Source organism: Xenopus laevis, chromosome 6L (genome assembly GCF_017654675.1).
Source record: "Xenopus laevis strain J_2021 chromosome 6L, Xenopus_laevis_v10.1, whole genome shotgun sequence".
In the NCBI taxonomy this organism is placed as follows: domain Eukaryota; kingdom Metazoa; phylum Chordata; class Amphibia; order Anura; family Pipidae; genus Xenopus; species Xenopus laevis.
In genome coordinates this window covers 131,039,251-131,100,198 of record NC_054381.1, presented here as the reverse complement: position 1 = coordinate 131,100,198, position 60,948 = coordinate 131,039,251, and the positions used below count along the sequence as shown (strand labels likewise).

General features: G+C 38.4%; 1 protein-coding gene across 1 annotated transcript; it reads right to left on the bottom strand.

The window, feature by feature from the left end:
• Positions 1-12,816: 12,816 nt before the first annotated feature.
• pi15.L (peptidase inhibitor 15 L homeolog) lies at positions 12,817-33,872 on the bottom strand. Its single transcript, XM_018268082.2, has 6 exons — positions 33,636-33,872; positions 32,093-32,410; positions 18,145-18,263; positions 16,249-16,381; positions 16,042-16,157; positions 12,817-13,755 (listed from the first exon to the last, which is right to left on the bottom strand). The coding sequence occupies exons 2-6, from the start codon at positions 32,363-32,365 to the stop codon at positions 13,620-13,622; spliced, it is 777 nt and encodes a 258-aa protein (XP_018123571.1). The 5' UTR covers positions 32,366-32,410; positions 33,636-33,872; the 3' UTR covers positions 12,817-13,619.
• Positions 33,873-60,948: the final 27,076 nt, after the last annotated feature.

Below are 60,948 nucleotides of genomic sequence, written 5' to 3'. Positions count from 1 at the left end.
TGTAACTTTGTTAAACATCTTTGCAAGACCAAGACTGTGCACATGCTCAGTGTAGTCTGGGCTGCTTAGGGATCGTCATAAATTATCAAAACAGCACAGGTCAAATAATATCTGTGGAAGTCGATACATCAAGACTGATTAACTGCACTGGGCCCTGTGTTGTCATGTAATCTAATGTGGATTTTATAGTTTTTGTATTGTTCAATAAAAACTTTCTCCAACTCTGCAGAACCAGTTGTTGCAGCAAAATAATCCTCCAAATAGAATCCCAGTTTATCTGTTTAAATCTGGCTCCATGATCTTTTTCCCTGCAGCTGGAGTTTGAAACAGTAAAGGGGATGTACAGGCAAAAATAAAATCCAATACAAATCTCTACACAGTCGCCGACTGCTCTACAGGGAAACAAACAAAGCTGCTTGAGTTCTGCATGGCTGGGAAGTAAGGCTGGGGCTCCCCCTGCTGTTCTAAGTATGATTGTTTCCCTGCAGAGCAGTTAGGGACTGACAATTCCTATCCACAGCAGTAAATGAAGGGAGGATTTCACTGCATACAGTCAGGTTTCTTATAAAAAACTGTACACATTTTTTAATTAAAGTATATTGAAGATAGGTTTCTTTTTCATTAAAGAAAGTAAAAATGGGATTTTATTTTTTTAACATTTACATGCTCTTTAATTGTTCTCAGAGACAATTTGGGTTTTATCTTGACTGCTTTTTTCCTGGAAAAAACCGCCAAGAGCAGAAAGAAGCTCATGGGCCAAAAGCCTTCAGCTTTTTACTAAGGAGTCAGAACGAAGGCAAAGTTACATAATGAACTAATTTAGTGTGCAAAGCCAAATAAGACTACAGGTGCTGCCAAATTTCCATCTGATTCTCTCGTCTCCCTTGATTTCATTTAATCGAATTACCAATGATGTGCAACATGCAAATCTGTCCATCTGCCTCTAATGCATACATCCCAATCTATCCACGCTAATGTACACCAGCGTTTTATTTCTTTTAGAAGTCGCCATGCTAAAAGCCCGTGTCGCCTCGCAGACACCACATATGTTATAAATTAGCAATGGCTTCGTAACCTGGAAAGCTGAACGTCTTCCTGTTTAGGTCAAATGAGTTACACAGCTGTGAATAAGGCCAAAATGCTGGAATGCTCCAGAGTCAAGAGAACTCTAAGTGATGCCGAACTATAAACCTAGCACCGGGTGCTGACTAACAGGCTTTCTGCAGTGCTGGAATGAAATGTATTAGTAACAATGCTTCTATATAAAACCTTATCAGGCACAACATTAGGTTTTACTAGTTGCATTTAATGATACTGCGATTTTCTGTGCTCTAAATAACATTATACTTCTTTTAATGGTCAACAAGACCTGCCAATTTCAACAACTGTAATATAGATTTAAATCTATTGCAATGTAAAGCCACAAAGAGCTTTATACTATATTAGCATGAGGCTTTGAGCCGACGAATTACAAATCCAGCGCAGCCAGTAATAACATGCCTCTGCTTTGAGGACATTGGTTATTATATTTATGGGGCACAATCAAGCTATATGGTGATTTCTGGTATGCAAACTATTCTAATATCTGCACTCATTATATATTCTCCAGTGTGCTGTATTGGAGAAGAGAATTCCATTCAATATGATTTCACAGAGAAATAGAAAGAATTTACATCGGCTGTGAAATTTGTAGCTTTATGGTTCCAAATAAACATTTGAAAAGTATTTTAAACTAACAGACAGGGGACCTCGTCTATTATAGGCTGCACGCAAAAGCTGGAGCACTTAGGTGTCACATTGTAAGGCAGATGTAGGTACAACTCTCCATAAGGTAATATCTAAATGGTTGTTTTTATTTCTGAATTACAATGTTAACACCGCAATTAATATACTCTCCCAAATATAATTTAATTCCTAATCCAACAAATGTATTTTTTTTTAGTTGGAATTGTGGTGTGTGTAGGCAGCCATCTCAGGTCATTTTGTCTGGTCATGTGCTTTCAGAAAGAGCCAGCACTTTAGGATGGAACTGCTTTCTGTCAGGCTGCTGTTTCTCCTACTCAATGTAACTGAATGTGTCACAGTGGGACCTGGATTTTACTATTGAATGCTGTTCTTAGATCTACCAGGCAGTTGTTATCTTGTGTTATGGGGCTGCTATCTGGTTACCTTCCCATTGTTCTGTTGTTAGGCTGCTAGGGGGGAAGGGAGTGGGTGATATCACTCTAACTTGCAGTACAGCAGTAAAGAGTGACTGAAGTTTATCAGAGCACAAGTCACATAACTGGGGGCTCCTGGGAAACTGAGAATATGTCCAGCCCCATGTCAGATTTCAAAATTAAATATAAAAAAATCAGTTTGCTCTTTTGAAAAACAGATTTCAGTGTAGAATTCTGCTGGAGCAGCACTATTAACTGATGTGTTTTGAAAAAACATGTTTTCTCATGACAGTAACCCTTTAAATAAGGCCAGTAGGCTGGTTTTGTTTCCAGTGAATATGAATTATATCTCAGTTTGGATCAAGTACAAGGTTCTATTTTATTACTACAGAGAAAATAATATATATATGGATAATGGATTTCAAGATAACAGATCCTATACCTGTACAGCACTGCCAGACGCAAGCAGTAAATGGATCCTTGGAGTTTGTAAAAATTTGCTTGCAAGTACAGGTATAGGACCTGTTATCCAGAATGCTCGGGAACTGTAGTTTTTCGGATAATGGATCTTTCTGTAATTTGGATCCTCATACCTTGTCTACTAACATTAAATAAACCCAATAGGCTGGTTTTGCTTCCAATAAGGGTTAATTATATCTTACAAGGGAAAGTTTTGCTCACCACTAGTTTTTAAAATCATTAGGCGGGGGTGAAATGAGGGTGTGACCACAAAATACATATAGACAAATACAAGAGTCCTCTGCACTCAACCCATTATCAATATATTTAAGACAGAGACATTTTGTGCATACTGCTACTGAAAAATGCCTTACCCTTTAAACAAAACAGGGATTGTTTGTCCATATATTGCAATATATTTAAGCTGGCCAACTACGTCAAAGTCATCCCATATCTGGCCAGTCCTATGCTCAATTTTCATTTGATTCATTAAGAATTCTATGGTTTCATTATACATTTTATAAAAGGGACGAATACGTTTTACCTGCAACTTACTAGCTGCAACTATAGTCAGGTGATCCCACTGGTGTCTAATAAAAGGGCAGCCAAGTTTGGGAGTTTTACTTTGAAAGCAGCTAGTAAGTTGCAGGTAAAACATATTCGTCCCTTTTATAAAATGTATAATGAAACCATAGAATTCTTAATGAATCAAATGAAAATTGAGCATAGGACTGGCCAGATATGGGATGACTTTGACGTAGTTGGCCAGCTTAAATATATTGCAATATATGGACAAACAATCCCTGTTTTGTTTAAAGGGTAAGGCATTTTTCAGTAGCAGTATGCACAAAATGTCTCTGTCTTAAATATATTGATAATGGGTTGAGTGCAGAGGAATCTTGTATTTGTTTAATTATATCTTAGTTGGGACCAAGTACAATGTACAACAGTATTTTATTATTACAGAGAAATAGGAAATCATTTTTAAAAATTTGGATTATTTGGATAAAATGGAGTCTATGGGAGACGGCTTTTCCATAATTTGAAGCTTTCGGGATAATGGGTTACCAGATAACGGATCCCATACCTGTACATATTTTGAAATGCAAGCTGAACGCAGAAAAAAGAGGTTATTTGCTAAAAACATGCCATTGTGCATCCTACCCCACCAATACATAATGCTGCCTCCTGTTCCCAGTCACATGAAAGTGCACATTGATAAAATGGTTAAAGCCTAAGAGCTGAATTCCATGGAACGATGGGAAAAGATTTGTTGCGCGGTGATGAAACGCATGAAAGTGTCGGATGTGCCGAATATAATGGGACTGATCGAGAAATTGCAGGTACAAACTACACACGATACAACAGTCAGATGAAGACGCAGCATGCGGCATTCACATCCGACAGTCGTGTTGGATACATGTAGTTTGTACTTGCAATTTCTCGATCACTCCCATTATATTTGGCACATCCGACATGTCACATGCGTTTCGTCTACGTGCAACGATTCTTTCCCCATCGTTCTATGGTGTTCAGCCCTAATGCCCATCATTTTGCCTTTGAAAAAGCCTGTGTTACACAAACGAAACACGTGTCAGGTGCTTCTTTTAGTTTCTATAGGCATTGGAACTCATGCTAAATTGGAATGGGTGAGGTTGACCGGTTGGAAGGTTGGAAATGTGGGAATTCAGCCGCTGGTCAAAGTTGCTTTTTAGCCTTAGTACAGACATCTGAAGCTTTTCCCTTTGTGATGTTGGGTTTTTTGGAAGGTTTTGCTTTCCTCCTTCTGTATAAACATTTATGGGTTATTGAAAATATTAAATGGGATGAGTTTTTTCCTATCAGTCTCACTTACTACTGTAAGTAAGTGTATGCTGGGCCCCATGTCTCAGCTCTAAATCTTGGTCTTGGAAGAAATAAACAGTATATTAATAACAATATAGGGTCGGGTTGGCAGGGCCCAGAAAGACCGGGGCCCCAGGGTTTTTCCTAGTGTCCCACAGGCTCAGTCCAACCCTGTAGAGCAGTGGCTCCCAAACGCTGAGACTGAACCCCCAGGGGAATTGGAGCAGTGACAGGGTGGCTTAACCTGAAGGCCTTTTAGGGTGAGAATTTAAAAAAAAAAAAGGCGATTCAAATACACATGGAAATTCAAGCTTAAAGTTAGTTAGGGTGAGATCTGGGGGTGTATATGTATCTGTAGTCCTAGATGTTCTTGGAAATATGGTAGCAAGATAGATATAATCTTTTATATCTATATCCACTGCATGAGCTAAGGAGCTGGTTAAGGTTGGACCTTCAAGGATGGCTTGACCCGAAACGGAACTAAATGGCATTTAGAGGCTCATTTAATAAGGCTCATGTTCTGTCCTCCATTATTTTTTTTGTGATAGCTTGAACCTGAGTTCATTGTCAGATAAGTGGAAATGGATGATGCTATGCACTAAGTGATGCCTCTGGAATTAGATACAAGTGTGTCCTGAGCTTAAACACTGGCATAGACTGTTTGGAACAAGCTTAGCTAAAAAAATATCCCTTTCTAAGAAACTAAGATAGTACATGTTTCAGTGGTGTAAGTATAGGACAATGGGGCCCAGGACGAACATTTGTTCCAGGACCCCACCCTTACAATGTCTCACCTCAAATAGCCATACCCACAATCATCATCAGTTCTTAAACACTGTCCCCTATAACGTCCCATATCTCATTGACACGGCACATGGCATAATATGATGACCCATCCCACTACACTTGTATTCATTCTATTTGTTACTCTGGGGTCCTAATGTAGTTGCAACCCCTACAACCCTGTTTAAATGTAATTTTCATTTTGTCACTTTGACCTTTGATAAAACTGCTGATAGTTAAAGGAAAACTATACTCCCAAAATGAACACTTAAGCAACAGATAGTTTATATCATATTAAGTGGCATATTAAAGAATCTTACCAAACTGGAATATATATTTAAGTAAATATTGCCCTTTTACATCTCTTGCCTTGAGCCACCATTTCGTTAAGGTCTCTGTGCTGCCTCAGAGATCACCTGACCAGAAATACTTCAACACTAACTGTAACAGGAAGAAGTGAGGAAGCAAAAGGCAGAACTCTGTCTGTTAATTGGCTCATGTGACCTAACGTGTATGGTTTGTTGGTATGTCTGTGAGTACAGTGAATCCTACGATCCCAGGGGGCGGCCCTTATTTTTTAAAATGGCAATTTTCTATTTATGATTACCCAATAGCACATACTACTAGAAAAGAATATTATTATGAAAATGGTTTATTTACATGAAGCAGGATTTTACGTATGAGCTGTTTTATGCAATATCTTTTTATAGAGACCTACATTGTTTGGGGGGTATAGTTTTCCTTTAAGACACTTATGGAAAACTATACCCCCAAAATGAATACTTAAGCAACAGATAGTTTATATCATATTAAGTGGCGTATTAAAGAATCTTACCAAACTGGTATGTATATTTAATTAAATATTGTCCTTTAACATCTCTTGCCTTCAACCACCATTTTGTGATGGTCCCTGTGCTGCCTCAGAGATCACCTGACCAAAAATACTACAACACTAACTGTAACAGGAAGAAGTGAGGAAGCAAAAGACAGAACTCTGTCTGTTAATTGGCTCATGTGACCTAAGGAGTAAAGTTTGTTTGCTTTGTTTGTGTGCACAGTGAATCGTACGATCCCAGGGGGGCGGCCCATATTTTTTAAAATGACAATTTTCTATTTATGATTACCCAATGCAAATACTATTAGAAAACAACATTATTATGAAAATGGTTTATTTACATGAAGCAGGGTTTTACATATGAGCTGTTTTATGCAATATCTTTTTATAGAGACCTACATTGTTTGGGGGTATAGTTTTCCTTTAAGACACAAGCAACGGCAATTAAACCCCTCTATATTTGCCCACACCCTCTTTCTTTCCGACAGAAGATACATCACCATTATGAAATAAACTGAATTGTCCATATTCCAGATTTTCAATAATAAGATTAATATGTTTTATTTTTATTTATACAGCTATAAAAACATTGATAAAAAGGTCAAATTGCTCCATCATGCATGTGAATACATTTAAACATGTCTAATATTTACATTATAAATAGAAGATTTGTATGTCGTATACATCAGTATAATCTGATTGCAAATACAACAAGCAATCACAAAAAAAGCAGTCCTTTCTATTCTGTAGAATTGTTCAGTTAAATGTAGCAAGGAACTGTAAATCAATATCATTTCCCGAGAGCATCATACGGAGATGGATCCTTTGCCCACTATACATAATTCTTGACTTAGATTTTGAGGGTGATTGTAGATTGCAATTTATTTACAAAAAAAATCTGTTTTATTGTATTCACTTATACCTAGGGGCCGATTCACTAAGCTCGAGTGAAGGACTCGAATGAAAAAAATTCGAATTTCGAAGTATTTTTTTGGTACTTCGACCATCGAATTGGTTAAATTCGTTCGAATACGAACGAAATCGAACGAATCGAACGAAAAATCGTTCGACTATTCGACCATTCGATAGTCGAAGTACTTTCCCTTTAAAAAAAACTTCGACCCCCTACTTCGGCAGGTAAAACCTACCAAAGTCAATGTTAGCCTATGGGGAAGGTCCCCATAGGTTTGCTAACCTTTTTTTGATCGAAGGATTTTCCTTCGATCGTTGGATTAAAATCCTTCGATCGATCGAACGAACGTTTAGCGCTAAATCCTTCGACTTCGATATTCGAAGTCGAAGGATTTCAATTCGAGGGTCGAATTTCGAAGTATTTTTTACTTCGAAATTCGACCCTTAGTGAATCTGCCCCCAACTGTCAACAACAACTTTATTTTAAAGAGACAGGTTTCCCTTACATTAATATGTTAAAATAACACCAGAACATGAAATAGATAATTGTCCATTTGGATATATTGTACTGTTAACTTGCATGTGTAAATATGTTTGTATTTATTAAATGCAACTGCATTTGCACGTTTAGCACGCATTTAGTAATATATCAGATGTGATTGTACCAGGTTGGTGGATGCAGGGTTATGGGAAAGGGGAAAAATGCTGCATTGTAAGTAAAAAACATAGTACAGGTATGGGATCTGTTATCCAGAATGCTAGGGACCTGGGGTTTTCCAGATAAGGGATCTTTCCAGAAGGTGGATCTTCATACCTTAAGTCTACTAGAAAATCATGTAAGCATTAAATAAACCCAATAGGATTGTTTTGCCTCCAATAAGGATTAAGTATATCTTAGATTGGATCAAGTACAAGGTAGGAAATCATTTTTAAAATTAGAATTACTTAAAACGGAGTTGATGGGAAATGGCCTTCCCAAAATTCAGAGCTTTCTGGATAATGGGTTTCCAGATAATAGATCCCATACCTGTACCTTGTTCCTAAAATTGCACTTTGCAAACCATTTAAATGAGCCCTTATAAGTCATGTGGGCTGTCGTTTATGTACCAACAGGGACTACATTTACATAGTAGATATGTTATTTATTATATGTAAGATAAACAAGGGTAAAGTACCAATCATTGCTCTAGCAGTGTCGGACTGGGACACCAGGGGCTCACCCAAAAACCTTAGACCAGGGGCCCACTCTCAGTAATATCATTCTTCCTCTCCTCTTTTTTCAAGTTTCTTTTCTTTACATAATATAATCTATTATTCCATTTTTGTTCTCATACAAATAGGGAATGGCCATGAAATAGGCTAAATGTTTAGCAGCATGAGGGACCACTGACACCTGGGCCAACCGGGAGTTTTCCTGGTATCCTGGTGGGCCAGTCCGATACTGCTCTCTAGGCGACTATATAAAAAGGTCTACTGCTGGCAAAAAATTAGGGATGCACCGAATCCAGGATTCGGTTCGGGATTCAGCCAGGATTCGGCCTTTTTCAGCAGGATTCGGCCGAATCCTTCTGCCAGGCCGAACCGAATCCGAACCCCAATTTGCATATGCAAATTAGGGGCGGGGAGGGAAATCACGTGATTGTCAGAAAACAAGGAAGTACAAAATTTTCCCCCCGGTTCGGATTCGGTTCGGTATTCGGCCGAATCTTTCACGAAGGATTCGGGGGTTCGGCCGAATCCAAAATAGTGGTTTCGGTGCATCCCTACAAAAAATTGATTATTAGATATAAATTTAAATGTAAAAACATTTTTAATTTATGGTGTAACTTGCCCTTTAAATAACATCTTGAGAAGATTGCACCTCTTGTACTGTTTACAGTAAACAGAGATCCATGCTAAACTGGTCTAGAAACTGGTCTGAAAAACCATGGAGCCATTACTTTACAACAGGGCATTTGTAGAGAGGGAGGCCAAATAAAAAGTAAGTATAAAAAAAGTTCAATTAAAGGTGCTAAAACAATGTAGTTCATTCAATGCTACATTATATATTTCATATATAAGATGCACATTAGTATCATTTAAAAATGAGTGTGTAGTGATGGGCGAATTTGCTCCGAATTCCCAAATTTCGCGCCAGCGAAACTGCGGCGAAAATTCACCAGCGAAAAATCTGCATAAAAATTGTCGCTCGTAAATGGCCCCTTAGGGATGGAGGTAAAATATTATTATTGCAAGGGCAATTTTGTACTGGCAAAACATTGTAACTAATCGGGTTACAAGTATTTTGAGTGTGCATTGCTATATTGCAATATTCTAAAATCCATAAAATAATTGTTTGCCTAATAAAAGAAAACAGAATTCTAAGCAACTTTGCAATACACATTCATTACAATGTTTCTATCATCATCATCATTTATTTATATATGGTTTTTAAGTTATTTGTATATGTATTGCTAATGAAAGCAGTGTCTGTCTGTCTATTCTCTGTCCTGATGTCCAAGACTATTGATACAATGTAAGACAAGGCGGCTGATTAACAGACCTGTGGAAACTAAGACTTTTGCAACATTGTTTTAAAAGTAACAACCAGGAGTTATGCAAATGCTTTCAATAGCAACTGTTTTTACACATAACACTAAGGGGCCAATTCATTAACTTCGAGTGAAGGATTCGAAGTAAAAAAACTTCGAATTTCGAAGTGTTTTTTGGGCTACTTCGACCATCGAATGGGCTAGTTCGACCTTCGACTACGACTACGAATCGAAGGATTCGAACTAAAAATCGTTCGACTATTCGACCATTCGATAGTCGAAGTACTGTCTCTTTAAAAAAAACTTCGACCCCCTAGTTTGCCAGATAAAAGCTACCGAAGTCAATGTTAGCCTATGGGGAAGGTCCCCATAGGCTTGCCTAAGTTTTTTTGATCGAAGGATATTCCTTCGATCGTTGGATTCAAATCCTTCGAATCGTTCGATTCGAAGGATTTAATCGTTCGATCGAAGGAATAATCCTTCTATCGTACGATCGCAGAATTTGCGCTAAATCCTTCGACTTCGATATTCGAAGGATTTCAATTCCTAGTCGAATATCGAGGGTTAATTAACCCTCGATATTCGACCCTTGATGAATCGGCCCCTGAAAGCACTGACAATTTTTAATCCATGTAAATTGGAATGCTGCTCAGAATTCTTTTATTAGGCAAATTTTCATTTTGGGGTTGACTTGCCCTTTAATAAACATCTATAATTGAATTTTAAATATGATTTAGGCAAGTGCAATACATTGTTAAAACAATCATTGAATCCATATTGTCAGATGCATTAGTAGGAGTAACCGAGAGTCCGGCAAACGTCCGTTTAGTTTTGTTCAGTTCAGCAACACATTGAAATAAAAAGCAGTGTCCGCATTGCTGATTTTGCCGGAATTCTGTACATATGAGGCCAGAGTGGTTATGTTTTAAGACTTCCTATAAATATGCGCCTCCGGCGTTGGATGATTTGTTTGCACAGAATACCCAAAGAGGCTACAAATTAGCAGCCCTGTAGGATGTGTTGCTTTTACTAGTGTTTTGTTTGCATCGCCCTAGCGGCTTTTTGGGCTTCTTCACTCTAATTAACATTCTGATAAAATTTAATAAGGGCACTAAAACCATATTAAATAGATGCTGCTCTCTCTTCAGGTCTGGTCTTTCACAGCAATCTGAGCTTTCTCTTACTGGAAGACATTGCTGTGAGTCTACTGGGGTAAGTAAATGCTTGGAATAAAGATATTGCTTGGTAACCATTCTAGCAAGGAGAAAACATCCCAGCAATGTTTACACATTTTCCTCAAGTCATTAAATTTTATGGATAGATCCACACAATGTGCTTAAAAAGTACAAGTGCCTATTCTTTTTGGTCCCTAAGCAAACTGTATATAGAGGCAAAGGACCATCAGTCTCTTTAAAGGGGTGGTTCACTTTTTAGTTAACTTTTAGGGGGTTATTTACTAAACTCCAAATGCAAAAATCACGAAAAAATTTGTGATTTTTTTCTTATAAAATCAGACTTTTAAAAAAATCATGAATTTTTGGGAATTTATTAAACCCAGAGGATGAAAAAGTCCTAATCAGAAAATCCGGCATCTCAGACCTGTGGGAGAAGTCCCAATGATTTTTTCGATCGTGCAATACCCCAAAGTTTTCTGAGTTTTAGAGTGAAAAGTCTGAGAAAAACCCATAAAAATCAGATGAAAAAAATCATGAAAATCGGATTTTACCCGCAAAGCAAATTTTCGGGAAAATTTCATAATAAATAAGCATAAAAAACCTGAGCGGATTTAATCGGATTGAGATAAATTCGGACTTTGATAAATAACCCCCTTAATATGTTATAGAATTGTTAATTCTAAGCAACTTTTCAATTTTCCTTCATTTATTCTTTTGTATATATTTTTTTAATTATTTGCCTTTTTCTTCTGACTCTTTCCAGCTTCCAAATGGGGGGAGGGTCACTGACCCCATATAAAAAAGAAATGCTCTGTAAGGCTACACATTTAGGGGGTTATTTATCAAGGTCCAAATTTATCTCAGTATTTCTAATATCCGACTCTGAGCAACTCAGAATTCCCGAATGGACCTTATTTATGATGAAAAAAGCCCGCAAAAAAATAGGGTCGGGCAAAACTTTGGAGTTTTCCTCAAAACGTTTTTTCTGAGTTTTCTGAGTTTTTTACACTGAAACCCCGAAATCATCGAATATATGGACATCAGCACAGACACTAGGAACTTCCCCATTGACTTATACGGGACCTTGAGAGCTTTTAGATGCTGGGATTTCGAGTTTTTCGACCATCAGACTTTAATAAATCTCGAAAAAAAATCATAGTTTTTCTGCCCCGAAAACTACAAATTTTTCGAGGTTCGGATATTCGGATCTTGATAAGTAACCCCCTTATTGTTATTGCTACTTTTTATTATTCATCTTTCTATTCAGGCCTCTCTCCGATTCATATTCCAGTCTGCCATTCATATCAATACATGGTTGCTAGGATAATTTGGACCACAGCAACCAGATTGCAAACAGGAGAGCTGCTAAATAAAAAGCCAAATAACTTAAAAACCACAAATGATAAAAAATGAAACAAATTGTCTCAGAATATCACTCTCTACATCATACTAAAATGTAATTTAAAGGTGAAAAACCCTTTTAACCTAATGAAATTGTTTCTATCACTTCCCATTGTATTTCAAAAGCTGCAGTGTAACACTTTGGGGGTTATTTATCAAGCTCCGATTATCTGAACCTTGAATAATTCGTTTTTGGAGGAAAAAAAACAAAACTACTACGAATTTTTCGAGATTTATTCAAGTCCGATGGTCTAACAAACTCAGAATCCGAAACCCCGGCATCTAAATGGGGAAGGTTACAGTGGGGTATATTTATCAAAGAGTGAAGTTAATAGTGAAGTTCCGCCACTAGAGTGAAATTCCGCCACTTCCCATTCATTTCTATGGGGTTTTTAAAGGCGTTTTTATCAAAGGGTGAACTTTCACTTTCACCCATTGATAAATACACCTTTCAAAATCCCATAGAAATGAATGGAGAGCTGGGGAATTTCACTCTAGTGGCGGAACTTCCCTCTTTGATAAATTTACCCCAGTGTCTGCACTGATGTCCGTACTGATAGCCGATGATTTTGGGGTTTCGGCATATAAAACTCAGAAAACTAAGAAAAAAAGGTCGTTTTTGTGGAAAACTCTGAACAATGTGGAGTTTTCGGGGGAAAGCTCCGAAGTTTGCCTATTTTTTCTGGCTTTTTTCTTCATAAAAAAGGTCCATTCAGGAATTCGGAGTTGCTCGAAGTTTGATATTAGAAATACTGACCTTGATAACCCCCTTTATATACATTTACAGCATAACAATGGCAGACATTTCTATGCTGATTTTAAGAGGTTTTTTATATAAAGCACCAAAAATAAATTAGAATCAAAATAAGCACCATTAATAAAGATATCTGTGTTGCTCTATAATAATATCTGGTGTTTGCTTCCTCTTCTAAAGAAGAATTCTGCAATAGATTTTGCTCCTTCTTCAGGATTTAGTAAGTAGATCTGGCAGAGATTGAGCCAACTGATCGAATGAATAACAAAGGGGGTTTGTATAGGTTGACATCATCTGTTACAATAATACTTACAGACTACAAAGCTGTTATCTCTGATAGAAATATATTCATAGAATATTCATTTATATTCAACGCTACATGACAATATCTTTTAAATATGATATAGTTGTGAAGAATATTGTTACAAAACAAACATACTGTATATAGATGAAGCACCTGCCTGAAACGTAAACCTCTAACCAATATGTTCCTTATAGACAAGTGTAAAGTCTTCCCTTCTCTTCACCTCCATCAAATCATCATACTGTACATCTATAGCTGTTTCAAAGGCAAACAGTAGCACCAAAGATTAGCTAAATTCTCCATCTTGCTTCTGCCATGATAAATGTCGGCGGAGATAAGTTACAAATCTGCCTCTGTTTCTAACCGTGCAAATATTTGAATCTCAGCAGCTCATAATAATTTAATGTAAAACTGAGAAAAAAGAAACTCGGATCGTCTTTTGTAATCAATACAAACTGAGATCACTTAAACCAGTGCAAGTAGTTGGAGGTGACTCCTGGAAAACATTGGTTGTCACTACAGGATCCTCCATAGCTCGGGGGGCAGGCTGAACATGGAACTCCGATTGTGTATGGCGCTTCTCCAATCCAGTTGCCCCTAAAATGCAAAATACAAATAAAAATGTTATTGACATTGGCAAAATGGTAATAGTTATTCCTTTTTCATAATAGGAGAACTATAGGAATTTTGAGTCTCTGTTATGTATTTTTAAACTTTTTTGCTGATCAGTTTTGAGAGTTTTTTTCAGTCCAATGTGACTTCCAGGGGCAGATTTACATATGGTCGAATATCGAGGGTTAATTAACCTTCGATATTCGACTGCCGAATGTAAATCCTTCGACTTCGAATATCGAAGTCGAAGGATTTACTGCAAATAGCTCGATAGATTTACCGCAAATAGTTCGATCGTTCGATGGAACGATTAAATCATTTGAATCGTTCGATTCGAAGGATTTTAATCTATCTATCGAGCGATTTTTCTTCGACCAAAAAATTGTTAGAAAGCGTATGGGGACCATCCCCATAGGCTAACATTGCACCTCGGTAGGTTTCAGGTGGCGAAGTAGGGGGTCGAAGTTTTTTTTAAAGAGACAGTACTTCAACGATCGAATGGTCGAATATTCGAAACAATTTTTAGTTCGAATCGTTCGATTCGAAGTCGAAGTCATAGTCGAAGGTCAAAGTAGCCAATTCGATGGTCGAAGTAGCCAAAAAAAACTTTTCCTTCACTCGAACTAAGTGAATGTGCCCCCTAATATCTGGGTTTATTTTAATACACACGTTTCTAAGCATCATGGGCTACTTCTTCACTTAGCACCAATTGTAAGCATTTATTTGACAGTTTATATGGCTTTTATCTGTTATCAACACATATATGGGGAAATGTAATTAAAGTGGCAAAGAGCAAAACAATTCGCACCAATAAGAATAAAAATCCATATCTCTCAATGTATTAAACGGTTATTTCATTGCGAATTTTAATTGCGCACTCTTAAGAAGTCCTTGAAGGTGTCGTAATCTTTTGGAGCAAACATAACGACTGTTTCAAGGAGAAGTTTTATTACATTTACTGGGCACTGGCGCAAACTATAAAATTCGCAAACCTTCTTCCACTGTCGGAAGTGGGCGCTAAACAGTTTCCGGGTTCACAAAAGCTACTGTATATTAAATTGGCGCGAAGGAAAATTTGTGAAAATTTGCGCAAAGGCATAACTTTTCACATTGGGAATAGTTTTTCCGTTACCGACTTTTATTACATTCCCCCGATAGAACCCACACCAGAAACAACTCCAGAGCAACAAGGTTCTTTAAACTATAGAAACCACTGCAAAGAAAAGACAGACTTGTCCTTCTCACACCATGACAAATTAGGTCTCATCAATTAATATGGATCAACTGGCAGTTATGAGGTTTTCAAGTGGACAAAAAGGTTGAACTTGATAGACATACATCTCTTTCCATCTCACTTCCAATGTGTGGGTTTACTAATTATAATTATAGCACAATTAATTCCAACTGATTCATAAAAATTACAGGAATGGAACCTATTATCCAAAATGCTCGGGGCCTGGGGTTTTCCGGATTGGATTTTTCTGGAGAACAGGTTTTCTATTAATGGATCCTATATCTGTACCAACAATTTAAAACGGATCTGATCAATCTTCAAAAGTGTGGACTGAAAGCATTTAGGGCATTTTATATTTTATTTCTGGTGTTAAAGGCCTTAGCTATGGTCACAAGCTAATTTCATTATCTTGGATACATCTACTTCCCCAATTTTTCATTTGATCTGGTAACATTACTTGTAAACACAAATATATAATTTTGCCTAACGAGAGGAACATATAATTCTACTGAACTTTCCATTAAATGTTCATTATATATTCCCAGTGGTTTTGAAGGTATTTATTCATGTAATTGATATAGAAAGGGATGTCTGCCTGCCCTTTGCTATGGTCTAGACTGTTGGGTCTGACTATTAAAAACAATGCAGAAGGGTCTCATTTATGAAGCAACTGAAATATGCTTAGTGCAAAATTCAGTAACAAATTGCCTCTTTTTTGCCCAATATGTAACATTTTCCCCAGAATCATAATAATGGGTGCATGCTAAGCAGATCCAGACTGAGAATTAAAATAGGCCCTGGCATTTCAGGTACACAGAAGCCCAATCAGCCCACATAGAGGCCCAAACAGCCCCCACCAGCCCACTAAATACTGACTTTCTATGGCACCTTATAACAGCCCCTCTGGCATTTGCCAGAACCCACTGATTGCCAGTCTGGGCCTGATGCTAAGTAGTGCCCACTGCAATTTAAGCACAGTGTACCAATAGGGGCACAGTATTTCATTAATCACTTGCAAGTTTCACAACCAGGCTTACTTTGGAGAGTAATTGCACACCAAATAGACAGCTCTTCTCCATACGGCCCCCCATACATTCATATTGTGGCACGTATGTATAGCACACCCTATTCTATTGGTTGTGGCCCACACCATCTGGAAAGCAAAAAAAACAAATATTTCTTAATCATCAAATATGCAATGGGTTTACTCATCATGAATAACTCATGAATAAAAATCATTTTACCTGTGTGTAATGCGTACACATTGGTCCATAACATCGCAAAGGACATCGAGGGTTGCATTCTTGAGGATATGGAAAAGCATAATCTTTAACTTCATCATACCAGGGCTTCACCAGCTGAAGTATAGATTTATATCTAAAACAGGCCAAATCGATATGGATTTATAAATTAAACACGTTTAAATCGTTTCCAAGTGCATTTATTTGCAGCAGATCATCATTTAATGTATTCTTGCAAAAGGAAAGTTTAAACAGGAAAACTAGAGGAAGAATAAAATGGAACTTGCTCCTGTCCCTATAGATCTTTGGCACTGCTTAGCAAATAAGATGGTTTAAGAAATAGGAACATATTGATGCACGAGTCATTGATCCATAATTGGAAGAATATCTAGAACAGCAGCACACCCTAACTGACCTTCAAAGCTGTGCTTTCAGGTGCATCTCAGAAGAACAACTAGTAACTTGGAAGATAGCTCATAGTACAAGTTGATCCAGGGATTAGTCCAAGGCACATTGGAGAAGCTTCAAATGGGTTTTTTTGCCTTCCTCTGGATCAACTGGCAGTTAGGTTTCAACCTAACTTACTATTGTACTATATAACTGGCCTTCTGAATGAGCCCTCTGCTCAAGCATCCACAAGTTCAGAAAACCCTAATGGAAACCGTTCTATGTATTTCAAATATCATGACCACATGGGTCAAAAAGTAATGTAGTGATATGTGTCTTATAAAACCACTAGTCAGGTGGCCATAGACGTAACAATTACAATCTTTCTTGGAAAAGATCTTTCCAAGAAAGATCGTTCATTTCAATACACACGTGTAGAGCTGAATTGTCAGATAGATAAAGGTTGAAACAATAGAATTCTATCTGTATCTGATGATTCAGCACTAACAATGGCCAATGTTTGGGTTCCTTCAAAGGCACCCGATCAAAATTTTCCATCCAGCCCGATCGACGAGCTGACTGATATCCAAGTCTTCTGCCAATACCAGTAGGCTTGTTTCCCACCATACACGCTCTGAATATCGTACGAAAATTTGTTTCGTATGATATTATCTGTGGCCACCTTGAGACTCAATTAGAGAGAATGAACAACCTAATACTTTCATAAAATAGCAATGGATTTCCTATTTAAGATTCGAATTATTCTTATCCTTAATGGTAACCACCACTGTTGATCTGATTGGATAAGTAATATAAATAATACTGGGATGATTTGTGATTGAGTGAGCTCTCCAAGTTAGAGAGTATAGTACCGCTGCTTTGTCAATTTGCTAGAATTTCACTGCAACATATTGGGAAATTGCCTGGAGCCTTTCAGGATACAGATTTTCTCAAAATACTGTAAAAAAGTTATGGTTTCCAAGAGTTTTTTTTCTTTCCTAAGGGATTTTGGGTTATTGTTTTCCCAGAATGGTATTAGGAAAGGGTTTTACAAGCTTGTATAGTGGACTGTGGAGATCCTGTGTAAACATGTATTTGCTCCTAAAAGAATATCTGGGATAGCCAGCCAGAGCCGTTGAATAAAATAAATATATAAAACAAATATAACAGAACGTCAAAAAGCTCAAATTGCATAAAATGTTTTTTCTAATGTAATGTGTTATAGACAGCTTAATGCCTTTCTTATTATTACCAATTCTTATTTTCTAACTTTCAATACATAAAACAATGCTGGTCGACTATATTTTCTCAAGGAGGTCTAAATATGGCATATTATAAAAATTCAGGGGCCAATTATTTAAAAAAAATGATGAGGTCATGCCAATAAGTCATTGAAGTTCTTGAACAGGCTTAGGAGCCTTGGAAGCGTGTATAAGGCCTTCAGCTTACCTTACCGACGTGATATAATGTATAGCAGATAACAAGCACTTAAAATGAGTTGGAAGTATTTACCTTCCTGTTCTCACAGACAAGTTTTGACCAAGGAACTTCAGTAAATGGGATGGGCCATGATCCCATATACAGGTAGCAGCCCAGGCTTCAGATAATTTTGCCAAGTTGTCATCCCAGACCTGGATGTAGGACAAACCATAGAATCATCATCAGTTTAATCAATAAATAAATGTTACAGTGAGCCAATGAATGTGCTGTAAAACTGTGTCTCATGAATTGCAAATGTGTGTGTTGCAAGTAACATCAAAGATAATGATACGACACGGGGTATGATAAAATCTAAATAATAAATGGAGAGCCTGAAAACAATTCAAATCATGGATCTAAATACAGGTGTGGGATTTATTAGCCAGAATCCTCACAACTTGGGTTTTCCAGCAAAGGGATCTTTCCGTAATTTGGATGTCCTGGTCCATACCCTTAAATTTACTACAAAATAATTTAAACATTATTATTATTATTATAAAGATTGTTTTGACTCCAAGAAGGATTTATTAGATGGGAAAAAGTACAAGGTATTGTTTTATTATTACAGAGAAAAAGGAAATTATTTTTTCATTTTTTAATTATTTCATTAAAATAGAATATATCCGTAAGTCAGAGCTTTCTGGATAACGAGTTGCCAAATAACAGATCCCATACCTATACTTAATAAATGATTGCAAGAGCGAAATACAATATTTGGGTATAAATTCATTGATCCAACTAGTATTTGCCTTTTGGTTACCGAATGCTACAAAAACCAAAAGAGAAAAATAACAGAATCAATCTCCTCAAAACCTTTATGTACATTTCTCTGAGATTTGTAAATAAGTCTGGAATTTATCCATATCAATCATAAAGAGGAGTGTAATGTCTGTGCAAGATCTAGTTATATTTTCTACCTCTCCATTAGTATTTATCTGACCCCTAAATGTTAGATAAAATGCATCTTTAACATACAATATTGCATGTCTTCAAAAAACTCTTTTCAGTAAAATATATTCCACTGGCAGTTGCCCATAAGGAATTTATTTTACACGCAGTCATAGATACACTGTGTAATTTATGGTTCCATCTATTTACAAAAGCATTCTTTTCCACGTGAAACAAGCTGCAATATAATATAACAATGGCTAATAAAATATTTGAATGGATGAACAGATACCTCTAAATAACCCACAAACACCTCACGGTGGAGCTGGGATGCATCCAACATACCAAGCTTTTGGATAATTTAAGACCATGCTGCCTTGCTCCAGAAATTCAATGTAACTTGATGCAAATGCCAAGCTTTGTGTTGTGCTAAAGCCACACACTGTATAACTTACTACAGTATGGACTCGATTGGGGAATGAAAGAAAAGTCGGAAAGAGCAAACAATTAGCACAAATCAGAATAAAAAGTCTAATTTCGCAATGTAATACTCTTCCTTAAACTGTTATTACATTGCGAATTTTAATTGCACATTGCCCACTTTTAAGAAGTGCTTGAAGGTGTCGTAATCTTTTGGAGCAAACATAACGACTTTTTCAGTAAGAAGTTTTATTACATTCACTGCGCACTGGCGCTAGCTAGAAAATTCGCAAACCTTCGGAAGTGGTCGCTAAACAGTTTCCTGGTTCGCAAAAGCTATATTAAATTCGCACAAAGGCAAATTTGTTCGCACAAAGTCATAACTTATTGCATTGCGAATATTTTTTTCGTTACCGACTTTTATAACATTCCCCCAGATATATCAATAAAACTTGCTGTATTTAGTCAAGGGAAACAAAAATTCCTAACCACTCTACACCATTAAACCTCCGTAAGCAAACATGCCAGAAAAATGTGATTTAAAAAGTGACAGTTTTACAGGAAAGAAGGTATTATTGTCTAAATAATGGCTGTTTAGAAGTTATGATAAATAGACGGGTAATAACTTTAAAATGTAAGTGACAACTGAGCCTGGAAAACAGGGATAACCAGAAAGGAAATAAGATATCTTAGGACTATTACATGTGTCTTCTCCATAGGTTCAAAAGATAGGATAAGAATAAGATCTGTTATCTGGAATCCGGCTATCCTGAAAGCTCTGATTTATGGGAAAGCTGTCTCCCATAGATTTCAATTTATCCAAATAAGTCAAATTCTTTTTCCCTTTTCTCTGTAATAATACAAAAGTACCTTGAACTTAGCAAAATCAGCCTATTTGGGTTTATTTAATGTTTAAATAGTAGACTTAAGGTATAAAGATCCAAATTACGGAAATATCCCTTATCCGGAAAACCCCAGGTCCCGAGCATTCTCTCTTTTACCATAAGACTTTGGTGTCAGACTGCTACATGATCTGTATTTGAATGACTTATTTGGTACAACTACTACTACTTCCTGTCTACCATAGAACTAATGGGAAGAAGAACAAGAAAGCTTTTATTGTAACTGGTATCAACCATAAATGTGAACCGAGAGCACTAGGTCATCCCTGCAGCCTGGCATCTTTTCTGCTATAAGCCATACCTTAGCATCTGGATGGCAAATTGAAACTGCCATATTTACCCTCCAAACACACCCTAATTCACTTAATTGCACCCTTTTTGACCAGAATTAGTAAGTCCCTTGTTGACAGGGCTCCCTCCTTCCCCAGGCAGGGTGCTAGCATGTTCTAATGGTCCATGCGTGTCTATCATGATGCTGTGAGCACCAATGATCCCCACGATTGGGTGAATTAGTGCTTGGACATCATTCTTTCCATTGCGTCTATGCCTATTTTCACCCGTTCTTGCTGTTACCTTCAATCGGTTCCCTGATTTTGCCTGGATACTTTGCACAGATACTACTGCCTTCCTGATTAAACTCCAGCCTACAGCTTGTTTATGTCTCTTGCTGCCAGCCCTGACCACCAGACCCCCTTACCTAGTGTTACTGTCTACCATCATGAGTTGTGATGCTCCAATTACTATATGACTGTCTACTACTGCTTCAGATCACATCTCTCTCTCTCTCTCTCTCTCTCTCTCTCTCTCTCTCTCTCAACAACTACCTTTCGGTCTACAACTGAGAGTATACTGTGTACTGCATTGGGTTCAAGTTCTCAATAAGCCTTACACATGACATTTGGCATCCCGGATGACATTTTACCCCTAGGAATACTTTTGCCATGGCATCGCGCCAAACACTGAATGAAAGAAACCTTACACAGGGATTATACAGCATAAACAACGATAAACTTAATAGACGTGTATTTCATTACCTTTTAAAATCGAGTGGAAGATCCTATTGAATAGCCAAGGACTAAGGAGCACTGTGACACTGATGTTGATTGCATCAACCCATACAATCAGTGTTTTGTATTCTACAGATTTTCTCCTGCAATCCCATCTACTAAGTTGCATGATAGAAAATCCATTTTAGTTATTCAGGGAAAAAAGCATGCTGTAGCCTTGCCAATGTTAATAAAAGATAATATGTGGTTCTATTTATATGTAAGCCTGTTTCTTCTTGGTTATTTATTCCCTTGCAGTCTTCTAATACAGACTCTTATTTCACCAGCTAATTATGCGACTATTAGTTTTGCAAATTTTAGCATGCTGAAATCATTAGAATCTGTCAGTGACTAAAAACTGTTACATTTGTCACAATTCATACTAAATTACCCAAGGCTCTGTTAATCCCCCATAATTATATATCTCTCAGCCATGGGCCTACAGAGAGTTTTTCTGCAACTATTTAGTGCCCCTTTCTGAGAATCAGATGAATGGATCTTCATGAATTCACAATTGTATCTCTGACTCAGATACCAATGACTGTCATTTATCAGTATGCTTAGTAAGGCGTAAATTGTTAAAAGGCTTCATGGTTTCTAAGACTCTAACAACTCCCACATATATAAACTTCATTAACCAGAAAACGTATACAATTTTTAAAATTCACATATGTAACTGAAAATGCATGATAAAATGTTATAAAGTCATAAATAAAGCTCCCCATAGACTCGACGATTCTTCTTTCTGAACGACCGATTTTAGCAAAGTCCGACCAATCCTTCGAAATTATCGTGCGGTTGGTAGGATTCTAATGATTGTACATCTTACGATTTTTCGGCCAACATCTGTCAGGAAATTGATCGGCCAGGTCAAAAAATCTTTCTCGGCCCCAGTGCAATCTATATATGTTTGCAGGACCAAGCAGGCAGCTACTCTTTGTTTTCCTGGCAAATTGGTCTTTTTAGTTGATGGTCAATTCGTACGATTGTTCCGAGATAAATGTGGTCTCACGATGAGGATCGGATCTTTTAAAAATCTCAACATCTATGGCCAGCTTAGTCGATATGTTCCCAAATGTATGCCACTTGGTCTAGAACGGTTTTCACCTGGATATATGAAACAATTGGGTGCCAAACATGTAATTTTAATGTGACCACTTACAAGAGTTACTATACCAAGGGTGCAAAGTGCACTCCGACCTGTGCCCCCCCCCCATGAATACAGGGCTACCTGTGTTTGTCAGCACTTTATACAGGAGGGACAGGGGGTAGGCACATAGACACACTGTTCCTTACCTATTTCAGAGAGTTTCTGGATGGTGCAAAGGAGGCCTGTATTGAGAACCTGACTATAACGTACTTGACTATTAGGATCCTTAGAAGCAGCGGATACACTTAAATACACAGGAGATCCCTGTGGATTCCGGTGTTCACCGACGCGCTTTTGGGGCCCCGGGCTTTCTGCTGTGGAACCAACAAAGAGTTAGTGCGTGAAATAGTATAAGTCTGTAAGAGGCAAGGATTAGGCAAGACGTAGTCGGGAAACAAGCAATACGGGTCGAGGCAGATGGCTAGAATCGGAGTAAAAAAACAGGATATTTCAAAAAGTAGGATCTTAAAACAGAAGCCATCTGAGGCACTGTCCAGGCCCGGATTTGTGGTGCTGCCCAGCCACATCCTTGGGCGCACTGTGGACGCGAAGCTCCCCAGTGCTTCTGTGCCTTACAGCACTACGACCGGCGCTAGAACACTGCGGCAACGGGGGGCAGGGGCAGAGAGGATCGGAAGTGGTCGGCACTGGGACCATGTGGGCCTCGGGGCGCCGCTTAGTCAAATCCGGCCCTGGCACTGTCAGAATGAATTGGCTTTTTATAGAGAATTTGGTGCAAATTTAAAATTCTGCGCCAATTGATGACATCATGACACGAAAGTCGCGACACTGAGCATAGAGGCTGGTGAAGCGACGCCAGCATCACTTAAATGATCGTGAGGTGAACCCTTAAAGCGTCTGCACCCCCTCAGCCTGGAAGATATGCGCCTGGAGGTTAGGATACCAGGTGATCTCCTGGCGCGTCTTACACTGAGAGGCTGATGGACATGACTGCCTTGTAGCTGCTACAGCTGCCATGTTTTTAATCAATCACAAGGCCTAACTCTAGACAAAAGATTTTTGAAGCACTAAAGGGTTCGATTTTACAATACTTAGTGATCTAGTACTTCTTAAATGACCCCTTCTGAGTTAGAATTAAAAAAAAAAACATACGTTATACCTAGTTCCTGATGATTAATGTTCATCAGTTCTTCATCAGGACATTCAATTTGTACTTTGAACCACTATACGGAATATCATTCAAGGTACACTGTGCATTCATAGCAGAACAATCTGATATTTTTGCTATGTTCGAATATAACCGCATGTGAATAAAAAATTCATGCACCACCATCAGGAGTTAATATTTAACTAGTGTAAAAGTTCGATATTTCAGCTATAGTCCTTATTTATGTATCCAAGTTTTGACACCCGTGATGTTTAGAGTTATAGTTGCACAGAAGCCCACACTCCGATCCTAGTGTGTCTGGCAGGTGTTTATACTTACAAGAAGTAAGTTGATACAGGCATTTGTAATTTGAGCGTCTCAGTCCGCTTTCATTCCTCTTAAAACTTTAGTGGGTAAAAAGGAAGTAACGTGTGGAAGCGTTATAAAAATTTTAATAAATAATTCAAAATTGCACTCACAAGCGTTCCTCCAATAAAATCGCTTTAAAACTAATGTGGCATTCTGGTCTATTGTTCCGAGTCCTTTGCGTAACTGAACCGTCCAATGCGTTCACCTTAGTCCAGTGTAGTTTCCTCGGGTCACCGGCTGCTGCTTCCACACTCTCGTCCTATAGCTGACCTGTTTCGCCAAATGGCTTCATCCAAATGAGTGATTCGGCGAAAAGATACAGGTACAGGATTGGAGAAGAAAATTTAAAAATCCAGCAAAGAAGCAGGAAGAAAGGCTATCTTAACTAATAAACAAATAGTAAAAATATGAATTATGTAATTTTGGCCTGTAGGAGAAGACAGAGGATAACAGATGTAATGTTATGTAGATTCTTGTCTGCAATGGACTCCCAAAGCCCCTAGCAGGGAAAAAGCACATGCAGACCACATAAACCACTGCACAGACCAGCTTTGAATCACAACGAGTCCTGACAACCTGTATATGTGGGATTTGGATAGATACGTGTGACGGTGTCAACTTACTCCATTAAAAGTCCCATGAAGGCCTTTACTGGCACTATAGACAATTTTCTAGACCTCTATCAATGAAGATGGAGGTGTATAACATGGATTGGTAGGCGACAATGAAGAATGAGCCTGGATTAGAAAAAATAGTCCTAACCAGAAGAAGATCTAGCAGGGTAGGATAAGGGGACCAATGCTTTAGTGCCTTATTATCATGCATGGAAGTTAAGGTGGCCATACACGGGCAGATTAAAGTTGCCGATAGCGGTCCTTTACACGATTAGTCGATTCTTTAGATCGATTCATCTGCCCTAGCCCTAGCCCAGTATTGCCCTGCCATTGGTGGGCATAATGATATGCTCATTTGGCGAGGTTGCTTATCATATATGGCCACCTTTAGTCTCCTTTTAATATCAGTGCTCCAGTACCCCTCCCAGGTGTCCCAGTCAAATGAATTTCAATAATGCTTGTGATGCATCCAAGTAACATCACATATAGATAGGGATGCACTGAATCCACTTTTTTAGTATTCAGCTGGACCCCAAATCCTTTGTGAAAGATTCAGCTGAATACAGAACCAAATCCAAACCCTAATTTGCATATCTAAATCAGGGAGAAAGAGAACCGCACGCACAGCACTCAGCTAAAAAAAAATTTGACTTCCTGTGTGATGAAAAATTCGGCTGAATCCTACTGAAAAAGGCAGAATCCCCTGCTGAAAATGGCCAAATCCTGGATCCCTACTTATAAATGAGGGCTTCTATGGACTATATGAGGAAACAAGATTAAGTCAGGATTATGAATTCTTTCATGTGGAGCTGCACAGAAATGTTTCTATGTATGACTTTACTGCTGCATGGGAGCCACTGTCTCTATCCAAAGGAGAGTTATAGAGGGGATGTAGTGCCGCCTGGGGTATAAAGCTCATGGGATTGGGACTGTGCTTGTCCAGCAAGAGTGGGAGTTTGGGACTGTGTCCGGGGTAACTATTGCCAGGAGTTGAAAGACCACATGGGTCCCCCAAGGCACGGTTAATATTGAAATGTGATTTGAATTTGCCTTTATCCTTCACTTATATAAAGTTCTATTTTTTTGCTGCATGTGTGTGTTTTCAATTATTGTTTCCCAGTGGGGCCACCCTTAGGTGTAATCCCTGGATGCCACTAGGTGATGGCACTGCCATTGAGAGAAATTTCCAGTACCCTTTCATTCAGCAAAGGGGATTGAGGACATGTGGATGGTGAGATATTGATGATGTGTATCCTAGAATTCAAGTGGTGGCCAAGATAGGATCACACTTCTTAAAGTGCTTTACAATGGAAATGTTTTGCAAGGAAATAAACTATAAACACAATTTGTCTTTTTCTGAAATTCCATTACTATTCTGGATGAATCTCCCCATTCCACAAGTTAACATTCACTTTACAACAATACTAAGGCATTACCAATGATGTAAAAAGATATGGAATTAAGAGTGATTTTGTGTGTCTTCGCTACTTTTTACCACTATTAAAGAAGCATTCCAAAGCCTGTCAGCATTGTGCACTGCAGAAGCTGGCACTAGTTATGATAAAATTCCAACAGAATTAAGTCTGTCGAGCTCACCAGATAAACTCTAGGAACGTTTAATAGAATAATAAAATATTTGTATAAAAATTCCCTCCAAGGTAATGAAACCACTATTCTGTAGAATGGAAATTCCCATAAACTCTGATGATGAAAGCAAATAAATATAATTTTCCATATACTGTATAGAACTGACACAGATCTTGTACTGGGATTATATCACCAAGAATGGACCTAGCGTTGCAGGTATTTTTTTTAATACCTTTCCTGATGATTCAGTGCAGGAGTGATGTCACTTCCGGCTTACGATGATGTCACTGCCGGTAAGTTTAACTGTACAGGGTCTGGGTAGAGTAGTGGCTCTGGGTAGGGGGGTGTGTTGGGTGGTGGGTCTGGTTAGGGGTTCGCGGGTGCAGTTTGGGCACAGTTCCTTCCAATTGGATCCGTGAAGGACTCTACAGAGAGCAGCCAGACCCTGGGGCGGAACTGCTCTTTGAATGAGACTTAGGGAGTCACTTATGTCCTGGGTCTATATAAATGACCCTTGAGCTCCAGTGCTCTGAACTGTTCAAGTGTAGTGATGAGCGAATTTCTCCCGTTTCGCCGAAGAATTTGCGAATTTCTAGTGAAATTCACGAAATGGCAAAGGCGACAATTCCAATGCCGGCAACATTTCTGATGCCAGCAACAATTCCGATGCACATTAAAGTCAAAGGGCATCTATTAATTGCCACAGGCGTCAGAATTGTCTTGATGATTTCGTAAATTTATTCGCCCCCGTGGACCTTTGCCGCAAATTTGCGCTGCTGAATAAATCAGCCCATCACTAGCCAAGTGTCCAAATACTAAGGAAAGTGTAAATGGTGTCTACTTTGAACACCATCTTAATCTTCATAAAGTCTCTTTCATTTCTTTTTGGGGAATGCAACAAAAACATACAGTTCATCATTTAGCACACCTGCACTTAATTCTATAGTGATTAACTGCAATAGAATTACATACTACAGCCTCTAGAATCTATAGCAAATAAAATAGCCAATATATTTTCCTCCTTCCTAACATCTGGCTGCACATACTTTAGAAGGACTTGGTTCAGCTGGTGAGCATCGAAGTCTATTTGTTCAGAGACTGCATTACGGAACTGTTGGTGACTGTGTGCGTCATGAGAAAATAACTAATTGGTATCCTAGACCCATTAGTTGTATTTCTTTGACCTTTGCCCCTTCGTTTCCGACTATTTCAAAGTGGGAAGGAAAAGCGTTTCTTTGAGTTACATGGTAAACCATCTGCCTTTTGAGCACCAGGGTGGTGGTCTGCTGTGTCTGTAACCTGTTTGCCAGCTGTTGTCCAGTTCTACTGCTACTACTGAAAACATTGTAAAGATGTCAGGAGAATATTTCAAATATTTCTAGACTGGTAAGAATGTTGCTTCTCTCAGGGCAGCATGTGTGTGTGTGAATATGGAGAGTTCTTTCTTCCTAAGACTTTGACTTTAAGCTGCTAAAGTGGGCCAGGAAACTGAAACCGGCGATGTTTGGAAAACGTTTTTTCGCTGCCAACAAAAACAGTTTAAGTCACTGTACACAAAACAGTCTAACCAGCTCATTAGTAGAACAAACTACCTCTGAGCATTGGCACATGGTTGTGACTATAATGTGTTACATGTGGTAGGAAACTCACTCATTACTGACATATATTACCCACCCAATTCATTATTGTTTAAAGGAGAACTAAACCCTAATAATGTATTTGGCTAAAAATGCCATATTTTATATACTGAACTTATTGCACCAGCCTAAAGTTTCAGCTTGTCAATAGCAGCAATGATCAAGGACTTCAAACTTGTCACAGGGGGTCACCATCTTGGAAAGTGTCTGCGACACTCACATGCTCTATGGGCTCTGAGCAGCTGTTGAGAAACTGAGCGTAGGGGTCGTCACTAATTATCAAGCAGAAAATGTAATTTCCGCTCTCTGTAATTTAAGCGGAGCTATAGGGCTGATTATTAAATTCTGATGCTAGTTGCACTGGTTTCTGTGCTGCCATGTAGTAATTATCTGTATTAATTACGAATTAGCCTTATACTGTGACATCTCTATTCTATGTGCACTGTATATTGTGAGTGGGTCCCTAAGCTCAGTAAGTGACAGCAGCACAGAGCATGTGCAGTGAATCAGCAGAAAAGAAGATGGGGAGCTACTGGGGCATCTTTGGAGACACAGATCTTTACTGCTAAAGGGCAGGTACAGAAGCCCAAAACATAATGTACAACATTTCTAGCCAGGGGCGCTCCGCCAATGAGGCGAGCTGAGCCGCTCGCCTCAGGCGGCAGCGCCAGACAGGATTCCAGGGGCGGCAAAAAGCCGCTCCTGCACCTTTAAGAGCCGAATTTCCGGTTTTTAAACCGGAAATTCGGCTGCGCTATTGCGAGAGAGCGCAATTGCGCTCTCCGCAATCGTTTTCCTGCCTCCCCTCGCCGACAGGTAAGTCGGTGCGGGGGCGGCAATGCAGGAGCCGCCTCAGGCGGCTCCTTCCCCAGAAACGGCGCTGTTTCTAGCTACTTCTTTAGTTTAGCTTTAGTTCTCCTTTAACCCCTATGTTCATTGTATTTGTATGACTTGAAGGTCCAGAGTTATGTTCCATTAAAGCTGGTTGTAGTTAGGGTATACTCCTTGGTACATAGACTAAAGGCCCAATACAATATGCATCAACATTACAAGCGAATAATACATCTATTCATTAATTTCTGAGCTCTGAGGACTTCTAAATATTCACAAATAAATTAATCATTAAGTAACGATGACAGTTTTTCACGGCAGTTTTCGCCGAGTAACATTTGATATTCCAAGTGGTGCACTGTGCTGGGAGTCACTCGAGAAGCTGACACACGGAGTTTGCTATCCAAGAAACAGACCCAGAAGTCCTGCTGCCTCAATGAAAATTGAATTACAGTGCTGCAAGAATTCTTGTAGAGCAAAAAGGGAATAAGAGAAAGGAAATAAAGACTGTACAGGTCATATGATTTAAGTTAACTTTTAATATGGCCAATGTTAAGCAACTTTTTTTTTTGTCTTTTTCTTCTGCTTCTAAAACACTGATGTTACAAATTGTAACAACTTCTCCACATCTTACAGACAGCATGCAGGAACTACATAACCCACAATGCATTGCACTGGGATGTTCCTTTCCTTATTGAAATCACTTGTGGGGTTTGGAGGATGCAGGCTGAGGACAGATGGCTGTTAATACAATGTAACAGTAGTCAGCCAGCTCAGCAAAGTAGTCAGAGAGATCAGCAGGAGGCGTAGGGAACTGTCAGAAACCATTAAAATGATGAAAAGTATGCATATTTTTTAACTGATGTATATTGCAAAGTTGCTTGAATTTATATTTACTTTTCAAAAAGCTTAAAGTGGACCTGTCACCCAGACACAAAAATCTGTATAATAAAAGTCCTTTTCAAATTAAACATGAAAACCAATTTCTATTTTTTATTAAAGCATTCATAGCTGTTGTAAGCTCATTTTAAAATTTCAGATGTCAATCAAATATTGTCTGCCCCTCCCCTATGCCCTGGTCATAGAGCCCGGGCAGACAATTTCTTTCACTTTCCATTTAGCTCTTCCCAGATGTCACTGCTCTCCCCACATTCCCCCGTTCTCTTCACCATTTAATTGTGTAGCCAGTACATGGGGATGGACATCAGGTCCCCCATTCTGGTGCACAAACAAGATTCTGAGATGATACAAGGCTTGTCTTAATAACAGTGTCCACAAAATGGCTCCTGCCTGCTTGTTATAATTATGAATTCCCAGACTGGAAGGAAACAAGATTCAAATAATTTATATAGTGTAATTAAAGTTAATTTTGCTTGACTAATGTGATAAAATAGGATTTTGAATAATTTTTTGGGGGTGACGGGTCCCCTTTAAGTTATGTTTTTGTGGAGTTTCCCTTTAAGAAAGCATACCCACATTTTCAGATTTAATGGGGGAGGTCTGAATATGTGTGTACTTGAAAATAACACCCCGTGGGCAAAACCCAGAACCTCATGTGTTCATTGTAGGGACGCACCGAATCCAGGATTCGGTTCGGGATTCGGCCAGGGTTCAGCCTTTTTCAGCAATATTCAGATTCGGCCGAATCCTTCTGCCTGGCCGAACCGAATCTGAATTTGCATGTGCAAATGACATGACTTTTTGTTACAAAACAAGGAAGTAAAAAATATTTTTCCATTGCCACCCCTAATTTGCATATGCAAATTAGAATTCAGATTCGGTTCGGTATTCGGCCAAATCTTTTGTGAAGGATTCGTGGGTTCGGCTGAATCCAAAATAGTGTATTTGGTGCATCCATAGTTCATTGTCTATATGGGTGTTTTAATGACTACATCTCTCTTCTCAATCCACCTGATTTTCTGCCTATTCTTGTTTTTTACCAGTTCCTGCATGTCCACATTTTGTGTGATTACCATTATCGTCAGCTTATTGTGCATGTTGGGGGATCAGTGGTGACCAAAGTCGGTCACATGTGCAAAATAAACCGGAATTAAATGCTCAATAAGAATGTCAATATTGATTCAGGACAGCAGACTGGCTACTACCCAAATCGCTGTCACTCATACAGTTGTTAGAGCAGGAAGCAGACTTTGTTCCCAGCAGCATAATGTGTTTTTTGTGGGTAGTTGGCAAATGACTCATTTCCACAACAAATAAGAGTGGACGAATGTGCTTATGTTAATATTATGAAGGTAGGAATTGTATGTACTTTGGTGTAAAAGCTAATACCCATTTGTATTATTCTATTAGTGTGAAATGGTATCATAGACCATGCACTTAATGTTCATTCTCTTCTTTTATTTTATACCGGTTAAAGGGGTGGTTCACCTTTAAGTTAACTTTTAGTATGTTATAGAATGGCTAATTGTACGCAACTTTTTAATTGGCCTTCATTTTTTCTTTTTTTTTTAATATAGTTTTTGAATTATTTGCCTTCTTCTGACTCTTTCCAGCTTCCACGTGTGGGTCACTGACAAAATCTAAAACAAATGCTCTCTAAGTCTACAAATGAATTGTTATTCCTACTTTTTATTACTCGTCTTTCTATTCAGCCCCTCCCCTACTCATATTCCTGTCTCTTATCAAGGCATGGTTGCTAGGGTAATTTGGAGCGTAGCAACCAGATTGCTGAAACTGCAAACTTGAGAGCTGCTGAATAAAATGCTAAATAATTCACGAACCACAATTAATAAAAAATGAAAACCAGTTGCCTATTGTCTAAGAATATCATTCTCTACATCATACTAAAAACTAATTTAAAGGTGAACTACCCCTTTAAAGGGGTGGTTCACCTTAAAATTAACTTTTGCTATGTCATAGAATGGCTCATTCTAATCAGCTTTGCAATTGGTCTTCTTTTTTTATAGTTTTTTAATAATTTGCTTTTTCTTTTGACTCTTTCCAGCTTTCAAATGGGGTTCACTGTCCCCATCTAAAAACAAATGCTCTATAAGGCTACACATTAATTGTTATTGATTCTTTTTATTACTCATATTTCTGTTCAGCACCTCTCTTATTCATATACCAGTCTCTTTTTCAAATCAGTTCATGGTCATTAGGGTAATTTGAACCCTAGCAACCAGATTGCTGAAACTGCAAACGGGAGAGCTGTCGAATAAAAAGCTAAATAACTCAAAAACCACAAATAATAATAAATGAAAACCAATTGCAAATTGTCTCAGACTATCACTCTCTACATCATAATACAATTTACGTCTACGTATACGTCTTTTGTAATAATTATTAGATTGTAAATATAAATGAAGTATCCTAAAATATGCAGTGGGAGATGAATATGGCATTTTAAAGTCAACATTTAAATATTCATCATTACAAAACACAAAGAAGTTGACAGTTACGTTCACTCACCATGTATTCCATGTTGGCGGCAGGTGGAAAGACTTTGCCTCTGACTTGATTATGGTATTCAACGATTGCGATCATGTCATTCTGAGAAATGTAGCGCTTCTTTCTGGCCTTGGGAGCTTTGACAGCGTCCAGTCGAGTGCTCAGATCTGGCTCTATGATGGTGTAATTGCTGGCTGCAGATGCTAAGTCTGAGGACTTAGGTAATACTAAACCACATGTTTCGCACAGAAGGGAAAGCAGGAAAGCAGCACTGATTGAAATCATGTCTATCATAGCTTAAATGCAAGCTGTCAGCCTTGGCAATACAGTGCCTGGAATCTGTAAATACAAATGGGATACATTCAACTTCCATGAACTCCTCTGCATGGGGGCAGCATGTGGAACACAAGTCTTTTTAAAAGCTTTTTAAAGGGGAACTATCGTGAAAATTAAAATTTTATATTAGCTTCAGCATATTGAAATAAGAAACTTTCTAAATACAATCAATTAAAAATTCTGTACTGCTTCTGAAGTAATCAAGTTTTTGTTCACAATCCCTCCCGCATCTGTTTCTCTTCTTTTTGTCTCCATTCAGGAGTTGGGTGTCAGATGAATGATCCAATATATCTTATTGGGGGGCTCCTTTTGCCTAGAAGATGTATTAGAGCTCACTCTATTAGGGCTCTTACAGACGAGCGTTTTTACCTGCGCTCCCCTGCGTTCCGTTTTTCTGCGTTCAGCCGCAGGGGAGCGCAGGGATAGACGCATTATATTTTTTGAAATGGGGCTGTACTCACACAGACGCGTGTAGGCGCCGAACGCAGGAAAAATTCAGCATGTTGTGTCTCAACCTGCGTTCGGCGCCTACACGCGCCTGTGTGAGTACAGCCCCATTTGAAAAAATGTAATGCGCCAATCCCTACGCTCCAATGCGGCTGAACGCAGAAAAACGGAACGCAGGGGAGCGCAGGTAAAAACGCTCGTCTGTAAGAGCCCTTAAAATCATCATAAAATCCTGTCTCTCTACATGCAGAATTTTGCAAAAGGCTGTTGTTGTGTTAGATTTTGTTTGTACTGGAATCAATTATTTGAGTGAGCTCTAATACATCTGCTAGAAAAGGAAGCCCCCCTATAAGATATATTGGATCTAACTGTCAATGAATAGCTGGACTCCCCAACTCCTGCATGAAGACAGAATGAAGAGAAACAGATGCTGAGAGAGGAATAGTGAACAAAACTTGATTATTTCAGAAACAATGCAGAATTTTGAATTGATTGTATTTAGAAAGTTTCTTGCTTCAGTAAGAGGAAGCTCATATTAATTTTTCATTTTTGCGATAGTTCCCCTTTAATGGCGCTATCAGTTAAAATGGTAAGAGCATTGCATAGGCACTCAATGATACAAATGACATCCAAACATGGGTTTAAACAGAATAGACTAAATAATGACATTTCAGTAGATGCCAAATGACCATAGAACCCATCTGGCATGACTATCAACAGCATGATGCATTTAAGGACAACAGTTTAAGTATTAAGAAATGAGTTTGACTGTTTGACTTACCTTTCAAATGCTAAAGATGTGGCACAAGCTCCAGCTGGTTAACTGAGATTTATGTTGTGAACTGCTCAGCCTTGTTACCGGACAATATATCCTGTCATGAAGTCAGGGAAAGAAAATAAAAAAAAGAGGGTGGGGGTTTGAAAACAAGAAAAAAAGGAAAGCCTGCTTGCTAGAGAGCTTTGGCTGCTGGAAGGCTTTCTAGATAACAGCTTTTACACATTACTGCTTGATTCCTGGAGAAAGAGCAGTCTCAGTATTTATAACGGTCCTCTGAAAGCCAAACTTATGGACAAGGAGGAGTTAGATAACAAAAACACCGATTGGATGGCATCATTTCAGGTTGGAAGATGAGAAGAGTTTACATAATATTCCATAGCAAATTGTGGAAAGAACATCACCTGCCTTAAAAGGGTTCGGGGGCATTTAGTCTAATGCTAAATGTACTTGGTTCATTCTATGGCAATATTTTCAAACCACTCATTAACAATATCCAGCTGATTAACAATATAATATAAAACAGAAGTGTATATTTTTATTTGTATAGCGCTCCTTGAGAGCAAAGCACTGTACAGCAAAACAATAAATTAGACAAGGGATCACTGCATTAATAAGTAACAATAAGTGCATTATTAGAAATACAATTCACATAAATATAAAATCTAATTACACTACAGATTAGGTGCGCAGTGTCAAGGAGACAAAAGGATGGAGAACCCTACCCCGTGGGGCTTACAGTCTAAATGGGAGGGTAACTTACGTACTGTACAAAATTTGGAGGGGTATTAAAGTGCTGTAGGTTACAGTGTACTACTTAGCAGTAATTGTACATCATCCACATCAGCTTCTGCCCCAGTGAAGCTTACAATCTAAGGTCCCTATCACATTCACTATATATAAAGATATACCTGTATATATATATAAGGAAGACTTGAATGAATATTAATTTCCCTACAGTTCTGCAGTTCTCTTGTTTGGGATTTAAACTGTTATCCTGACAATGTGAGAGTCTTTATAGAAAGATTAATAATATATAATATTTAGTATAAAAATATAGCTTCCACATTAGTATGGTGCAGGGGCTAGATGGCTTCATATAAAACTCTATCCCTCATATGTAATATAAATCACAACATTTGCCAAGGTGCAATAACCAATAACAACTAATAAGACGTTTGCTTTTGACAGGTGACTAGTAAATGCTACATGCTGATTGGTTGCTATAGGTTACTGCACCTTGGCAAACTTAGCGCCTTTTATTACATAACCCCATATAAAGATTAAGGTGTGTTGTAATACTCATACAGTATATTTCATTAAAGCAGTGTATTGTGTCTTGTAATACATGAGTAGATTTTCCTGCTTTAGTTATTTTTATTTTCAGAATCTGTAGCCAGGGTTGGTTGACTATGGTTTCCACATGGGGTCTGTTTGTGTTGTTTGAATAGATTGGGTAAAACCAGGGGAGAAAAAAAAATATATATATATACAGCAGTCCATGAAAGCACTCACAGCGATCACCAAAACCATGGCGTATCAACGCGTTTCGGCTCACCTGGAGCCGTCGTCAGGATATATATATATATATTAATATTTATATAGTGACTAACTGGGTGCTTAACTCACTGGACAGTGGTGTAACTATTGAGGAGGCAAACCCTGCACCTGTGGTGGGGGGGGTACAGGGGGCCTGGTGGGGGCAATTGTGTGCAGGAGGGGCCTATAAAAAAATCCTTGCAGGGGGGCCAGTCTGTCCCTGGCTATTGAGTAAAGTAGTCTTATTTCTTATGGAACCTTTGCTAGAATGGAGAAGGTATTCTTTAAGACAACATATAAATAAGTGCTTTTTTACAGAATATTGGGGCAAATACAAAGCAAAAACATTATTTTATGGTTTGTCACGTGAAAACCTATGGGCAAGATTCAATTTAAGGAGCGAAACATTTCCATTTTTTCCCTTAGCCTTCAACAGAAGGTATCATGTGATAAACATGGAGGTAAATTTGAATTGCATCTGGCTCCATGTGAAAGTACTAAATGAAATTAGGAGAGCTTTTCACACTAAATTTAATCTAGCCCATTGTTTGAAAAATGCTAATTTTTTGCTGTTCATTAGAGGTATAAAAGCAAAAAGTGTATGGGGGACTTCAGTCTGAAGATCAGGGAGAGAATTTAGATGAATGTAAATTTTTGGGGTGATCCTCTGTCCTAGGTAATCTTGGGGATCAGATTAAATCATCAACCATAGCTTAATATGTCTGCAAACTTATAACAAGAACCCTGACAAAATGTTTGGACTCGTGTGGGTGTCTGAAGCCAAAAAAGTCCCAAAACAAGTTGAAGGATCCATACGTTAGATATAGTTACATAGACTGCAACCATCTTGGTTTGCATAAATCTGGCAGAATTCTTGGCTATCCTAATACTCCTGCATGATGTGACTTTCCTTAGCTAAACCAACACCAGCAGATTTTCTCATGTGCTCTTTAGTAAGTGAAACAAGTCACTGATTTATAAATGACTCTATTTCATGTAATAACCTTATCTCACAGCTCAAAACCAAACATTGTACATCAAATGTTATTCAGATTGAACTCATTCCAAAAGGCAGAAGTTGCCAAAATGGTTACGCAGTTTAAGGAAATACCAAAAACAGACCATGGGAACTACAAATGTATGCGCGTAAGTTACAACATATAAGTCAGGCTTTATGAGGTTGCATCAGTGACCTTTTTATATTATATATGTATAAAGATTCTGTACTGTGCAGTAAAAAGATATTTATTGAAAAAAACTATTGTGCCTTACATATAAGAACTTAATACCCTATGATGCATATATCAGAAAATGTGAGATTGACCATACCATATATCGTAGAGGATTTAACAGGAACCCCATGATGAACCTTATAACTGACTATACAGTTATTCATAGCTAATGGGAATCATATGACTATTGGTCAAATACATATTAGACAGGAGAAACATGAATTGACATTGTTATTATTTCTATTAACACATTTAACACAAAGCAGCAACATATTCATCCATGCTATACAATAGGAGGTGTATAATACAACTTACAATACTAATAGACACAGAAGGGGATATGAGTCATGGGAAATATTTAAGAAATGCTTTTTAAGAGAAAGTTTAAAAGGAAAGTGATTGGGAGAAAGTCTTTTGGAACATGGAAGGGGTACATCTCTAGTGAAGAGGTAATGAGTGAGAAGCTGATGAGTATATTGATAGAAGATACAGTAGTAACACGTAGAGAAGTTCAGAGATGTAGGTTGGGACAGTGTTGTAAACTGCTATGAATGTCAGTGTCATTAGTTAGAATTCTATTCTTAAAGGCAGCGGAAGCCAGTGTAGAACTGGTAAAGTGGCATGGAAATGGAAGAGTGGTTGTTGAGTCTGGTAGTCGCATTTATTATGGGCTGGAAAGTGAAGGGGAAAGGTGTTCTACTAAGTTCATGATGAGATAGGTATCATCGTCATTCTGTCTCCAAGTGGATATGGACAACAGAACAGAAGAAACCCTAGTTAACATATTAGTATTGCAAAATGACAGATACATTTGAGTGCTTCAGCATACAGGTTGTATTGGAAACCTTGTCAATTGATTAGTTGGCCAAAGGATACAAAGGATATAATGCGAGGCCAAGGACAGAGCCTTGGGGTTTCCCAACAGAGAGAGAGAGAGAGAGGTAATGGAAATGATGATACTCAATTGTAGGAGACACTGGAACAGTTATTTCACAGTACTGTAAAACCGGCACAGGCCACCAGAAACTGAAATCACTTTTTATTGCTTCCACCATTTCAGCCCCTTACAAACCTTCATCAGAAACTGGATTTCATACATCATACATGTATGTATCAGGTCAGATTGGCAATTCTGTATATATTGGTTAAATGGATGGGAGACTGAAGCTATGTGCCTTTGAAAGCCTGTAGGTACATGTTCTATCCTTTGCCACAATTCACGGTAACATGTAGATTTGTGATACTATGTAACAACACCACATCTATTGGTCAGACAGTCAAACCTGTAATTTTGAGCTAATGGATGGCACATTGAAGCTCGTCTTTGAAAACCTCTAGGTGCATGTTTGTTGCATTTGACTCTACCCTATGCAAAGATGATATATGAATGATCCAATAGTTTGGTGAGTCTTCGTATGAAGGGGGCCAATATTTTGTCATGATTTTGTTGATGATATAGTGCAGCACTGGTATGAGGGCCTAATGTTGTAGGACCTCAAAATATGACATTAAAACATTGACAATAATAAAACATATTATATAACACAGTGATGTGTCAAAATTCTGTGATAGTATAGGCCACCTTGAAATTTCAAGTCATGGAAGGGGAGCCTGTGAGTGAAGTAGCAAGACCAAGGATTTATTTGTAATTTGAGATTATAATCCTGTAATAGGCAGAAGATATAATATATATACACACTAATATTAATTGTGTAACCAGTGCATGGAGATGGACGTCAGGTCCCCCATTCTGGTGCGCAAACACGATTTTGAGATGCTGCAAGGTTCCTTTTATAACAGTGTCCACAAAATGGCGCCTGCCTGCTTGCTATAATTATGAATTCCTATATCAAAGGAAACAATATTCAAAAAAATTATATAGTGTAATTAAAGTTTATTTTGCTTGACTAACGTGATTTGGAATAATTGTTTCGTGTGACAGGTCTCCTTTAAGTACAACCACTGACTGATTTGAATGATCTATTTATTCCATACTATCCAAGGGTAAGCTCATTGAGACTGGCTTATAGATCCATTTCCCGGGCACATCAGCCAGTCTCAATGAGCTTACGCTTAGATAGTATTGCAACCAAATTATAACATTTTCTTTCTGCATCTGGCTAAATACATGTCACTGTGGGCGAATTACCAGGTGCATATTCACCCATTTCTTAGTAAACTGTGAAGAGTGTGTGTGCGAGAAGCAGTGTGGAAACCCCTTCCTCCAAACTGCCAGCGGGGGACCAACTACGTGTGTTTAGCTGTAGTAGTCTAGGGTTGGCTTCAGAAGTATATTACACATTTTCTACTTTCTATAGGATTAAACATTACAAATGCGCCATCTTTGTTTTTTTTACTTTTTTATGTATATTTCTATGTCTGTCTGTTTATATAATATTCATATTACACACACACACACGTGTGCATCTCTCCTAGTTCTGAAGATTTGACTGAGATTTGAGACTGAGACAAGAATGCTCTGTAATACAGTACAAAGCACAAAGGCCTGCTCCAAGCTCACACATATTTGGCTTTGCTCTTGAGAAACACAGGTGATCCATTGGAGTCCTTGCAGCAGTCACTTGCAGCAGTCTTGCTCTCCAAAAAACAAGTTGATCTCTTATTGGCTGCACAGGCTATCCAGATGTCTTTCAATCTTGAGTTATATACGTCTCTCTGTGTCTCAGGAGCATACATATAATAGATTTCCTCCCTTTAGTTCAGAGTTGATATAGCACTGATATTTCTTGTATTCATATCCCTGCAGCACCAACACCTTCTATGATAAATGTTATAGCCGCTTGTAAGTTATACCTCCCTAAATCCTTGTTGGAATACACACAACTCATCAGTACAAGAGCCAGCTCCAGTGATCTAAATGAGACAAGGCTAAATTCATTTACTTTCCAAGCACAATTAGATTAAAGTAGCAAAAAAAAAGAATGTTGTATTCAAATGTGGTTTGTGGACAGAACAGCAATCCAAACCTATGGTATGAATCAGCACATTTCAAGTGTCAACCAAAAATACTGTAGTAGGAAACATATTCAGGCACTGCAGAAGAACCTTATTGCACTGGCCATAAATAAGAGCACTGTGACATATAAAATGAGTCAGGTCAGTTTATGGACATTAGGCTACATATTCACATCTTAAAAAGAAACAGGAATTTCCCAGCAGTGGCCAAGTATTATAGAAATAAGCGTTGCTTTAGGCTGCTTAGAACTTCAGTATTCCCACTACTATAACTAAGTGACTGGAGCTCCATCCCCAGCACCTGCATAGCTGACTTCTACAAGCATCTGTCAATCCTTTTCTTTTTCTATCTCCCTTATTTCATGTTAATGTTAACTCTCCAACACACATTAAAGGAGAAGGAAAGTTACCGATTCAGTTGATTGCTAATAGATAAGCCACAATAGTCCAAGCTTTAACACTATATTAATTCTGCAGAATGCTTTACCATACCTAAACAGAGTAAACAGCTCTAGAAGCTCTCTGTTTGTTTAGGATAGCAGCTGCCATATTAGCTTGGTGTAACATCACTTCCTGCCTGAGTCTTTCCTTGCTCACTCATAGCTCTGGGCTCAGATTACAGCAGGGGAGAGAGGAGCAAACTGAGCATGCTCAAGCCCTAGCCCTGGAGGTTTATGCTGAAAACAGGAAGTCTGATACAGAAACCCATGTGTACACAATAGAAGGAAAGAAATGTGGTGTTTCTTTTGACAGAGGACTCAGAGCAGCATTACTTTGAGAGGTTGCTGGATTATTTATATAGACCTTTCTGATAAAGCTTACTTAATTTTAGCCTTTCCTACTCTTTTAAAGGGGTTATTTATTAAGGATCAAATTGTGGTTTCCACAAAAATTCTCAATTTTGAGTTTTTTTTGGTCAAAAATCGATTTTTCGGGTTAAAATAATGTATTGAGATTTATTATAACTGACCCTGGGAATAGCTTGAATCCGAATATACACCATCTGAAACCTATCGAAGTCATGAAGAAGTCAATGGCAGAGGTCCCTTGAACCATTTGAAGATGCCTAGCATCAAAATATATTATTTAAATGATGTCAAGCTTTGTGCTCTCCACAACCATCAATTAAGTTCTTCTTCTCCCTGCCATTCTACCGCTCACTAACATAGTGTTTATTTATATATTGGTGGGTTGTTAGCCTTTTTGGGTGGGTTGCTGGCCCATTTGGGTGAAAGGCAACCCTGTCCTTATTTCTTATAATTAAACAACTATAAAAAAATAAAATAATGAGGACCAATAGAAAGTTTCTCAGAATTGGCCATTCTATAACATACTACAAGTTAACTTAAAGATGAACCACCCTTTTAAATAAGCTTTTGTATCTGAAAAAATTAATTAAAATCTAAGATATTGGTTTGATTAAACTAAAAGTTCCATATCCCCAGTATTAAGAAATCTTCAAATCTTTCCTACTGAGGAATATTTCTACATATATGACCTTGCTTGACCAGCAAGAGGAGGGGAAAAATGTATTTGCAAACTGAGAGATCGGTGACTTGCTTTAAGCTGGTTCATGCGTCACATTTCATGAGTTTGTCCCGCAGCCAATATAAATTATGATCTGTTGAAGTGCATCTTTCTTGGCTCTGACACTACTGGCAAGTGATCTGGGATGATTATATCCTGTAATATATTGAACAAGTGCACCATTTTATGCACATATAAAGTCAAATACAACACATTTTCTAGTTTTAAGACTTGCTGACTTTCGTCAACTGCACTTTTATTACGCATTTCTTTGTTTCCATCGTCAGTTATTTACTGTAATTGTAAAATGAAATCCTTTAAAATAAAAAAGATGTTAGCACAATATTTTTGGTGGTTGGGCCAGAAGAAATCCCGACAGTACAATAAATAAGAAAGAACTTGATACTACTTCTAACAGTAATTCTAATATAAATATTGCAAATTATGAAATCATATTAAGAAAAATGCAATATTCTGTGAGTAGTTTACACCCATCAGCAACGGCTCCAATTCATTTAGTCAGTTACTTGACATTTGGTAGTAGGACAATCGACGGGACAGACGGTACTGCAGGAACTGAAATGGATTTTAGGGAAAATCCCTTGGAACAAATTTATAGTTGCCATGAGTGGTCCTTTAAATGTTATGCCACAGGGGCAGGGCAGCCATCAGGGGGGGACAGGGGGGAGAGTTGTAGGGGGCCCCGAGGGTAAGGGGGGCCCGGTCACGCCACACTTTCTTGATTAGCCGGGCCCCCTGCTTTCTGAGAGCTGCTGACTTCGGGAAGGCAGGGCGGGTGCACAAGGGGAGGTATCTTCTGTCCATTACTTCCCCTTATTGGTCACTGAGTTTAAGTCCTGGTTGAGCTGCTCAGGGATTGGATAGCTGAGGTTTGAACTTCTCCTCCAGCTCATCCAATCACCATGCAGCTTTACCGGGACTTGAAATTCTGACAGCAGGTGGGCCACACTAATGAAGTAAGTGTGACATGGCAGGGCCCCCCTAAAGGTTACCCTTTGTGGTCCCTGTTGTGTGGTGGGGCCCTGGCCACCAATTGTTTTTCCCCATGTGGGGTCCTAGCCAACAACATTTTTTAATGGAGGGCCCTGACCAGAAAAGTTTTTTTAATGGGGTCCCTGACCACCAATATTTTTTATTTTTTTTATTAACATGTGGGAACCATAGCCACCTTTTTTTTTTTTTTAGTGTGTGGTGGGAGTGGACCTGTGGGGTAGGCGGACCTGTAGGTGTGGCTTGTGGTGGGTGGAGCCCAGGGGGCCCAGGAAATTTTTTCGTAAGGGCCCTGCGATTTCTGATGGCGGCCCTGCACAGGGGTGAGGAGTAAAGAGCTGGAGAGATAGAGAAAGGGATCAAACTCAAAAGAAGACATAAAGAGCTCAATGTTTGTCCAATCAGTGAACTCAGGCTGTAGGTGGTATTTATTAGTTATATGGCATTGCCAAGCTGTAAAGACACATTGAAATGTAAAATTAAAAAAAGTAGAGTGGGAAATGGAAAATTAAGTTGAAGTATTGTTGCACTCAGAGACAATTATTATTCTTTCCACATACCTTTTAGTGAGTACTTTACACCAAAAGCAGGCATGACCAGTACAGTATACTCATTGTTATTGAAGAATAGGGCTCAAGTGTTATTGATCTACTCTAAGGCTACATAAGCTTTTCCTTTGCACTGGGATGGGTGCAGGTTGTGTCACTGCTAGAAGATATCACTATAATAAATTACACTGGAAAAAGCTGGAATTTAGTTATGCATTTTTACAGAGGCTATATTTTACCTGCAACTTGTTTTTCCAAGGTTCAAAAATCCCAAATGGTTCCCTCTTTTATTTTGGACATAACCTGGATCATCTGACAGAAGTTGAGAATCAGAGAACCTATGACAAGAAGCAAAAATAGCAAAAGAGAATGCTGTGCTTACCCTAAATATATTCCCATTATAAAGCAGGTGTGCAATGAGTATACAAGGAAAATAACTCCTCTGAACTAAGTGTTTCCAAAGATCTAAGAATTTAGAGAGAGGGGGGCAAGGCTATGTTGCACATAAGCTGGTGAGTTTTTGTGATTTGCTATATACTGTTATTATTATCAGTATTAACATGTATGTATAATGTGTGTATACTTTTGTCTGGCAGAAGTGTGGCAGAAGTATTTATCCATCTAAAACTACCTTACACACCAGGCAAGGCTGTCTATAAGTGAAAGAATTGTGTCTGCATTTCAGACCCACCTGATTCATACCCAGACTTCATTGTACCCAGCCTAGCCAATCCCTATGCAGCTTAGTATTGCAGAATATGAAGTAGCTACAGTGAGGATAAAAGGAGACTATAATAATGCCGTGATAAGATTACTGGATAATAAGTAAGGAGCAAAGCATTACAAAAGGGAAATGAGCAAAACATGGAGGTGAGAAAGAGGGAGTGAACAGAAGGAACAGGTGAAGGTTGGTAGGTAGGTAGCTAGAGTAGAAGAAATGGTGTACAATAAAATAGAAGGATGGGCATTGCACTGGGATGAGCAGAAGAGAAAGACTTATGAGGTAAGGAAGGTATGGAGAAGGGATCCAAGCATTAGAAATGTGCATTTGGAAAAAGGTTTTGGTTGGGGAGAGTGAATGGTAATAGGAAACCATAGTAAATAAAGGGAATAGTTGGAAAGATCAGAACATATTAGAGAAAGGAGAATGAGGTTTAGGAGTTTGCAGAAAGCTGTAAGAGCTGGGATTGAATCAAAATGAATAAGAGACGGAGAACATAAGAGAAGGAGCAGTGGATGTCTATGTAGTATGGAAGATGAGATAGTGGAGTACCCAAGATATAAGAGAAATAAAATGGAGAAAAAGATAAAAAGGAGGGAGCAGGGAGAGAAAGAAAAGTGGAGCAAAGTGTGACAGGTTGGGAAATAGAAATGTAGGGGGCAGCAGGAAAGAAAATAAAAAAAAAAGAAATAGAAGAAAAACAAAAGAGAAGGCAGTGATTAGCACTCTTTAACTGTGGAACAGTCATTCCTGAAGGGTAAGCTCATGGCCAACTTCATTAAGCACAGTGTCGGACTGGCCCACAAGGGATACCAGGAAAACTCCCGGTGGGCCCAGGTGTCAGTGGGCCATTTTGCTTCTAACCATTTGGGCATTCCCTATTTCTTTATGGGAAAAAGGCTTAATAATGGAAGAATGGTATAGTAAGTACATATAAAATACTCGGAGAATAAAGAGGTTGAGTGATGAGAGGAGGAATAATAGTTTGGAAAGTGGGCCCAAAGTATAGGGTTTGCCAGTGGGCCCACAGTCTAAGGTTTTCTGGCGAGCCACTGGCATCCCAGTCCGACACTGATTAAGCAAGAACTGCTGTTATACTACTGTTATACTGTACATGAGGTGATTAAGTGGAATCTTCCTCCCGGGTTCCACAGTTATGGGATTTTAAGTAATTTTATGAGTTGAAGTGATTTTAATGTTGGTATATTTCTCATGGTCAGATTAGCTACTGTATCTCTTGAGAAAACTATCCACTATTTAGCTGGAACAGTAGTGACCCTCCAACAGAAACCAAAAATCACTCCAGAGTGCCAATTATTAGGCATCCACTTGAGAGCAAGAATGCTCAACTTTGTGCCTCCTCCAAAAACTGAACTGGTTCAGGGTACTTGACGGTCTTGGGCTGGGCACATGCATAGTTTATTAATTGCCATAAGATAGAAAAGTACTGTGAATTTGCTTCCACCAAGCCCATACAAGGAAGACCTTGAAAATGAAGAAACATAGCAGCACCTCTTTCCCTTGTCAGGTACCCTGGTTAAAAGAGATGCACTGGTTTTTCTTACTGGGATGTGCATAATAAAATTGTGATTATACATTTTGTTGACCTTAAATTCCCCTCAAGCTTGTCCAAGGGCTCCACTGACTTCTTCACATGGCACCATAGTTTAATAACAATCTCTTCTCAACTCTTGGCATCTTGGACAGACTACGGCACTGAAAAGATAAGGGAACCTTGTGGGTCTTGCCACCCCAGGCCTACTGCCTGCATTTTTTAATATGCATTTTTGCCACTTTTTGTCTCGCTTTCTCCAGACCTCTTCCATAATAAAAGTAGCAAACACCACAGGTAACACACAGGTTGAGATGTGCCACCGTTTGCAGCTTCTATACAACAGCTGTACGCTTTCAGTGTTGTTCATCACTTTATGCTTTTCCATACTGCTCTGCTTGCTCCAGTGCAACTGTAAAATTTATTCCATTACTAAGAACACCTGAACCCACAGATGGATGAATGCTGCACAACTAATGTGTAAATATATAGCGGACACTCTACATTAACTGTGCGTGATTTTTGCCAAGCTACACTGAGCATTATGCCACGTAAAATCTGGGTCCAAATATGCCATAGACTAAATGTGCACTGTGCACTGTGGGGGCTATCATTATCTTACACTCTTAGGCTAAGGCCACACTAGGCGATAGTGCCGCGATTTGACTCGCGGCGACTTTTAAGCCGCAATCGCTGGGGAAACTTTTGCGCTGGCGTCTATGGGGAATCGCGAAAAATCGCCAGCGTAAAAACACACGCGGCAATCTTTTTTCTATTGTCGCTCGAAATCGCCTAGCGAGGCAATTTCGAGCGACAGTAGAGAAAAGATCGCCTCGTGTGTTTTTACGCTGGAAGGGTGATGTAGGTTAATAATCAAGAGATGACACTCTGAAACATATAAATCTATATCATTTTATCATTTATATGATAAAAATATCTCCATATACTGATTTAATTAAACATGGCACTGCATATTTCAATTTTAGACATCCACCCAGACCGTGACATTCTGCCACTTGCACCCAAATGCACCAACGTCCTACAGTACCTATACCTGCTGTCAAAACCTTCTACTGTGTCCAGAATATGGAGGCTGGGTGTGAGAGTAGGGTATGAGCATGTGTCCCCTAGAATTCTGCTCCTCTAGGCCTGGAGCTTGGTGGCCTTGCCACCAATCCAGGCCTCAAGACTGCCCCATGAAGCCCAGTGCCCAGTGGCTCAAAAGCTGAAAGACAGTTCCATAAAGGGGGCCAGGCTGTGCTGCACTTTTCAAAATAGCCGGACCCCCGTTGACAGCGATGAAACTGTGCCACACCTGCCGAAGCCCCGAACCTCTGAAGTCCCAAACCTCCGAAGTCCTGAAGAGCCGAAATCCTGAAGAGCCAAAGTCCCAGTGAGCCGAAGACCCAATGCCACGAAAGGAGCCGAGGTTAAAGTCCTGAAGCCACGAGTTCAGTTCTACAGGACACGAATGTGTTTTGTTTTTTATTAAACCCCTGGTCACCAATTTATTATTTTAATACTCTATAGGTCCTTCCACCAATGTTTTTTAAAAAAAATACTCTCTGGGGCCCCAATGCTTCTTTTTAACTTTTAAGGGGGGGCCTTGGCGCCAATGTTTTTTTTAAAAAAAAACTTTAATGAGGGGCCCTGCCACCAACATTTTTTTTAACTTATAGGGGGCCCGGACCACCAATGATTTTTAAAAACTTTTATGGGGGGCACTGGCACCAATGTTTTTTTAACTTGTAGGGAGGCCCTGACCACCAATGTTGTTTTAAAAAAAACTTTTATGGGTGGCCTGGGCCCTGGCGCCACAGTTTTTTTTTACTTATAAGGGGGCCCACACCTTAAAGGCATAATAGGAGTTTGAGCTGTAACTAGAGCGATTCTGGGATTCTGGGTTCTGCCACAAGTGGTGCAATATTGAGCCCCTTCATTCATTGGCATAGGGCTGGAGGCAGGGGTGTAACTGGGATTGTCACCTTTGCTGGCAAAAAAAACCCAGACAAAAGGGGTGGAGTGTTGAGGATATGGGGCTGGTGACAATGGGGGTGGTGATGTTATTGGCAGGGCTATGACATCACACATATGCAATTGGATCTATTTTTGTTTTTTTTTATTGTTGTTTTACAACCCTTGGTGAAATGTCAGTTCAAAACAAGACAGGTGGCAACCCTAGGGGTGAGGAGCAGAGTGCAGCATCTGGCATTTGAAAAAAAGTATTACCCTGGTTAGTAATGAATAAATATGGTTTCTAATGAAGCAAATGTAACACAAAATCTGGTTGTGTAAAAACAATTAGGCCTATTTGTTCTTTAGTGCCTTCATTCTATTCCATTTCCCAATGCATCCCATCTGCTAGCGAGTATTAATGGACATGTTTTGGAAAAAATGAATCCTTTACCTGAATAACTTATGTGCTAAGCAAGGGCAGGCTTCTCTTCTTTTACAAGTGTTTTCATACCCTTCCCAACACCTACAAAATTCACAGTGATGAGCTTTTGGAAATGCAGTGTGTTTATATTCAGTGTTTCTCTCAGGTGTTTCCTTTACAGATACATTACATACACTATGTGCTGACCCTCTAGCAAAATAATCAGAGAAGACCCTTCTCAGCAGATCGGTCAGACAGGTTACTGTTCGCCTTGTTATACGATTACTGGAAACGGAGGCCGTTGGCTGCATAACGTAGGGGCAGCGAAGCAGAAAGGCACATAAGCAGAATTCTAAGGTAAATACAGGAGGGAGGACTCAAAGACATTGTTAGGAACGTTTCACTGGGTAAGGCGGTGTGTTTACCCTGAGCTGGGTGATGTCAGTTGTACCAGGGGGTGACGTAATGGCACATTTAGGACAACAGTTTCGATTTTGTACGCGGTTTCCATTATGTTTATTTTTCTTTGGTAACTGCAGATCAGTAACGAGCCTGCCGTGCCAACATACAAAACACAACCGCAGGATAAAATATCCACTTTTCTCTCATGCTTTTATTAAAGAACATTTTGAGCAACAGAACAATTTTGACAGAATATTGTTAAAAATAAACTGTACTGTATTGTATTTTTTGGAAACAGACGGCAGCTTTTATATTTGTTAAATGAACCTTTTGCTTTTTAAGCCATCTACCAGTTTTCTCTGCCTTCATGTGTCACAGAGAGAAGCAATGCTTCCATTTTGTATGCCACCTATTGGCACTCACCTATCGGAGGAATCATTGCTACCTAAACCCTTCAGTGCCAAAACAGTACCACCCAATAGCAACTGCCTCCACCTATATCCGCCACAACAGTTCATATCGGATATACATATACAGAATGCAGAATGCAAAAACGGGGAAAACAATCTAAAAGGGTTGATCGGAAGGAAAAAAAATCATGGCCTTTACACAAACTAGTTATAGGTTGGGGACCACTTGTTGAGCCTTGTATTGTCATCTGTTGGACTTATGGTGGCATTTTACATTGTCATTTCTTCTAACCAGTATGTCAGTGATATCACCAGTTCAGGCTGCAGCCTTGTGGTGTCTCAAAATCTTGAGGAAGATCTGAGGAAAGGGGGTAGATGCATGCAATTTCCATAGGATTTGTGTCCAATTAAAAAGTCAGTTGCTGCTATTAATGCAACTAGTATTTCCAGAGTTCCCCTATATCAATGAGCTTGCTGGGCAGATAACGTTAAGTACTTGAGTGCAAGGGCTGTATATGGGGGCAAGTATCTGTAAGTGGTGCAAAAGCATGCTCAATTTTGTGTTCATTTTTGCACTTTGCACTTGCTACCATAAATGAACCCTAATATTCTCATTTATCCTCTGTGTGTGAACCTTCCCATAGTTTCTAGACTAGATACTAGATGACTAGAAGCTCTATATTACACATCATGCTCTCAGTCCTAAGCATATATTAGAGCTTCCACCAATCCTCATGCAAAAAAAGTGCCTTCCTACAAACTGATCATTTTCAAATTGCATGTAAACCATTTTTGTCCTTCCTGCAAGGCTCAATTTTCATAGTGATCTAATGACATGGCATCCATAGAATAAAACCTTTTATTTTAAAAATGTATGTAAACAAGGCCCAGGGCCAGATGGCATACACCCATGGGTTCTAAGAGAGCTTAGTTCAGTTTTAGACCAGCCCCTATTTCTGATTTTCTCAGATTTGCTTTCATCTGGTATGGTACCTATGGATTGGAGAAAAGCTGATGTCATTTAATTATTTAAAAAGGGATTGCAATCTCAGCCTGACAATTATAGGCCAGTAAGTCTGACATCTTTGGTAGGAAAATTATTTGAAGGCTTGTTAAAGGACCAGTAACATAAAAAAAAAAAATTTAAAAAAAATTTGTTTGTATTTAACGAAAAAAAAACCACCAGGACACTTTTAACTTTAAAATTTCCCTGGCTTTCTCCTATAGAAGGCAGGGAGGAAAAATTGAGTGCCGCACAATGGATCGTTACCCTGTCACCATTTCTGAAGAGGAGCGCAAGCAGAGAAGTTAAAGGTGTCTTGGTTTTGTTTTTTCATTAAATACAAACTAATTTATTTTTTTTTAAAAAAAAAAAACTTTTATGTTACTGGTCCTTTAAGGGATCACATTCAAAACATTGTCCTAGTGAATGGCATTATGAGCAGCAATCAGCATGGCTTTATGAAGGATAGAATTAGGATCAAAAACACCAATAGGTAAAAATTGTATGTCTTATTCGGTCTCAAAGTGAAAAACTCACCAGTCTAAGAAAGAGGTCCAGGTGCACCACCCTAAACCTGCAGCTGAGGGAGCGGATAACCATATGTAGGGATTGAGCAGGCACTTCCAGAAACCAATCTTCCAGGTAGACTTTTCAGTTAAAAAGTATTTACTTTATTGAAGAGCACTAAAACACAACCTGACGCGTTCCGTATCAACAGGATACTTAATCATATACTTAATGAAGGATAGGTCATGTCAGACAAATTTGATTGCTTTTTACGATGAGTTAAGTAAGATGCTGGACAATGGGGGGGGCAGTAGATGTGATCTATTTCGATTTTGCCAAAGTGTTTAAAAACGTGCCCCACAAATGACTGCTTTCTAAACTAAGGTCTGTTGGCTTAATTAAGTTGTTTGCACATGGATAGGAGACTGGCTACAGAATCAGGTACCGAGGGGGGGGGGGGGTCCCTCAGGGCTCGGGATTGGGTCCAATTTTATTTAACTTGTTCATTAATGGTTTAGGGGAGGGTAGTGTAAGTAATGTATTAGTGTTTTGCAGATGACACAAAACTATCCAGCCCAATTAATTCCATCCAGGATGAGGCATCCTTGCAACATGATCTTGACAAACTGGCAATCTGGGCAGCTAAGTGGCAAATGAGCTTCAATGTTGATAAATGTAAAGGCATTTACCTGGGATGTAAAAATATCCAAGCAGCTTATACCCTTAATGGGACTGCACTAGGCAAATCCATTATGGAAAAGGACCTTGGAGTCCTTGTAGATGATAAACTTGGCTGTAGCAAGCAATGCCAGTCAGCAGCATCAAGGGCAAATAAGGTCTTGAGCTGTATTAAAAGGAACATAGATTCACGGCAGGAGGAGAGGGTTAATCTGTCACTGTATAGAGCACTGGTAAGTCCCCATCTAGAATATGCCGTACAGTTTTGGTCTCCATCACTCAAACAGGACATTATTGTATTAGAGAGGGTACAGAGAAGGGCAACTAAGCTGGTAAAAGGTATGGAAAATCTTAGCTATGAGGAAAGACTGGCCAAATTGGGGATGTTCACGCTGGAGAAGAGGCGCTTAAGGGGAGATATGATGACTATGTATAAATATATAAGGGGATCATATAACACTCTCTCTAATGCTTTATTTACCAGTAGGTCTTTCCAGTTGACACAAGGACACCCATTCCGATTAGAAGAAAAGAGGTTCCACCCAAATATTGGGAAGGGTTTTTTTACAGTGAGAGCTGTGAAGATGTGGAATTCTCTCCCTGAATCAGTTGTACAGGCTGATACATTAGATAGCTTTAAGAAGGGGTTGGAGGGCTTTTTAAGATGTGAGGGAATACAGGGTTATGGGAGATAGCTCATAGTACAAGTTGATCCAGGGACTGGTTTTTGGAGTCAGGAAGGAATTTTTCCCCCCTCTGAGGCAAATTGGAGAGGCTTTCAATAGGCTTTATTGCCTTCCTCTGGATCAATTAGCAGTTAGGAAGGTTAAAATAGAGTTTGAACTTGATGAACGTGTGTCTTTTTTCAACCTAACTTACTATGTTACTATGTTACTATATATTTTCTATATTATACAAAAGTAATGCACTTACAGTACAATCTGCATTGTGACACTTTTGCTGGAGGCTATATATACGATAGATGATGTTGTATTTATTCATTATCTTTCAGAAAATAAAGAAATTTAGCTGACCTTTTATTATATGCACAAAAATACAAATGATTTGGAATGCCAGATGACTCCTGAGCATGCAAATACCAAGCCAATTCGTTTTTTGAATTAAAACTTGAGTTTCTGAAACTTGATTGTTCGAGATTTATCATGTGCAAAAAATATAAAATTCAACTGTAAAACGATGGCATCTAAAAAACGGGCAGTTCATGTTGAAGTCAATGGGAGCTGTTGTCCTCTCGTCTCTCTGAGCAATTAAAATTGCACCAGTACAATTAGAATTATTTCCTTATCATGAACTCTATGAGATCCCATAATTGGGAGCTTTCTGGATAATAGTTTTCCGGATAAGGGATCCGGTACCAGTACTACAAATAATACTTTGCTTTAGTGAAACAATAAATGAGTTGACTGCTTGCCAAGAAGCTTGTACAGAGATGAATAGTGATTGTGTGTGTTTGAGAGCAAAGTTCTGGAACAATACCAATGAGAGCAAAGGCTAAACTATAATGTTATTTTAGCTGGCAGCCATTTTCCCATTCTCTGATAACATGGAGTTATATCTGTGCCAGCAGGATTAAGTGACTTCACAGCCTAAATTGCGTTTAAGAAGACCAGTTTAATTTTGGATTATAATTTATATACTATTAAACATTATACAGAGGGAAAGTATGTCATATTATTTCTAACTTTCATCAAATCACCATAAATATTTTACAGATTTATATAGATATTCAGTCTTTTGCTCTGGAGGGCATTGGGTATGTAATTAATTTGTCTGTTACTTATTTTATTTGCGCAAAGTTAATCAGTGTAGAATGCTAACGTTCATGATGTTCTTCAGTTCAAATAACATAAACACATCATTAACTCCAAGACCGTTAGCTGTAAACCGAATTAAGAAAATAAATTATATGGCAGTGGTGCTGTTTTACAAAGGGCAAGCACACGGACACTACAGTTTAGCTAAGCTCTTTATATGTCACTACCTATCCAGTACCTAGTTTATTTACTAAACTTTGAATGCCAAAAACAGGAAAAATTTGAGTTTTTTAAGTATAAAATACGAATTTTTAGTGGGGAAAAAAACACATTTTTTGGGATTTATTATACCCAAAATATGGAAAAAAAAAGTCTGAATCCGAAAATCCGGCATATCAGACCTGCCGAGGTTGCATATAAGTCAAAGGAAGAAGTCCCAAAGATATTTTGATCTGCGCTGGGTTTCATGCAGTAACCTGAAGATTTTGGGGTTTTTGGGCATAAATCAGAAAAAAATCTGAGTTTTCAGGTGGAAAATCAGAAAATTTGTATGATTCGTATTATTTCACGATATTATCGGGTTTTTTCCCGCAAATTTTTTTTCGGAAAAGTGTATTAATGAATAAGGAGAAAAAACCCGTGCTGATGGTTGGTTTGGATTTGGAGTTTTTTTCAGAAAAAATTTAGATAAATTCAGACTTTGATAAATAACCCCCTATATGTTTATACAGCCTAAAAAGAAGCAGTTGAAAGGCTGTGTACCAAGAGTCCTCAAATCCATATGGTTATACAGCTCAACAAGAATTAGTTCAATGACAATATAGAAAGGGAAGGCGATTTTTTGGCCAAGCTGGAACTAGCAAGATAAATTAATGTACTGGGTGTGGCAGACCCCAGAAAACACTCCCTTTTTGCATTTAAATCAAAGGACATTGTTAAGGAAAAGTGATCACAAGTTGCCAACAGAGATAGACATGTAACAGGATAGTTAGTAAACAGCATGAACCAGGGCCCCTAAAATCACCAAGAATAGAATCAGCACTTTTGTGACAAAGCAAAACTGAAATTTAAGACAGATGACCTGCCATATAGAAACCACATGTAAGGTATATATATATATATATAAATATATGGTCTGATAACTCATCTGAAGCCCTTCTCCTACGTTTTGATGTGTTCTGTATGTGGACAATGCAAAAGGATCCTTTCAAACCCAGGTGTTTTGTCATCTGTTAAACATGGTGGTAGATCCATAAACTATGGGCAGATATCTTATAGGAGTCTGTTGACTGCCGGCAAAGAATATAAAGCTATTTTCCTTTATGCCATGCCTATATTCCAAGATGACAATGCCACCATAGACGTGGCTAAACAAATTTAAGTGTGGTTTCATGAAACCAGGACATTGAACCTTTAGGAGGTTCAGGAGACTAGATTGAGCAGTAGATTTCTTTCTCACTCATCCCTCAAGAATGAGGAAGGGTCCCACATCTCAATACAGGCTTGGTTTGTAAGACACCCTACACTCTTAGATACTTAGGGTTTCTTTTGCTAAAACTAAATTTCTTCTGGTTGGGTTTTTAGTGGAAAAAGAATTTGAATTTATCTAGATTTATTATACCCCATTTCTGAAAAAAAAACGAATCCGAAAGTCAGCCATCTCAGACCTGTCGAGGTCATGTATACGTCCTTATCCCAATTTGAAGAATTTGCGCTGGGTTTAGCTTGATAATCCGAAAAATTCTGGGTTTTCGGGCAAAAGGCGGGGTTTTCGAGAATAGGGTGAAAAAATTGTACGATGCAGGTTTTCACTCGTTTTATTGCAAGATACACTCGTTTTTATTGCAAAATCAGGGATGGGAGTTTGGTCATACTTTTTTTATTGAAACAATGAGATAAAATCAGATTATATTAAATGACCTCCTTAGTATTAATATATTGTTAGGTTGGTCTGTTATTTTATCTACCCATAAATTTTCCTTCTTTAGCATCAACACTACCTTTTAAGCTCAGATCTAAAAACACACTGTTAAAGGGTATGTAAAATAGAATAAGGCTAGAAATGCTGTATTTTGTATACTAAATATAAACATGAACTTACTGCACCACAAGCCTAATCAAACAAATAATTTATGCTTTCAAAGTTGGCTACAGGGGGTCACCATCTTGTAACTTTGTGAAACATCTTTGCAAGACTAAGACTAAGTGCACATGCTCAGTGTGGTCTGGGCTGCTTAGGGATCGTCATAAACAAAGCTGCTTGAGTTCTGCATGGCTGGGAAGTAAGGCGGGGCTCCTCCTGCTGTTCATAAGTATGATTGTTTCCCTGCTCAGCAGTTAGGGACCGTCTGACAATTCCTATCCACAGCAGTAAATGAAGGAAGAATTTCACTGAATACAGACAGGTTTCTTATAAAAACAGTACACATTTTTTAATTAAAGTATATTGGAGATAGGTTTATTTTTCATTAGAGAAAGTAAAAATGGTATTTTATTTTTTTGCCTTTACTTGCCCTTTAAGAATGTATGTTCGTGTCATACAACAATTGGTTGTAGTCGTACTTTTCTCAGTAGAGGGTTTTATTTTGTGTTTCTGCACATCTAACTCATTTCAGTATGAAAGCCTTACTCCTGATTTAGGTTGTTGCATTGCCACGAGGTTCTCTCTTAGCTCTTAGGATCATAACTGTTTTCATTCTACACATCTTTGATAGACTACAGTCAATTATAATAATTAAAGTATCCAGATCTATCTTGACTTATTTGCTTTTGGATGCTAAGGTGCTATTTAAAGCTAACCCTAACTAAACCTGAGATTACACAACCACTTTCCTGTTTCATTGATAAAATCTAACATTGGGGGTTATTTAGCAAGGTCCGAATTTATCTCAGTATTTCTAATATCAAACTTTGAGCAACTCCGAATTCCTGAATGGACTTCACTATTTATGAAGAAGCCCGAAAAAATAGGGCCGGGCAAACTTCTGAGCTTTCCCCCGAAAACTCCACATTGTTTGGAGTTTTCTGCAAAAACTACCATCAGAGTTTTTTGCACAGAACCTCCAAATCATCGGACATTGGTACGGACATCAGCGCAGACACCGGAACCTTCCCCATTGACTTTTACAGGACCTCGAGAGCTTTTAGATGCCGGGGTTTCTGATTCTGAGTTTTTAGACCATCGGACTTTAATAACAAATTCTTAGTTTTTCTATTTGCCCCGAAAACTATGAATTATTCAAGGTTGGGATATTTGGAGCTTGATAAATAACCCCCTTTATGTTTGCAATGACAGATACTGACCAAGTTCCTCAAGTCCAGTATGAATTTTGCTACTGTAATATTATCCCAGTGTCACTCATATAGCAATTGCCATTTATCTTATGCAATGCTCTACAAGAAGTTCATGTGGTTAATTGTGGCATCCTGAAAATTCAGCAATGCTGCTCCCTTTCCTTTACAGCTGTTTCCATTGTCAGTCTGACCTGCATTTTTCTTATTCTTTCTTAATCTTCGACATTATCCTTCAAGATTTATTTCATATTTGCTAAAATTTGCTGCCAAGTCCAGGTAGTTGTACAATCTTTCTGCAGAGTTCTGCAGGCTTCTCTAAAAGTCCCATATGTCAAGGATAACTTTATGCTACTACTGACATGTCCTAATCAATTGTGCCTAGTCCATATAAATAGTCTAATACTGACTGTGTAGTATAAACTAATACATTCTCTGCAATTAGCACACTTAGCTACATATCTACTGTATGCTTAGGAGTTGGAACATGGTAGCTCTTACTGTATGTAGCTTCAAGGGGTTGTTAACTTCCAAATTACCCTAGCAACCATGCATCAATTTGAATATGAGACTGGAATATGAATAGGAGAGGGGCTGAATAGAAAGGTGAGTAATAAAAAGTAGCAATAACAATATAGTTGTAGCTTTACAGAGCATTTGTTTTTTTAGATGGGGTCAGTGACCCCCATTTGAAAGCTGTAAAGAGTCAAAAGAAGAATGAAAATAATTCAAAAACTATAAAAAAAATAATGACAACCAAATGAAAAGCTTCCTAGAATTAGCCATTCTATAACATACTAAAAGTTAATGTAAAGGTTAATCACCCCTTTAATTGCTTGATGATAACATTGGCCATAGTCTGTTAATGTAAAAGGGACCTTAGATTAAAACACTGGTGTGAATGATGTATAATCACTGCAGAACATGTTGGATCTTTGTATTTAAAATAGTAATCAATAGTGCACAAGACATTGCTCTCTCTCTTTACATACCCAAGGTCCTTGTAAAAATCACTATAGGTTGTTGTTTAAAGAGGAACGCCACAAAAACTAAGCTTTTTGAAAAGTTAACATAATTTCAAGCCACTTTGCAATATACATCAATTACAAAATATGAAGACAGTTCCCTAAGCCTAGCCCCCTGCTCTCCTGCTGATCTGTCTGACTACTTTGCTGAGCTGGCTGACTACTGTTACTATGTATAAGCAGCCATCTGTCCTTAGACTGCATCCTCCAAACCCCACAATTCCCGGCACACATGATTTCAATAAGGAGCAGAACATCATAGTGCAATGCATTGTGGGTTATGTAGTTCCTGCATGCTGTCTGTAAGCTGTGGAGAAGTTGTTACAATTTGTAACATCAGTGTTTAGTCCCTCCTTCCCTGTCAGGATTTCAAATGATGCAGAAAGAGAAGAACTGTTAAACAGCTGGATTTCAGCATAGAAAATGGCATTTATTCATACTTTTGAAGAAACAGGTAACTGTGATGGATATATAAGGGGCTTCTATGTTATGTGGCCTCTTTATCAAATTTTGGTTTGGAAGCTGGAGTTCCCCTTTAAGTCAGATGAAATAAACTTTAAACATACAGGTATTTTCTTCAGTCTTATCTCAATACATGTAAGAAGTTTACAACCAAAAGTAGAACTGTTAGATTATGAATCACATGCCAAAAAGAACCTTGATGACCTTTGCAGTGGGCTGGAGACTTATATAATTATTATATTATTCAACTTACAGAATCTAAACCGGTTGCAAGTCAAGTATCGGCCATTTAAGAACTTTAAAAAAACACCAAACGTTGAGCCGTTACAGATTAAAAAATGGTGTCAGCAGCTTTGTATTGCCTTGTTTATCTCACAAGAGACATAAAACTGGCTTTTCCCCGTTGACTGACATTTCTATTTGTTTTAATCCTCCGAGGACTGCTGCAGAAAACGTAGTGCCAGGAAGGAGGTTAAAAAGCAGTGTTCTTCTTTCTCTTTAGAAACTGGAAAGTGTCTTGTGTAGCACCATGCTGACATGAACACAACATGCCAATGGCAGATGCACTCCCACAAGGTGTTGTTGCCACTGCAGCTGTTGGCAAGGGACTGTGCCAGGGAACGCTGAAAAGAAAAACATTTTTGAAAAACATTCCAACACCACAGGGGATGTGAATGAAATTCAAATAAAAGACATTTCTGCTTTCAAGTTCAAAACTAGAAGCTGGAGGCACATTCTTCTGTCCCTTTGGTTATAGTGGCTGGGAGATTTCAGTGATCCTGTATATTTCCTATGGGTATTGTGGCAATTCAGTTTTTCCCGAGGATTAAAGCAGAAGGAACTAGACAGGTATGGGATCCACTATCCAGAAACCCGTTATCCAGGACAGTCTGAATTATGGAAAGTCCATCTGCCATTGACTCCATTTTATCCAAATAATACAAATTTGTAAAAATGATTTCCTTTTTTTCTGTACAGGTATGAGATCCGTAGAAAGCTCTGAATTATGGAAAAGCCTCCATAGACTCCATTATAACCAAATAATCCACATTTTTTTTTAAATTATTTCCTTTTCTCTGTAATAATAAAACAGTGTCTTGTACTTGAGGTATGAAGATCTAAATTACGGAAATATCCATTATCTGGAAAACCCCAGGTCCCTAGCATTTTCGATAAAAGGTCCCATACCTGTAATAATAAAAAAGTACCTTGTACTTGATCCCAACTAAGATATAATTAATCCTTATTGGAAGCAAAACCAGCCTATTGGGTTTATTTAATATTTACATGATTTTCTAGTAGACTTAAGGCATGAAGATCTAAATTACGGAAAGATCCGTTATCCGGAAAACCCCAGTACCCGAGCATTCTGGATAAAAGGTTCCATACCTGTAATAATAAAACAGTACCATGACTTGATCCAAACTAAGATATAATGAATCCTTATTGGAGGCAAAACCAGCCTATTGGGTTTATTTAATGTTTACATGATTTTCTAGTAGACTTAAGGTACAGCATGAAGATCCGAATTACGGAACAATCCATTATCCGGAAAAATCCAGGTCCCGAACATTCTGGATAACAGGTCGTATACCTGTATACATGAAAGAAACAGGCTTAACTGAAGCATCTTATACACAGCTACACCATATTGCCCAGTAGACCTAAAGTGGAACTATTGTGAAAATGAAAATTGAATATATGATTCATCTCACTAAAATAATAAACTTTCTAAATATGATAAATTCAAATCTCTGTCCTGTTTGTGAAATAGCCAAGTTAATCACTCTCTCCCTCTTAGCATCTGTCTCTCTTCATTCTTTCTTCATGCAGGAGTCGGAGTTAGATTTCGATTCACAGTTAGGTCTAACACATCTTTTTTTGAGATACCAGTCATGACTAAGCACCCTGAGGGGTGTGAAACGCATAGGGTGGATGGAGATGGAGCTAATATTTTAATTTTTTCTACTAATTCATTTATTTTTTAACTGAATATCTCTGGTCTTGTGGATCAGAATGAGTGCCGGTCAGCCCTGCTTCTTTATCTTCTGCTGTACTGCTCCCTGAAGCTGGGGGTCTGGGGCTGGTGCACCTGGACCACCTGCACTGTTTGGTGAGTTACTTTATAATTAATTCTGGAGCACCTTGTCCTCTTCTAACCATTTGACTTCTCCCATTGACTTATATGCAACCTCGACAGATCTGAGATACCGGATTTACTGATTCTGACTTTTCCATCGTTGGGGTTTAAAGGGCATGTAAAGTCTAAAATAGAATAAGGCTAGAAATGCTGTATTTTGTATACTAAATATAAACATGAACTTACTGCACCACAAGCCTAATCGAACAAATAATTTATGCTTTCAAAGTTTTCTACAGGGGGTCACCATCTTGTAACTTTGTGAAACATCTTTGCAAGACTAAGACTAAGTGCACATGCTCAGTGTGGTCTGGGCTGCTTAGGGATCATCATAAACATTCTGCATGGCTGGGAAGTAAGGCGGGGGCTCCCCCTGCTGTTCATAAGTATGATTGTTTCCCTGCTCAGCAGTTAGGAACCATCTGACAATTCCTATCCACAGCAGTAAATGAAGGGAGAATTTCACTGCATACAGTCAGGTTTCTTATAAAAACGGTACACATTTTTTAATTAAAGTATATTGGAGATAGGTTTCTTTTTCATTAAAGAAAGTAAAAATTGTATTTTATTTTTTTGCCTTTACATGCCCTTTAATAAATTCCGAAAAATTTGTGTTTTTTTAAAAGTCAGATTTTATTAAAAAAAAATCACAAATGTTTCTGGATTTTTGCATTTGGAGTTTAGTAAATAACCCCCTAAGTCAATGACCAGGCCAAGAGACAGATTATGGATAGTAAGCAGCCGGCAGAAGACTGACCTGAAATAGTGATGGGCAAATCTGTCAAAATTCTCTAAAATGCAAAAGGCATTGAAGTCAATTGATGGGGTTTTTTTCGTGCAAGCCGTGCAACTTATTTCAATTTTTTTTTTTTACAAGACATTGCAAAAACACAGCGAAAAAATGTGCTCATCACTAGTGATTTCATCTTCATCTTGAATAGTGATGGGCGAATTTATTCGGCAGGCGCGAATTTGCGGCGAATTCCCGCAAATAAATTCGCAAAACTGCAGCGAAAAATTTGCCTGCATCAAAAAAATGGACGCAGACGCATTTTCGCCGTTTTGCAAATTTTGCGGGAAATTCGCAAATTTTTCGAATTGGCCACAAATTCGCCCATCACTAATCTGGAAGTCCTAAATCTAGTTCAGTCTCTATTATTATATGTTATGCCCTGACTGTGCTCCTTATTCACATTCAAATATTTAATCAAAATAAAACCTGGCCGGCTAGGTGACTATTTCTGGAGAACTATAAGTCTCACACAGAGACACTGTCGTGACTAAACTCTCTTCTGGAAATTGGGGGGATGACCAAGCAATAATTTATCCTAAAGGAAAATTCATAAGGAAATTAATTTTATCATGGTGATTTGTGAATATGCCATTTTGGGTCCTGGCCGGCCAGGTTATATTTTGATTAATAATTGATTGAGAATTTTTATAAGAGTAAATAAAATCTTTATATTTTTACGTCAACTGGGTTTGTAATTACACCTTTTACATTATTTATTTTATTTATTGATACCCTCAATAGGACCTTGGGGAGTAAAGATGCATTAAGGACTGGTTGGAGAGGAAAAGAATTACTTTCCCTTTTATGCAACATTACTTTATATTTTCCAATGATGAGATTTGTCGCCCAAGATAAAAATGCACTGCAGGTGACAAATCTCCTGAAAATGCATCTCCATTGGGAATAATTGAAATCGCTGGCTGTAAAACCAACGCACCGCTTCATTCTTCCAAAGTCACCAGAAGTTGCCTCGGGAGGAAAATAATATGCTGGTTTTACTGCCAGCAATTTCAGTTATTTCCAATGGAGACACAGTCATGTATAAATAATTGCATTGCGAATTGAGTTTCCTCGTACCCTATAAAGAAAAATGTCCGTCTGTTGGATGGGAAGAATCTGCCTTAAAAAACAAGTGATTCGCTGTAGACTAGTGGGTGGCATTTAGAATAGGACATTAGTTGCACCAAATCCACCCTGCCCCCATGAAATCCTTAGCAATTCGTAAGGCTTCTTAGAAGGCAATGAGTATATCAGTTAACATTAGGGGGCAGATTTAGAAGAGTAATTTTGAACAAAATTTTGGTCAAAACTCACGAATTTGAATGGTGAATTATCCAAACTAAATTCAAG

Coding starts and splice junctions, on each gene's coding strand:
- pi15.L (XM_018268082.2), bottom strand. CDS start 32,365: ATGATAGACATGATTTCAATCAGTGCTGCTTTCCTGCTTTCCCTTCTG. Junction 16,158..16,248: donor TGTGTACGCATTACACACAG/GTAAAATGATTT, acceptor TTTGCTTTCCAG/ATGGTGTGGGCCACAACCAA. Junction 13,756..16,041: donor GTGTGCAATTACTCTCCAAA/GTAAGCCTGGTT, acceptor TTTGCATTTTAG/GGGCAACTGGATTGGAGAAG.